Raw genomic sequence first — 72,089 nt, 5'->3', positions numbered from 1 at the left:
CAAACACCAGAATATTTACAGCTATTAATAGGGGGGCACAAACTTTTTCATAGGACTGTATAATACAGACATTCCTCCCCATGTAATATCACATATACACTCACCGGCCACTTTATTAGGTACACCTGTCCAACTGCTCGTTAACACTTAATTTCTAATCAGCCAATCACATGGCGGCAACTCAGTGCATTTCGCCATGTAGACATGGTCAAGACAATCTCCTGCAGTTCAGACCGAGCATCAGTATGGGGAAGAAAGGTGATTTGAGTGCCTTTGAACGTGGCATGGTTGTTGGTGCCAGAAGGGCTGGTCTGAGGATTTCAGAAACTGCTGATCTACTGGGATTTTCACGCACAACCATCTCTAGGGTTTACAGAGAATGGTCCGAAAAAGAAAAAACATCCAGTGAGCGGCAGTTCTGTGGGGGGCGGAAATGCGTTGTTGATGCCAGAGGTCAGAGGAGAATGGCCAGACTGGTTCGAGCTGATAGAAAGGCAACAGAGACTCAAATAGCCACCCGTTACACCCAAGGTAGCCAGAAGAGCATCTCTGAACGCCGCACAGTACGTCCAACTTTGAGGCTACAGATGGGCTACAGCAGCAGAAGACCACACCGGGGGCCACTCCTTTCAGCTAAGAACAGGAAACTGAGGCTACAATTTGCACAAGCTCATCGAAATTGGACAATTGAAGATTGGAAAAACGTTGCCTGGTCTGATGAGTCTCGATTTCTGCTGCGACATTCGGATGGTAGGGTCAGAATTTGGCGTCAACAACATGAAAGCATGGATCCATCCTGCCTTGTATCGGTAACGGTTCAGGCTGGTGGTGGTGGTGTCATGGTGTGGGGAATATTTTCTTGGCACTCTTTGGGCCCCTTGGTACCAATTGAGCATCGTTGCAACGCCAAAGCCTACCTGAGTATTGTTGCTGACCATGTCCATCCCTTTATGACCACAATGTCCCCAACATCTGATGGCTACTTTCAGCAGGATAATGCAATGCCATGTCATAAAGCTGGAATCATCTCAGACTGGTTTCTTGAACATGACAATGAGTTCACTGTACTCCAATGGCCTCCACAGTCACCAGATCTCAATCCAATAGAGGAGCATCTTTGGGATGTGGTGGAACGGGAGATTCGCATCATGGATGTGCAGCCGACAAATCTGCGACTGCAACTGTGTGATGCCATCATGTCAATATGGAGCAAAATCTCTGAGGAATGCTTCCAGCACCTTGTTGTATCTATGCCACGAAGAATTGAGGCAGTTCTGAAGGCAAAAGGGGGTCCAACCCGTTACTAGCATGGTGGACCTAATAAAGTGGCCGGTGAGTGTATATTACACACACTCCTCTCTCCCATGTAATATCACATATATAATACAGACACTCCTCTCCCCCATGTAATATCACATATATAATACAGACACTCCTCCCCCATGTAATATCACATATATAATACAGACACTCCTCCCCCATGTAATATCACATATATAATACAGACACTCCTCTCCCCCATGTAATATCACATATATAATACAGACACTCCTCTCCCCATGTAATATCACATATATAATACAGACACTCCTCTCCCCATGTAATATCACATATATAATACACACACTCCTCCCCATGTAATATCACATATATAATACAGACACTCCTCCCCATGTAATATCACATATTTAATACAGACACTCCTCCCCCATGTAATATCACACATATAATACAGACACTCCTCCCCATGTAATATCACATATATAATACACACACTCCTCCCCATGTAATATCACATATTTAATACAGACACTCCTCTCCCCCATGTAATATCACACATATAAAACAGACACTCCTCCCCATGTAATATCACATATATAATACAGACACTCCTCCCCATGTAATATCACATATTTAATACAGACACTCCTCCCCCATGTAATATCACACATATAATACAGACACTCCTCCCCATGTAATATCACATATATAATGCAGACACTCCTCTCCATGTAATATCACATATATAATACACACACTCCTCTACCCCATGTAATATCACACATATAATACAGACACTCCTCTACCCCATGTAATATCACACATATAATACAGACACTCCTCTCCCCATGTAATATCACATATATAATACACACACTCCTCTACCCCATGTAATATCACACATATAATACACACACTCCTCTACCCCATGTAATATCACATATATAATACAGACACTCCTCCCCATGTAATATCACATATATAATACAGACACTCCTCCCCATGTAATATCACATATATAATACAGACACTCCTCTCCCCCATGTAATATCACATATATAATACAGACACTCCTCTCCCCCATGTAATATCACATATATAATACAGACACACCTCTCCCCATGTAATATCACACATATAATACAGACACTCCTCCCCATGTAATATCACATATATAATGCAGACACTCCTCTCCATGTAATATCACATATATAATACAGACACTCCTCTACCCCATGTAATATCACATATATAATACAGACACTCCTCCCCATGTAATATCACATATATAATACACACACTCCTCTACCCCATGTAATATCACACATATAATACACACACTCCTCTCCCCCATGTAATATCAGATATATAATACACACACTCCTCTACCCCATGTAATATCACACATATAATACAGACACACCTCTCCCCATGTAATATCACACATATAATACAGACACTCCTCTCCCCCATGTAATATCACACATATAATACACACACTCCTCTACCCCATGTAATATCACACATATAATACAGACACACCTCTCCCCCATGTAATATCACACATATAATACAGACACTCCTCTCCCCCATGTAATATCACATATATAATACACACACTCCTCTCCCCCATGTAATATCACATATATAATACACACACTCCTCTCCCCCATGTAATATCACACATATAATACAGACACTCCTCTACCCCATGTAATATCACACATATAATACAGACACTCCTCTACCCCATGTAATATCACATATATAATACAGACACTCCTCCCCCATGTAATATCACACATATAATACAGACACTCCTCCCCCATGTAATATCACATATATAATACAGACACTCCTCCCCCATGTAATATCACATATATAATACAGACACTCCTCCCCCATGTAATATCACATATATAATACAGACACACCTCTCCCCATGTAATATCACATATTTAATACAGACACTCCTCCCCCATGTAATATCACACATATAATACAGACACACCTCTCCCCATGTAATATCACATATTTAATACAGACACTCCTCCCCCACGTAATATCACACATATAATACAGACACTCCTCCCCCATGTAATATCACACATATAATACAGACACACCTCTCCATGTAATATCACATATATAATACAGACACTCCTCCCCCATGTAATATCACACATATAATACAGACACTCCTCTACCCCATGTAATATCACACATATAATACAGACACTCCTCTACCCCATGTAATATCACATATATAATACAGACACTCCTCCCCCATGTAATATCACATATATAATACAGACACACCTCTCCCCATGTAATATCACATATTTAATACAGACACTCCTCCCCCATGTAATATCACACATATAATACAGACACACCTCTCCCCATGTAATATCACATATTTAATACAGACACTCCTCCCCCATGTAATATCACACATATAATACAGACACTCCTCCCCCATGTAATATCAAACATATAATACAGACACACCTCTCCATGTAATATCACATATATAATACAGACACTCCTCCCCCATGTAATATCACACATATAATACAGACACTCCTCTACCCCATGTAATATCACATATATAATACACACACTCCTCTACCCCATGTAATATCACACATATAATACAGACACACCTCTCCCCATGTAATATCACACATATAATACAGACACACCTCTCCCCATGTAATATCACACATATAATACAGACACTCCTCCTCTGTGTAATATCACACATATAATACACACACTCCTCTACCCCATGTAATATCACATATATAATACACACACTCCTCTACCCCATGTAATATCACACATATAATACAGACACTCCTCCTCTGTGTAATATCACATATATAATACACACACTCCTCTACCCCATGTAATATCACATATATAATACACACACTCCTCTACCCCATGTAATATCACACATATAATACAGACACTCCTCCCCCATGTAATATCACATATATAATACAGACACTCCTCCCCCATGTAATATCACATATATAATACAGACACTCCTCCCCCATGTAATATCACATATATAATACAGACACACCTCTCCCCATGTAATATCACATATTTAATACAGACACTCCTCCCCCATGTAATATCACACATATAATACAGACACACCTCTCTCCATGTAATATCACATATTTAATACAGACACTCCTCCCCCACGTAATATCACACATATAATACAGACACTCCTCCCCCATGTAATATCACACATATAATACAGACACACCTCTCCATGTAATATCACATATATAATACAGACACTCCTCCCCCATGTAATATCACACATATAATACAGACACTCCTCCCCCATGTAATATCACACATATAATACAGACACTCCTCTACCCCATGTAATATCACACATATAATACAGACACTCCTCTACCCCATGTAATATCACATATATAATACAGACACTCCTCCCCCATGTAATATCACATATATAATACAGACACTCCTCCCCCATGTAATATCACACATATAATACAGACACTCCTCTACCCCATGTAATATCACATATATAATACACACACTCCTCTACCCCATGTAATATCACACATATAATACAGACACACCTCTCCCCATGTAATATCACACATATAATACAGACACACCTCTCCCCATGTAATATCACACATATAATACAGACACTCCTCCCCCATGTAATATCACACATATAATACAGACGCTCCTCCTCTGTGTAATATCACACATATAATACACACACTCCTCTACCCCATGTAATATCACATATATAATACACACACTCCTCTACCCCATGTAATATCACACATATAATACAGACACACCTCTCCCCATGTAATATCACACATATAATACAGACACACCTCTCCCCATGTAATATCACACATATAATACAGACACTCCTCCCCCATGTAATATCACACATATAATACAGACGCTCCTCCTCTGTGTAATATCACATATATAATACACACACTCCTCCCCCATGTAATATCACATATATAATACACACACTCCTCTACCCCATGTAATATCACACATATAATACAGACACTCCTCTCCCATGTAATATCAGATATATAATACACACACTCCTCTACCCCATGTAATATCACACATATAATACAGACACTCCTCCCCCATGTAATATCAGATATATAATACACACACTCCTCTACCCCATGTAATATCACACATATAATACAGACACTCCTCCCCCATGTAATATCACACATATAATACAGACGCTCCTCCTCTGTGTAATATCACATATATAATACACACACTCCTCCCCCATGTAATATCACATATATAATACACACACTCCTCTACCCCATGTAATATCACACATATAATACAGACACTCCTCTCCCCCGTGTAATATCACACATATAATACAGACACTCCTCCCCCATGTAATATCAGATATATAATACACACACTCCTCTACCCCATGTAATATCACACATATAATACAGACACTCCTCTCCATGTAATATCACATATAATACACACACTCCTCTCCCATGTAACATCACACATATAATACACACACTCCTCTACCCCATGTAATATCACACATATAATACAGACACTCCTCTCCATGTAATATCACATATAATACACACACTCCTCTACCCCATGTAATATCACACCTATAATACAGACACTCCTCCCCCATGTAACATCACACACGTACTACAGACAGGACACCTCCCGGTTACAGCCAGGCCTCTGTACAGTCTCCCGTCCTCACCTCAGGACTCCCCCCGGCCGCCATAGTCCTCCCTCAGTCACAGGAGAATCTTCCGCACCTCAGAATGGACCAATAGGCAAAGCATTATGGGTAATGTGGGCGGAGTTACAGGCTGACGGACTTTGTAAATAGACACGCCCACGACACACTTGCCTGGCACGCGCCCCGGTCATTAGCCACTCCCCTCACACTGTAGTATACGTCTGCATGGACACACCCCCGGAATGCGCAACTCGCTTAGACACGCCCTGCAATCCGATTGGTCACGCCCAGATTATACCTTCTGCAACACCTCAGTGCCGGGACCGGGCGTAGAGGGCGGGAAAGCAGGTAGTCAGGGGGTGTATAGAGGGTGTATAGAGGGTGTATAGGGGGTGTATAGAGGGTGTATAGAGGGTGTATAGGGGGTGTATAGGGGGTGTATAGAGGGTGTATATGGGGGTGTATAGAGGGTGTATATGAGGGTGTATAGGGGGTGTATAGAGGGTGTATAGGGGGTGTATAGAGGGTGTATATGGGGGTGTATAGAGGGTGTATAGAGGGTGTATATGAGGGTGTATAGAGGGTGTATAGGGGGTGTATAGAGGGTGTATATGAGGGTGTATAGAGGGTGTATAGAGGGTGTATATGGGGGTGTATAGAGGGTGTATATGAGGGTGTATAGAGGGTGTATAGGGGGTGTATATGAGGGTGTATAGAGGGTGTATAGGGGGTGTATATGAGGGTGTATAGGGGGTGTATATGAGGGTGTATAGAGGGTGTATAGGGGGTGTATAGGGGGTGTATATGAGGGTGTATAGGGGGTGTATAGGGGGTGTATAGAGAGTGTGTGTAGTATATAGAGGTTGTATATGAGGTTTATAGAAGGGGTGTATAGTATATAGTTGTATATGAGGTGTATAGAGGGGGGTGTTGTGTATATATAGGATGTATATGGGATGTATATAGCGTGTATATATGATGTATATGAGGTGTATAGAGGGGGGGTGTAGTATATAGAGGTTGTATATAGGATGTATATAGCGTGTATATAGGATGTATATGAGGTGTATAGAGGGGGGGTGTAGTATATAGAGGTTGTATATGGGGTGTATATAGTGTGTATATAGGATGTATATGAGGTGTATAGAGGGGGGGTGTAGTATATAGAGGTTGTATATAGGATGTATATGGGGTGTATATAGCGTGTATATAGGATGTATATGAGGTGTATAGAGGGGGGTGTAGCATATAGAGGTTGTATATAGGATGTATATGAGGTGTATATAGCGTGTATATAGGATGTATATGAGGTGTATAGAGGGGGGGTGTAGTATATAGAGGTTGTATATAGGATGTATATGAGGTGTATAGAGGGGGGTGTATTAGTACTGTATAATTTCCCTGATAATGAAGGTCAGACTTTGTGTTTCGCTCCTGACACGGCCTGGACAGAGATGTCGGTTCCCGTAATATTTTGTTGCTCCTCCTTTTGGGACAATCGCTGCGATCAGACGATTCCTGTAACTGTCAGTGAGACTTCTGCCCCTCCCACCAGGGATTTTGGGCCGCTCCTCTGCTCCAGGTGTCTCGGGGGTGAAGGGGCCTTCTCCAGACGACATGTTTCAGCTCCTTCCATAGTATATAGGTACGGGCCCATAGAAACCCCTTCAGAATAGTCCAATGTTCTCCTCTCAGCCATTCTTGGGGGTTTTGGGTCATTCTCCTGTTACCAGACCCAGAACTTGCGGCTGAGGCCAAGCTTTCTGACACTGGGCAGCACATTTCTGGATAGTCTTGAGATTTCCTTGTACCCTGCACAGATACAAGACCCAGAGCATAACAGAGCCCCCTCCATGTGTCACAGTAGGGACATAACAGAGCTCCTCCATGTGTCACAGTAGGGACATAACAGAGCCCCCTCCATGTGTCACAGTAGGGACATAACAGAGCTCCTCCATGTGTCACAGTAGAGACATAACAGAGCTCCTCCATGTGTCACAGTAGAGACATAACAGAGCTCCTCCATGTGTCACAGTAGAGACATAACAGAGCTCCTCCATGTGTCACAGTAGGGACATAACAGAGCCTCCTCCATGTGTCACAGTAGGGACATAACAGAGCTCCTCCATGTGTCACAGTAGAGACATAACAGAGCTCCTCCATGTGTCACAGTAGGGACATAACAGAGCCCCATCCATGTGTCACAGTAGGGACATAACAGAGCTCCTCCATGTGTCACAGTAGGGACATAACAGAGCCTCCTCCATGTGTCACAGTAGGGACATAACAGAGCCTCCTCCATGTGTCACAGTAGGGACAGTCTTCTTCTCAGGATAGGCTTCATGTCTCTGTTTGTGACCACAGAGCTGATGGGCCAAAAAGTCTCCTCTGTCCATAGGACATTGCCCAGAAGCTTTGTGGTTGTCACCATGGAGTTTGGTTATTACTTGTGTCAGATTCCAGTTATTTCTGGGACCGTTGTAGGGTTTTCTCTCATTAAATGAGGGGAACAACAATTTTGTCCACGTGTGTATGTGGGGAGTATGTAAGATATATATGGTGTGTGTGGGGAGTATGTAGGATATATATGGTGTCTATGGGGAGTATGTAGGATATATATGGTGTGTGTGGAGAGTATGTAGGATATATATGGTGTGTGTGGAGAGTATGTAGGATATATATGGTGTGTGTGGGGGGAGTATGTAGGATATATATGGTGTGTTTGGGGGGAGTATGTAGGATATATATGGTGTGTGTGGAGAGTATGTAGGATATATATGGTGTGTTTGGGGGGAGTATGTAGGATATATATGGTGTTTTGTGGAGAGTATGTAAGATATATATGGTGTGTGGGGGAGTATGTAGGATATATATGGTGTGTGTGGGGGGAGTATGTAGGATATATATGGTGTGTGTGGAGAGTATGTAAGATATATATGGTGTGTGGGGGGAGTATGTAGGATATATATGGTGTGTGTGGGGAGTATGTAAGATATATATGGTGTGTGGGGGGAGTATGTAGGATATATATGGTGTGTGTGGGGGGAGTATGTAGGATATATATGGTGTGTGGGGGGAGTATGTAGGATATATATGGTGTGTGTGGGGGGAGTATGTAGGATATATATGGTGTGTGGGGGGAGTATGTAGGATATATATGGTGTGTGTGGGGGGAGTATGTAGGATATATATGGTGTGTGTGGAGAGTATGTAAGATATATATGGTGTGTGGGGGGAGTATGTAGGATATATATGGTGTGTGGGGGGAGTATGTAGGATATATATGGTGTGTGGGGGGAGTATGTAGGATATATATGGTGTGTGTGGGGGGAGTATGTAGGATATATATGGTGTGTGTGGAGAGTATGTAAGATATATATGGTGTGTGGGGGGAGTATGTAGGATATATATGGTGTGTGGGGGGAGTATGTAGGATATATATGGTGTGTGGGGGGAGTATGTAGGATATATATGGTGTGTGTGGGGGGAGTATGTAGGATATATATGGTGTGTGTGGGGAGTATGTAGGATATATATGGTGTGTGTGGGGAGTATGTAGGATATATATGGTGTGTGTGGGGGGAGTATGTAGGATATATATGGTGTGTGTGGGGAGTATGTAGGATATATATGGTGTGTGTGGGGGGAGTATGTAGGATATATATGGTGTGTGTGGGGAGTATGTAGGTAGAGGGATCTCCCCTATTCTCATTAGCACAAGGAAGTACAAGAAGCAATGGGATGAAACTAAAGGGAAAGAGATACAGATTAGACATTAGGAAAAACTTTCTGACAGTGAGGGGAGTGAGAGAGTGGAATAGGCTGCCATGGGAGGTGGTGGGCGCTCCATCAATGGAAATCTTCAAGCGGAATCTGGAGAAACATATAGCTGGGATGATTTAGGAAAACCTGCACTCGCAGGGGGTTGGACCCGATGGCCCTTGAGGTCCCTTCCAACTCTACCATAAGATAAGATAAGAAGATATATGGTGTGTGTGGAGAGTATGTAAGATATATATGGTGTGTGGGGGAAGTATGTAGGATATATATGGTGTGTGTGGGGGGAGTATGTAGGATATATATGGTGTGTGTGGAGAGTATGTAAGATATATATGGTGTGTGGGGGGGAGTATGTAGGATATATATATGGTGTGTGTGGAGAGTATGTAAGATATATATGGTGTGTGGGGGGAGTATGTAGGATATATATGGTGTGTGTGGGGGGAGTATGTAGGATATATATGGTGTGTGTGGAGAGTATGTAAGATATATATGGTGTGTGGGGGGAGTATGTAGGATATATATGGTGTGTGTGGGGAGTATGTAGGATATATATGGTGTGTGTGGAGAGTATGTAGGATATATATGGTGTGTGGGGGGAGTATGTAGGATATATATGGTGTGTGTGGGGAGTATGTAGGATATATATGGTGTGTGTGGAGAGTATGTAGGATATATATGGTGTGTGTGTGTGGAGTATGTAGGATATATATGGTGTGTGTGTGGGGAGTATGTAGGATATATATGGTGTGTGTGGGGGGAGTATGTAGGATATATATGGTGTGTGTGGAGAGTATGTAAGATATATATGGTGTGTGGGGGGAGTATGTAGGATATATATGGTGTGTGGGGGGAGTATGTAGGATATATATGGTGTGTGTGGAGAGTATGTAGGATATATATGGTGTGTGTGGGGGGAGTATGTAGGATATATATGGTGTGTGTGGGGGGAGTATGTAGGATATATATGGTGTCTATGGGGAGTATGTAGGATATATATGGTGTCTATGGGGAGTATGTAGGATATATATGAGGAGTATGTAGGATATATATGGTGTGTGTGTGGGGAGTATGTAGGATATACTGTATATGGTGTGTGTGGGGAGTATGTAGGATATATATGGTGTGTGTGGAGAGTATGTGAGGGCCGTCTACTACCAAAGACTCTCTGCCCACATCCCAGACTTCATATCTGCAGACGAGAAGAGGAAACTCTACATCCTACTGGGAGAAGAAGAGGCCACTGTGGAGATCGCTGCCCAATACGTGTCCAGCTGTCACCAAACCAGAGGAAGATGAGACTCCACGGACTGTTATATTTATCCCAATACACCCGCCCCACCCCCACCTCCCCATATAGCAGTCACCAACGAAGAGGAAGATGAAACTCCATGGATTGTTATACCCCAAACCACCCACCCCCACCACTCACCCACCCGAGTCCAACTCCCCCCCCCCCCCCCACTTTACTAGCTTTGGCAATGCCAAATATCTATTCGGACGTGCCAATAAAGCTTTTTTTTATTTGATTTGATGTAGGATATATATGGTGTGTGTAGGGAGTATGTAGGATATATATGGTGTGTGTGGGGAGTATGTAGGATATATATGGTGTGTGTGGGGAGTATGTAGGATATATATGGTGTGTGTGGGGAGTATGTAGGATATATGTGGTGTGTGTGGGGAGTATGTAGGATACATATGAGGAGTATGTAGGATATATGTGGTGTGTGTGGGGAGTATGTAGGATATATATGGTGTGTGTGGGGAGTATGTAGGATATATGTGGTGTGTGTGGGGAGTATGTAGGATATATGTGGTGTGTGTGGGGAGTATGTAGGATACATATGAGGAGTATGTAGGATATATGTGGTGTGTGTGGGGAGTATGTAGGATATATGTGGTGTGTGTGGGGAGTATGTAGGATATATGTGGTGTGTGTGGGGAGTATGTAGGATACATATGAGGAGTATGTAGGATATATGTGGTGTGTGTGGGGAGTATGTAGGATATATGTGGTGTGTGTGGGGAGTATGTAGGATATATGTGGTGTGTGTGGGGAGTATGTAGGATATATGTGGTGTGTGTGGGGAGTATGTAGGATACATATGAGGAGTATGTAGGATATATATGGGGTGTGTGGGGAGTATGTAGGATATATATGGTGTGTGTGGGGAGTATGTAGGATATATGTGGTGTGTGTGGGGAGTATGTAGGATACATATGAGGAGTATGTAGGATATATGTGGTGTGTGTGGGGAGTATGTAGGATATATATGGTGTGTGTGGGGAGTATGTAGGATATATGTGGTGTGTGTGGGGAGTATGTAGGATACATATGAGGAGTATGTAGGATATATATGGGGTGTGTGGGGAGTATGTAGGATATACACTGGAGAGTACCACATAATTTCCTCCATGTCCAGGTCATTGTGTCGGCCTGTGTGAATATCTCCTAATATTAATATTTCAGTTTATTTCATTAATTGTATTTATTGTAACGTACAGAATAACAAATGTAAATGAGATTATTGAAAAAGAAAACTGATAATAATTAGAGAAGACTTTCCGATCCCTGCAGGTTATTGGTGGTAATCTGGCACCGGGGCTAATGTTCAAACACTATGTATCTGGTGACTGAAACCTCTGGCAGCAGGACGTCCAGATGAAGGCTTCACCTCTTACCTTCCACCTTCAAGCATGCTAACGTCAGTCCTATACTTAAGAAACCGTCCCTCGTCCTGTCCTCTCCAGCCAACTATCGTCCTATCTCACTGCTCCTGTACGCCTCAAAACTGCTTGAGCAGCATGTCCACTCCGAACTCTCCTCCTATCTCTCGTCCAACCTGCTCTTTGACAGACTTCAGTCAGGCTTCAGACCCCGGCACTCCACTGAAACTGCCCCAACCAAAGTCACCAATGAGCTTCTAACTGCCAAAGCCAAGCGCCATTACTCTGTCCTCCTCCTTCTTGTTCTCTACTCTGTCCTCCTCTTTGACCTCTCTTCTGTCCTCCTCCTTGTCCTCTCCTCTGTCCTCCTTCATGACCTCTCATCTGTCCTCCTCCTTGACCTCTCCTCTGCTTTTGACACAGTTGACCACTCTCTCCTGTTAGAAATTCTCTCATCCCTTGGTATCTCAGATCTGGCCCTTCTCATACCTCACCGACCGCACATTCAGCGTCTCCCACTCGCACACCACCTCCTCACCTCGCCCTCTCTCTGTAGGTGTCCCCCAGGGCTCCGTCCTAGGACCCCTCCTGTTCTCCATCTACACCCTTGACCTGGGCCAACTCATAGAATCTCATGGTTTTCAATACCATTGCTATGCCGATGACACCCAAATCTACATTTCTGGACCAGTCATGACCTCCCTGCTGGCCAGAGTTCCAGATTGCTTAGCAGCCGTAGCCTCCTTCCTCTCCTCCCGCTTTCTCAAACTCAATATGGAGAAAACAGAGTTCATCATTTTTACCACCCCGTATGGCCCCTCCAAGCGACCCATCAGAGTTAATGGAGCCCCACTTTCCCCTATCCCATGGGTCCACTGCCTTGGGATAACCCTGGACTCCGACCTATCCTTCAAGTCACACGTTCAAACCCTCAACACCTCATGCCGCCTCCTACTAAAGAATATCCACCGAATCCGCTCCTTCCTCACTGTCATGACCTGAGTACTTTAATAAAATTTGTGTTATTTTGGTGGGATTTGAGCCGGTGTTCTGTGGTCCTCTGGTGGTTTTCTTACCATTAGGCCATTAGTTTATGTGTTGAGTATTGGCCTTCAGTATACTCTTGAGGTTTCTTTGATTTGAGCCTCAGGTGTTGGTTGTACTCATCATCCTATCAGATGGTTCTGGGGCCTGTATAAGGCAGAGGGCTGGATTCAGTTTTCGTTGTGACCAACTTGAATTTGTGGCTCAGTGAGGATGAGTATTTGTGGAAGTTACAGCTGATTTGGAAGTGGTGTGAGTGTTACCTTGTGTGTGAGTTTGGTTTTCCCCTCACACTTCTACTCTACCCCTGTCCTGCAGTTTCTGGTTGTCTGACACTGTCTTGGTATTAGTGAGGTATTGTTTTGGGTTTCAGGTTTGCTTTGCTCCTGTCCTGTGTAACCTTTTCCTCACTATTCCGCTGTTCCTCTCCTCATTCTCCTGTTGTGTGTTTATGTTGTGCTGCCTGTTAGTTTCCCAGCACGTTCCATCCTGTTTTGTTCGCAGATGCACCTGTGCTACGTTAGGGGTGACCACCGTTAGATTCCCAGTCCCTAGCCTCTTGTAGCTGTCTCCCTAACTATCCTCTAGGTCTTCGTGTTTAGAGAGACAGAAGTTGTCGGGGCCAGGACTAGCTTGGGAACAGCCGACCATCACCCACAGGCAGGACCTAGCTAGCCGCCATAGTGCCAGGGAGAGTTTCCTACTCATATTCCCTTAGAGGTGCATGCTGCAGTGGCTTGGCCATAGACACAAACGTGACACTCACCCCTGAAACTACAAAGATATTAGTCCATGCCCTCATAATCTCCCGCTTAGACTACTATAACACCCTTCTCGTGGCCTCCCAGCAAATACTCTCACCCTCGTCCAGTCCACCTTAAAGTGTATTGCTTGCTTAAAGGGATTCTACCATTAAAAACCTTTTTTTTTTTTCTCCCTAACACGTCGGAATAGCCTTAAGAAAGGCTATTCATCTCCTACCTTTAGATGTCTTCTCCGCCCCACCGTTCAGTTAAAATCCTGTTTTCCTCCGGTATGCAAATTATTTCTCTCACAGCAGTGGAGGCGTGCCCCAGCGCTTAAACAGCACTGGGGGCGTCCCCAATGCTGCATGAGATCTCTCCAGCGCCGCCTCCGTCTTCTTCAGGAACGGGGTCTTGACGCGTCTTCTTCCGGGGGTTGGCTTTAAACTTCTAGGCCTCGGGCAAAGCCGACTGTGCATTTCCACCGGCCACAAGAAAATGGCTGCTTACAATACTGTGAGTATATACTGCACCTAACTATCCAGGTCATACCTAGACTGTGTCCTTTCTCGGATTCGCTGGACTCACACATCATGTGATCGCAACATCTGACAGTCTCAGCTAGTAGACAATGGTAGGTGGACCCTACAGTGCTGATGTCATATAGGACTTGTAGTCAGCCTTTATACACTGTAATGGTGGACATGCACACACCTCGGTGACCTACCTCACTGCGGTATTCGTGTAGCATGTCTCCACATTCTCCACATCGCAAAAATGATTAGACGCGTCTCCACATAATGTGTACCGTAGTGCAGTATGTCTCCACATAATGTGTACCGTAGTGCAGTATGTCTCCACACAATGTGTACCGTAGTGCAGTATGTCTCCACACAATGTGTACCGTAGTGCAGTATGTCTCCACACAATGTGTACCGTAGTGCAGTATGTCTCCACACAATGTGTACCGTAGTGCAGTATGTCTCCACACAATGTGTACCGTAGTGCAGTATGTCTCCACACAATGTGTACCGTAGTGCAGTATGTCTCCACATAATGTGTACCGTAGTGCAGTATGTCTCCACACAATGTGTACCGTAGTGCAGTATGTCTCCACACAATGTGTACCGTAGTGCAGTATGTCTCCACACAATGTGTACCGTAGTGCAGTATGTCTCCACACAATGTGTACCGTAGTGCAGTATGTCTCCACACAATGTGTACCGTAGTGCAGTATGTCTCCACACAATGTGTACCGTAGTGCAGTATGTCTCCACACAATGTGTACCGTAGTGCAGTATGTCTCCACACAATGTGTACCGTAGTGCAGTATGTCTCCACACAATGTGTACCGTAGTGCAGTATGTCTCCACACAATGTGTACCGTAGTGCAGTATGTCTCCACACAATGTGTACCGTAGTGCAGTATGTCTCCACACAATGTGTACCGTAGTGCAGTATGTCTCCACACAATGTGTACCGTAGTGCAGTATGTCTCCACATAATGTGTACCGTAGTGCAGTATGTCTCCACACAATGTGTACCGTAGTGCAGTATGTCTCCACATAATGTGTACCGTAGTGCAGTATGTCTCCACATCTTCCAGAAGAACCAGTGAAATCTGCCTAGTGATGACCTTTGACCCTGAACTACACATCAGCTGAGGTAAGTGAAAAAAGGCGGGAAATTTGAATTACAATGCACAGCTTACACTTTCTTTACTTCCCTGAGTGAACCTGAGGAGAAAAAGTATATTTTATCAATTTACCACACATTTTGGTGTACAGTCACGTTTGTTACATGGTAATTTTGTGCCACCAGCGCGTCAGAATTATGGAAATGAAATTGCTGGGCCTTGGATCTTTGGCATTGCTTAGAAGCGACCGGATGGAGTGCAAGAATTGAGGATGTTTCACGTCCTACGCCGAAACGAGCCGACGCTTCGGGCCATTATTCAGCATCACATCGCTCCTGGATTGGAAATTTGGTCGGACGAGTGGGCAGCTTATGCAAATATTCCAAATTGGCCTGGTTTTCAGTACACTCATCATACTGTAAATCATCAACATAATTTTGTAAACCCTTTCACCGGCGTCAACACCCAGAGAATCGAGGCAAATTGGGGTCATGTCAAAACGGAAATTTCTGCGGAAGATGTTTGGTACTTTGCCGAATTTGTTGCCAGGACATTTGGCTGAATACTGGTGGAGGCTGCAGCATCGAGAGACTCCGTTTCGCAACATCATTGCTGAAATTGCTCGTCAGTTCCCTTTACTATGAGTTTTTTTTTTTAGCAAAATCATCCAATATTTTTTAAGTAAAACACGTTTTTCGAATGTGGAGACATGCTACACTAGAGCAAGAACGTGTGGAGACATGCTACACTAGAGCAAGAACGTGTGGAGACATGCTACACTAGAGCAAGAACGTGTGGAGACATGCTACACTAGAGCAAAAACGTGTGGAGACATGCTACACTAGAGCAAGAACGTGTGGAGACATGCTACACTAGAGCAAAAACGTGTGGAGACATGCTACACTAGAGCAAAAACGTGTGGAGACATGCTACACTAGAGCAAAAACGTGTGGAGACATGCTACACTAGAGCAAAAACGTGTGGAGACATGCTACACTAGAGCAAGAACGTGTGGAGACATGCTACACTAGAGCAAGAACGTGTGGAGACATGCTACACTAGAGCAAAAACGTGTGGAGACATGCTACACTAGAGCAAAAACGTGTGGAGACATGCTACACTAGAGCAAAAACGTGTGGAGACATGCTACACTAGAGCAAGAACGTGTGGAGACATGCTACACTAGAGCAAAAACGTGTGGAGACATGCTACACTAGAGCAAGAACGTGTGGAGACATGCTACACTAGAGCAAAAACGTGTGGAGACATGCTACACTAGAGCAAAAACGTGTGGAGACATGCTACACTAGAGCAAAAACGTGTGGAGACATGCTACACTAGAGCAAGAACGTGTGGAGACATGCTACACTAGAGCAAAAACGTGTGGAGACATGCTACACTAGAGCAAGAACGTGTGGAGACATGCTACACTAAAGCAAGAACGTGTGGAGACATGCTACACTAGAGCAAAAACGTGTGGAGACATGCTACACTAGAGCAAAAACGTGTGGAGACATGCTACACTAATACCCCTCACTGCATCTCATAGATATTAGCCAGGCTATTGGTAGTGAGTCTGCAGAGAGCACAGTGGACCCTTGTCAGGCAATAATCCATACTGTCTGACTGTACCTTATAATAGAACTATTTCATCTCTATACTGGGGTTGAGCCAATCTTGAGATTTCAGGATTGTTTTTAAAATCCGATTTTCGATCACTTTCCAGCCGATCCTGATTGTGAAATTTGCTCGATCGCCGATCGGGATGCGATCGCTCAACCATAGTTAGTTTATGTTTATGGAGTAGGGTAGAGCCGATCTTGACATTTCAGGATCGTTTTTAAAATCTGATTTTTGATCATTTTCCAGCCGATCCCGATTTGCTCGATCGTCGATCGGGATCTGATCGTTCCCGATCCTGATCACTCAACCCTACTCTATACATATAACACACACATATATGTAATTCTAGGCATACATCACATCCACTAGTGGTGGATCCAATCTAGTTTATTTTGGCATTATATTTTTGGTGTATACACCCAGTGTAGTCTAGCCTGCTGTAAATGTAAAAAACACGTTAAGAAATTTAAGTTTTTTTTCCCACTCTGGTCTGGTGTCTGATTGATATACGTGTGAAGGAGGCGGCGTATTGTAAATCTGGACAAAATATTGTGCAAGTGATTGCGTGCCCATACGTAATTTTGGATATATGTCACATACAATAGTAAAATGGTGGCTGTGGTAGTAGTAGATCATTTTTTGCTAATGGGAGAAAAGAATCTTTGTTATTTCAGTGTCTTGGTTAATAATTAAACATTGTGTACATTAAAAAATTTGTGGAAAAACACGGGGCAGTAGTGTTGAGCGATTGCAATCAATTTCAATCCAGATCTTTTCCGGTGGTATCGAGGTCAGAGGTTATCTCAAGATCGGCTCAACCCCATACATTTATATATCATAAATAGGGATCGGCTGGTAAATGATTGAAAATCGGATTTTAAAAACGATCCTGAAATTCCAAGATTGGCTCAACCCTACTGGGCAGGGGACAGACAAAGAGAAGGGCAGGACTATACTAACAATAGGAATGGAGGAACTCTGCTCCTGGATTTGGTGGCACCATCAGTAGTGGCCACAGGATTGTTGTATTTCCTGAGAATGTTGATGATGTTTTTGATTATTTAGTTGGCTCATCTCAGTCACACAAGGATATCTGAGAGTGATGTGATCTTGAGTCAGGCTTCTGTGTGTTCCTCCTCATCCAACTACATAACTTGAAATTTACCACAGGGCCTTTCTGGACTGTCAACCATGTCTCCTTCACTGACACAGATTCCTAGTAGTGATATGGCACCTGCTGCCACAAACTGAATTCACTGGGTCTTGAACCAATGACTTCCTGGCGATGTTCTGCAGCCTTAACCATTGTACTATTTGGAATCCTGTTTTGTTCTGTGCCTTGCTTGGTCTGGTCTCTTCTGTTGGAGTAATTGGTTTATGGAGATCACCTGTTCTGTGGCCAATCACAGTTTAGCCCGTCCTATATAAACTCATTCTGTGCCTGATTATTTTGGCTGTCTGCTCCTTGTTGTCATGAACATCACTACTACTTTGATTCTCCTGTGTACTGAGCTTTGCAAATGTCTGACTACGGCTGATCTGCTCCTCCTCTGTACCGATTCCTGCAGCGTTTGACTACGGCTAATCTACCGCTCCTGTTTACTGATCTCTGCAATCTTGACAAGCTATGAATAAGGGACCTCATCCTTGTTCCCGAAACGCGTAAGCTTTTCTGTTTTTTGTACGTGCCTGGATCCATGTCTGTACTATGTTTTTAAATTTTTGAAGTAAGTTATATTTTATATATAATTGGGCATGCTGGAGTAATTTTTAGTTTTTTTGACTATTGCCTACCCCATGAAACAGTCCGGGGGTTTCTCCATGCAGCCCATTTGCTCGTACAATAGATCCAGCAATACATATACAGGTCATTCCATGGTGGTCAGAGCTGCATATATTCTGCTTTATAGAAAAGCATTGTATGCAAGCAGATGAGCAAGACCTGATGGGTGTTGGTGGTGGAGGTAATAGTACCAGGAGGTGAGGTAGGTGGAGCACACATAATCATGTGTTAGAATATAGTGCGGAATATAGTGATGACATCGCCGGTGATGATTCTCTTGTAGATAGGACTTGGCAGCCGAGTGACAGTGACATCAGATGAAGAGGGTGGGGGTAGTAATTCCAGCCATTGTGCAAGCCCAACATCCAAGGAGCCTGCCTGGGAAGATGGAGAGGAACTTCTCAGGATGTGATAATAGCAATGCTGGTGGCAGCAACTACACGCGGCCTTCTGCTGTGTGGGAATTTGTTGTACAAGAAACCCATGGTGATATGCAAGGTGTACAAGCAGCAACTTAGCCGTGGCTGTGCAGGAAGAAATGTAGGAAGGACATCTATAAGTACTCACATGAGCAGGCGTCGCTGTCTTATTGGGAAGAATAGTCTTGGCAGGGGCTGGGGAAGTGATTGAGGCTGCTCTCCTGGTAGGAAATATAAAAAAATCAAAAAACTTGCTAGTCTTTGGTAGTCGATACCTTTTTAATGGCTAACTAATAATGATGACAGATTTTGTGGCCTTGCAGCCTTGGAGTCCTGGGTTCGAATCCCACCAGGAACAACATCTGCAAGGAGTTTGTATGTTCTCCACATGTTTGCATGGATTTCCTCCCATTCTACAAAGACATACTGATAGGAAAAAAAAAATGTACATTATGATCCCTACATGGGATGATCCCTACATGGGGCTCACAATATACATTACAAAAAAAATAATGACAGATTACAACGTTTCAGAACTCTCCGCTCCTTTCTCAAGTAAATGTAAAACCTTTTCTGAAGGAGCAGATTTATGTACAAAAGGGCACATAGGGATAGAATTCCAGGAGGAAGGGGGGGGGGGGTCATTAGTAATTGGTAGAGACAATGTAAACAATTCCAGGCTCTTATCAGTTCTCAGGGTCTCAGGTCAGTGATTTCTGTAAGATGCCATAAAACTATGTGACAGCTTTAACCCCTTCTCCAGTGTTTGAAGCAGGGTCATAAGTTTATACTCCTAAATCTGTCGTTCTTTCTTTGTTTTTAAATTCCCTCTTAAAACCAAAATTTTCATGTATACATATACTGTGTGAGTGTATATATATATATATATATATATATATATATATATATATAATTAGTCCTAGGAGCCCTGACAGTGTCATACACTATGTATTATAGATATATATAGTCCTAGGAGTCCTGACAGTGTCATACACTATGTATTATATATATATAGTCCTAGGAGCCCTGACAGTGTCATACACTATGTATTATAGATATATAGTCCTAGGAGCCCTGACAGTGTCATACACTATGTATTATAGATATATAGTCCTAGGAGCCCTGACAGTGTCATACACTATGTATTATAGATATATAGTCCTAGGAGCCCTGACAGTGTCATACACTATGTATTATATATATATAGTCCTAGGAGCCCTGACAGTGTCATACACTATGTATTATAGATATATAGTCCTAGGAGCCCTGACAGTGTCATACACTATGTATTATAGATATATATATTAGTCCTAGGAGCCCTGACAGTGTCATACACTATGTATTATAGATATATAGTCCTAGGAGTCCTGACAGTGTCATACACTATGTATTATATATATATATATATATTAGTCCTAGGAGCCCTGACAGTGTCATACACTATGTATTATAGATATATAGTCCTAGGAGCCCTGACAGTGTCATACACTATGTATTATAGATATATATAGTCCTAGGAGTCCTGACAGTGTCATACACTATGTATTATAGATATATATATATTAGTCCTAGGAGCCCTGACAGTGTCATACACTATGTATTATAGATATATATTAGTCCTAGGAGCCCTGACAGTGTCATACACTATGTATTATAGATATATAGTCCTAGGAGCCCTGACAGTGTCATACACTATGTATTATAGATATATATAGTCCTAGGAGCCCTGACAGTGTCATACACTATGTATTATAGATATATATAGTCCTAGGAGCCCTGACAGTGTCATACACTATGTATTATAGATATATATAGTCCTAGGAGTCCTGACAGTGTCATACACTATGTATTATAGATATATATAGTCCTAGGAGTCCTGACAGTGTCATACACTATGTATTATATATATATATTAGTCCTAGGAGCCCTGACAGTGTCATACACTATGTATTATAGATATATATAGTCCTAGGAGCCCTGACAGTGTCATACACTATGTATTATAGATATATAGTCCTAGGAGCCCTGACAGTGTCATACACTATGTATTATAGATATATATAGTCCTAGGAGCCCTGACAGTGTCATACACTATGTATTATAGATATATATAGTCCTAGGAGCCCTGACAGTGTCATACACTATGTATTATAGATATATATAGTCCTAGGAGTCCTGACAGTGTCATACACTATGTATTATATATATATATTAGTCCTAGGAGCCCTGACAGTGTCATACACTATGTATTATAGATATATAGTCCTAGGAGCCCTGACAGTGTCATACACTATGTATTATAGATATATATAGTCCTAGGAGCCCTGACAGTGTCATACACTATGTATTATAGATATATATATATAGTCCTAGGAGTCCTGACAGTGTCATACACTATGTATTATAGATATATATAGTCCTAGGAGCCCTGACAGTGTCATACACTATGTATTATAGATATATATAGTCCTAGGAGCCCTGACAGTGTCATACACTATGTATTATAGATATATATAGTCCTAGGAGCCCTGACAGTGTCATACACTATGTATTATAGATATATATAGTCCTAGGAGTCCTGACAGTGTCATACACTATGTATTATAGATATATATAGTCCTAGGAGTCCTGACAGTGTCATACACTATGTATTATATATATATATTAGTCCTAGGAGCCCTGACAGTGTCATACACTATGTATTATAGATATATATAGTCCTAGGAGTCCTGACAGTGTCATACACTATGTATTATATATATATAGTCCTAGGAGCCCTGACAGTGTCATACACTATGTATTATAGATATATAGTCCTAGGAGCCCTGACAGTGTCATACACTATGTATTATAGATATATATATTAGTCCTAGGAGCCCTGACAGTGTCATACACTATGTATTATAGATATATAGTCCTAGGAGTCCTGACAGTGTCATACACTATGTATTATATATATATATATTAGTCCTAGGAGCCCTGACAGTGTCATACACTATGTATTATAGATATATAGTCCTAGGAGCCCTGACAGTGTCATACACTATGTATTATAGATATATATAGTCCTAGGAGTCCTGACAGTGTCATACACTATGTATTATAGATATATATATATTAGTCCTAGGAGCCCTGACAGTGTCATACACTATGTATTATAGATATATATTAGTCCTAGGAGCCCTGACAGTGTCATACACTATGTATTATAGATATATAGTCCTAGGAGCCCTGACAGTGTCATACACTATGTATTATAGATATATATAGTCCTAGGAGCCCTGACAGTGTCATACACTATGTATTATAGATATATATAGTCCTAGGAGCCCTGACAGTGTCATACACTATGTATTATAGATATATATAGTCCTAGGAGTCCTGACAGTGTCATACACTATGTATTATAGATATATATAGTCCTAGGAGTCCTGACAGTGTCATACACTATGTATTATATATATATATTAGTCCTAGGAGCCCTGACAGTGTCATACACTATGTATTATAGATATATATAGTCCTAGGAGCCCTGACAGTGTCATACACTATGTATTATAGATATATAGTCCTAGGAGCCCTGACAGTGTCATACACTATGTATTATAGATATATATAGTCCTAGGAGCCCTGACAGTGTCATACACTATGTATTATAGATATATATAGTCCTAGGAGCCCTGACAGTGTCATACACTATGTATTATAGATATATATAGTCCTAGGAGTCCTGACAGTGTCATACACTATGTATTATATATATATATTAGTCCTAGGAGCCCTGACAGTGTCATACACTATGTATTATAGATATATAGTCCAAGGAGCCCTGACAGTGTCATACACTATGTATTATAGATATATATAGTCCTAGGAGCCCTGACAGTGTCATACACTATGTATTATAGATATATATATATAGTCCTAGGAGTCCTGACAGTGTCATACACTATGTATTATAGATATATATAGTCCTAGGAGCCCTGACAGTGTCATACACTATGTATTATAGATATATATAGTCCTAGGAGCCCTGACAGTGTCATACACTATGTATTATAGATATATATAGTCCTAGGAGCCCTGACAGTGTCATACACTATGTATTATAGATATATATAGTCCTAGGAGTCCTGACAGTGTCATACACTATGTATTATAGATATATATAGTCCTAGGAGCCCTGACAGTGTCATACACTATGTATTATAGATATATATAGTCCTAGGAGTCCTGACAGTGTCATGCACTATGTATTATAGATATATATAGTCCTAGGAGTCCTGACAGTGTCATACACTATGTATTATATATATATATTAGTCCTAGGAGCCCTGACAGTGTCATATACTATGTATTATAGATATATAGTCCTAGGAGCCCTGACAGTGTCATACACTATGTATTATAGATATATATAGTCCTAGGAGCCCTGACAGTGTCATACACTATGTATTATAGATATATATATAGTCCTAGGAGTCCTGACAGTGTCATACACTATGTATTATAGATATATATAGTCCTAGGAGCCCTGACAGTGTCATACACTATGTATTATAGATATATATGTGTATATATATATATATATATATATATATATATATATATATATATATATATATATATATATATATAGTCCTAGGAGCCCTGACAGTGTCATACACTATGTATTATAGATATAAATATAGTCCTAGGAGCCCTGACAGTGTCATACACTATGTATTATAGATATAGATATATATATATATATATATATATATATATAGTCCTAGGAGCCCTGACAGTGTCATACACTATGTATTATAGATATATATAGTCCTAGGAGCCCTGACAGTGTCATACACTATGTATTATAGATATATATAGTCCTAGGATCCCTGACAGTGTCATACACTATGTATTATATATATATATTAGTCCTAGGAGCCCTGACAGTGTCATACACTATGTATTATAGATATATAGTCCTAGGAGCCCTGACAGTGTCATACACTATGTATTATAGATATATATAGTCCTAGGAGTCCTGACAGTGTCATACACTATGTATTATAGATATATATAGTCCTAGGAGTCCTGACAGTGTCATACACTATGTATTATATATATATATTAGTCCTAGGAGCCCTGACAGTGTCATACACTATGTATTATAGATATATAGTCCTAGGAGCCCTGACAGTGTCATACACTATGTATTATAGATATATATAGTCCTAGGAGCCCTGACAGTGTCATACACTATGTATTATAGATATATATAGTCCTAGGAGCCCTGACAGTGTCATACACTATGTATTATAGATATATATAGTCCTAGGAGTCCTGACAGTGTCATACACTATGTATTATAGATATATATAGTCCTAGGAGTCCTGACAGTGTCATACACTATGTATTATAGATATATATGTGTATATATATATATATATATATATATATATATATATATATATATATAGTCCTAGGAGCCCTGACAGTGTCATACACTATGTATTATAGATATAAATATAGTCCTAGGAGCCCTGACAGTGTCATACACTATGTATTATAGATATAAATATAGTCCTAGGAGCCCTGACAGTGTCATACACTATGTATTATAGATATAAATATAGTCCTAGGAGCCCTGACAGTGTCATACACTATGTAATATAGATATAAATATAGTCCTAGGAGCCCTGACAGTGTCATACACTATGTATTATAGATATATATAGTCCTAGGAGCCCTGACAGTGTCATACACTATGTATTATAGATATATATATATAGTCCTAGGAGCCCTGACCGTGTCATACACTATGTATTATAGATATATATAGTCCTAGGAGCCCTGACAGTGTCATACACTATGTATTATAGATATATATAGTCCTAGGAGTCCTGACAGTGTCAAACACTATGTATTATATATATATTAGTCCTAGGAGCCCTGACAGTGTTATACACTATGTATTATAGATATATAGTCCTAGGAGCCCTGACAGTGTCATACACTATGTATTATAGATATATATAGTCCTAGGAGCCCTGACAGCATCATACACTATGTACTATAGATAGATATATATAGTCCTAGGAGCCCTGACAGTGTCATACACTATGTATTATAGATATATATAGTCCTAGGAGTCCTGACAGTGTCATACACTATGTATTATAGATATATATAGTCCTAGGAGCCCTGACAGTGTCATACACTATGTATTATAGATATATATAGTCCTAGGAGTCCTGACAGTGTCATGCACTATGTATTATAGATATATATAGTCCTAGGAGTCCTGACAGTGTCATACACTATGTATTATATATATATATATTAGTCCTAGGAGCCCTGACAGTGTCATATACTATGTATTATAGATATATAGTCCTAGGAGCCCTGACAGTGTCATACACTATGTATTATAGATATATATAGTCCTAGGAGCCCTGACAGTGTCATACACTATGTATTATAGATATATATATAGTCCTAGGAGTCCTGACAGTGTCATACACTATGTATTATAGATATATATAGTCCTAGGAGCCCTGACAGTGTCATACACTATGTATTATAGATATATATGTGTATATATATATATATATATATATATATATATATATATATATATATATATATATATAGTCCTAGGAGCCCTGACAGTGTCATACACTATGTATTATAGATATATATAGTCCTAGGAGCCCTGACAGTGTCATACACTATGTATTATAGATATATATAGTCCTAGGAGCCCTGACAGTGTCATACACTATGTATTATATATATATATTAGTCCTAGGAGCCCTGACAGTGTCATACACTATGTATTATAGATATATAGTCCTAGGAGCCCTGACAGTGTCATACACTATGTATTATAGATATATATAGTCCTAGGAGTCCTGACAGTGTCATACACTATGTATTATAGATATATATAGTCCTAGGAGTCCTGACAGTGTCATACACTATGTATTATATATATATATTAGTCCTAGGAGCCCTGACAGTGTCATACACTATGTATTATAGATATATAGTCCTAGGAGCCCTGACAGTGTCATACACTATGTATTATAGATATATATAGTCCTAGGAGCCCTGACAGTGTCATATACTATGTATTATAGATATATATAGTCCTAGGAGCCCTGACAGTGTCATACACTATGTATTATAGATATATATAGTCCTAGGAGTCCTGACAGTGTCATACACTATGTATTATAGATATATATAGTCCTAGGAGTCCTGACAGTGTCATACACTATGTATTATATATATATATATTAGTCCTAGGAGCCCTGACAGTGTCATACACTATGTATTATAGATATAAATATAGTCCTAGGAGCCCTGACAGTGTCATACACTATGTATTATAGATATATATAGTCCTAGGAGCCCTGACAGTGTCATACACTATGTATTATAGATATATATATATAGTCCTAGGAGCCCTGACCGTGTCATACACTATGTATTATAGATATATATAGTCCTAGGAGCCCTGACAGTGTCATACACTATGTATTATAGATATATATAGTCCTAGGAGTCCTGACAGTGTCATACACTATGTATTATATATATATTAGTCCTAGGAGCCCTGACAGTGTTATACACTATGTATTATAGATATATAGTCCTAGGAGCCCTGACAGTGTCATACACTATGTATTATAGATATATATAGTCCTAGGAGCCCTGACAGCATCATACACTATGTACTATAGATAGATATATATAGTCCTAGGAGCCCTGACCGTGTCATACACTATGTATTATAGATATATATAGTCCTAGGAGCCCTGACAGTGTCATACACTATGTATTATAGATATATATAGTCCTAGGAGCCCTGACAGTGTCATACACTATGTATTATAGATATATATAGTCCTAGGAGCCCTGACAGTGTCATACACTATGTATTATATATATATATATATATATATATATAGTCCTAGGAGCCCTGACAGTGTCATACACTATGTATTATAGATATATATAGTCCTAGGAGTCCTGACAGTGTCATACACTATGTATTATAGATATATATAGTCCTAGGAGCCCTGACAGTGTCATACACTATGTATTATAGATATATATAGTCCTAGGAGCCCTGACAGTGTCATACACTATGTATTATAGATATATATAGTCCTAGGAGCCCTGACAGTGTCATACACTATGTATTATATATATATATATAGTCCTAGGAGCCCTGACAGTGTCATACACTATGTATTATAGATATATATAGTCCTAGGAGCCCTGACAGTGTCATACACTATGTATTATAGATATATATAGTCCTAGGAGCCCTGACAGTGTCATACACTATGTATTATAGATATATATAGTCCTAGGAGTCCTGACAGTGTCATACACTATGTATTATATATATATTAGTCCTAGGAGCCCTGACAGTGTTATACACTATGTATTATAGATATATAGTCCTAGGAGCCCTGACAGTGTCATACACTATGTATTATAGATATATATAGTCCTAGGAGCCCTGACAGCATCATACACTATGTACTATAGATAGATATATATAGTCCTAGGAGCCCTGACAGTGTCATACACTATGTATTATAGATATATATAGTCCTAGGAGCCCTGACAGTGTCATACACTATGTATTATAGATATATATAGTCCTAGGAGCCCTGACAGTGTCATACACTATGTATTATAGATATATATAGTCCTAGGAGTCCTGACAGTGTCATACACTATGTATTATAGATATATATAGTCCTAGGAGCCCTGACAGTGTCATACACTATGTATTATAGATATATATAGTCCTAGGAGTCCTGACAGTGTCATACACTATGTATTATAGATATATATATATAGTCCTAGGAGTCCTGACAGTGTCATACACTGTATTATAGATATATATAGTCCTAGGAGCCCTGACAGTGTCATACACTATGTATTATAGATATATATAGTCCTAGGAGCCCTGACAGTGTCATACACTATGTATTATAGATATATATAGTCCTAGGAGTCCTGACAGTGTCATACACTATGTATTATAGATATATATAGTCCTAGGAGCCCTGACAGTGTCATACACTATGTATTATAGATATATATAGTCCTAGGAGCCCTGACAGCGTCATACACTATGTATTATAGATAGATAATTTCCCCTATACATTTGTGAAGATCTGGAGATATTTGAGTCATGAATATGTATGTAATGGCTTTACTAACACATCAGTGACATCCTGCAGTGCTTTCTCCTTCCTCCTCTATAGAGATTAGTCCCAGCTCCTCACTGTGTATCCTGCAGTATCTGGGTGCGCTCTCCAATAATAAGCAGGACTGGGCCGATCACCTGGATGTGCTGCACAGTAAGGGCCACACTAGGCTCTACCTGCTCAGGAGGCTGAGGGCCTGTGGGGCCCAGGGACCACTTCTTATGGCCTTCTTCATCTTCTCCAGAGTGGCCTGCGGGGAGCGCTGTATACCAGCCAGGGACAGGAATAGACTTGTCACGCTGATCAGAAGGGCCGGCTCTGTCCTTAGGAGCCTCCTGGACCCAGTACAGGTGGTGGGTGACAGAAGGACACTGTCCGTGGTGACCTCCATGCTGGAGAACAAATCCCACCCCATGTATGAAACGTGATAGCACTGGGCAGTCCTGTCAGTGACCGACTGCTTCACCCCTTCACCGCAGACACTCCGCACACAGAACTAAATGCTCCAGAGTCTTTCTTTTCTATCTGCTCTGAGCTTGTCTGTCCTGTAATATATCACGGTATTATCTGCTGCTGTAACACTGACTATCCCCATGGTGGGACTATTCTAGGATTATCTTATCTTATCCTATCCTATACATAATGGGGCAGGATGTAAAAATTGTGCTAGTTATTATAAAATGCATTAATGACAGTAATTCTGCCCGAAAATCACAAGTAGTTTCAACGTTTAGATACACTTTAAATTCAGCAAGTAGTATCACAGTATAGGATTAGATACAGCAGTCAGTAGTCCTCAGTATAGATACATGTTCAGCAGACAGTATCACACACCATAAGCTTAGATACACTGACTCAGGTAACAATATCCCCGGGAATGACTTTATTCTTGCAGTACGTGTAGTTCACATGGACAGACGGACGGTGATGTCATGCGGCGGACGTTCTAGTTTCAAGGTGATCTTGCGTCACAATTCGTTTTCAGCCATCGTCTATAATCTGAGGGTTTACGTAGAGAAGTTGTCAGCAGGCAAATTCTCGAATGGATCCTAAAGCCTGGTGACGAGGTAGGACGTGCGGTGAGCACTGGGGGCAGTATGGAGCGCTGTGCATAGAGTGCCATGGACCCTGTGTAGGAGAGAGAGCGGAATAAGGAGGAACAGTAAGAGAGACAGAGGACGACACATGGGAAGGTCTCACACTGTACAGAAGTGTGGTGGATGGTATATGGACGTGAGACACATACAGGTGGCTGGTACCACATAGAGGATACACGTGGAGGTGGCCGCTACCACTAGTCATCTGTAAGCTCTCTCTACTCAGGGCAGGACACAGGGGATTCTCTATGATCGGACCTTCTTCAGAGCTCATGCAGGATCGGATGTTTTGTGCCCCAATATTTTATTGGGTTTTTAATGACTTTGAGTAATAATTCTCCTGTGTATCACTATGGTGTAGGTATGTATATATGTGCTGGGGAACCCACCTGATCTGATAGAATGGGGGTCTCCTATAGTGAGGGAGCTCATTACATACAGATTATACAGCCACCACTAGGGGGAGCTCACTACATACAGATTATACAGTCACAACTAGGGGGAGCTCACTGCATACAGATTATACAGCCACCACTAGGGGGAGCTCACTACATACAGATTATACAGTCACAACTAGGGGGAGCTCACTACATACAGATTATACAGTCACCACTAGGGGGAGCTCACTACATACAGATTATACAGTCACCACTAGGAGGAGCTCACTACATACAGATTATACAGTCACCACTAGGGAGAGCTCACTACACACAGATTATACTGTCACCACTAGGAGGAGCTCACTACCTACAGATTATACAGTCACCACTAGGAGGAGATCACTACATACAGATTATACAGTCACCACTAGTGGGAGCTCACTACATACAGATTATACAGTCACCACTAGGAGGAGCTCACTACATACAGATTATACAGTCACCACTAGGGAGAGCTCACTACACACAGATTATACTGTCACCACTAGGAGGAGCTCACTACCTACAGATTATACAGTCACCACTAGGAGGAGATCACTACATACAGATTATACAGTCACCACTAGTGGGAGCTCACTACATACAGATTATACAGTCACCACTAGGGGGAGCTCATTACATACAGATTATACAGCCACCACTAGGGGGAGCTCACTACATACAGATTATACAGTCACCACTAGGGGGAGCTCACTACATACAGATTATACAGTCACCACTAGGGGGAGCTCACTGCATACAGATTATACAGTCACCACTAGGGGGAGCTCACTACATACAGATTATACAGTCACCACTAGGGGGAGCTCACTACATACAGATAATACAGTCACCACTAGGGGGAGCTCACTGCATACAGATTACACAGTCACCACTAGGGGGAGCTCACTGCATACAGATTATACATTCACCACTTGGCAGAGCTCACTGCATACAGATTACACAGTCACCACTAGGAGGAGATCACTTCATACAGATTATACAGTCACCACTAGGAGGAGATCACTACATACAGATTATACAGTCACCACTAGGGGGAGCTCACTACATATAGATTATACAGTCACCACTAGGAGGAGCTCACTACATATAGATTATACAGTCACCACTAGGGGGAGCTCACTACATACAGAGTATACAGTCACCACTAGGGGGAGCTCACTACATACAGATTATACAGTCACCACTAGGAGGAGATCACTACATACAGATTATACAGTCACCACTAGGAGGAGATCACTACATACAGATTATACAGTCACCACTAGGAGGAGCTCACTACATACAGATTATACAGTCACCACTAGGGGGAGCTCACTACATACAGATTATACAGTCACCTCTAGGAGGAGCTCACTACATACAGACTATACAGTCACCTCTAGGAGGAGCTCACTACATACAGACTATACAGTCACCTCTAGGAGGAGCTCACTACATACAGATTATACAGTCACCACTAGGAGGAGATCACTACATACAGATTATACAGTCACCACTAGGGGGAGCTCACTACATACAGATTATACAGTCACCACTAGGAGGAGATCACTACATACAGATTATACAGTTACCACTAGAGGGAGCTCACTACATATAGATTATACAGTCACCACTAGGAGGAGCTCACTACATACAGATTATACAGTCACCACTAGGAGGAGCTCACTACATACAGATTATACAGTCACCACTAGAGGGAGCTCACTACATATAGATTATACAGTCACCACTAGGAGGAGCTCACTACATACAGATTATACAGTCACCACTAGAGGGAGCTCACTACATACAGACTATACAGTCACCTCTAGGAGGAGCTCACTACATACAGACTATACAGTCACCTCTAGGAGGAGCTCACTATATACAGATTATACAGTCACCACTAGGAGGAGATCACTACATACAGATTATACAGTCACCTCTAGGGGGAGCTCACTACATACAGATTATACAGTCACCACTAGGAGGAGATCACTACATACAGATTATACAGTCACCACTAGGGGGAGCTCACTACATACAGATTATACAGTCACCACTAGGAGGAGCTCACTACATACAGATTATACAGTCACCACTAGGGGGAGCTCACTACATACAAATTATACAGCCACCACTAGGGGGAGCTCACTACATACAGATTATACAGTCACCACTAGAAGGAGCTCACTACATACAGATTATACAGTCACCACTAGGGGGAGCTCACTACATACAGAGTATACAGTCACCACTAGGAGGAGCTCACTACATACAGATTATACAGTCACCACTAGGAGGAGCTCACTACATACAGATTATACAGTCACCACTAGGGGGAGCTCACTACATACAGATTATACAGTCACCACTAGGGGGAGCTCACTACATACAGATTATACAGTCACCACTAGGGGGAGCTCACTACATACAGATTATACAGTCACCACTAGGAGGAGCTCACTACATACAGATTATACAGTCACCACTAGGAGGAGATCACTTCATACAGATTATACAGTCACCACTAGGAGGAGCTCACTACATACAGATTATACAGTCACCACTAGGAGGAGATCACTTCATACAGATTATACAGTCACCACTAGGAGGAGCTCACTACATACAGATTATACAGTCACCACTAGGGGGAGCTCACTACATACAGATTACACACTTATTACTCTGCTCACCCATGTTCCCATGACCCTCCACCCGCTGTCTTCATCTCACACGTCCTGCCATTATAAGGTGACAGCAGTCACAGGTCTCATCCCCTGGTCTCTCAGACCCCTTACTCTGTCAATAACTACCTGGGGTTGGGGATGGGGCCCAGGGTTGGACTGGATAGGACATCTGGGCTCCCCTGAAACACAAAGAGAGGAGAGCTGTAAGATGTCAGACAGGGTTGAGATCACGGAGCTGCAGCGGGTGGACAGTCTGGGCTCTGCTACATGTGCTGCGGCACTGAGCAGGGTACCTGGGTCTCTGTGGATCGTGGGGGTATCATCGATGCTTCACAAATCTGGACCATGTTACAATGAAATGAAGTCAGAGGGAAAGGAGAACCCAACCCAAAAGTACCAGGGGTCGTCTGGGGACAGGATGGGTACATGTGTAAGATGAGTAGGGGGCAGTGCACTGCCAGGAGACGAGGCTAATTGTATGATGGAGAAACGGCCATTCTTCAGAGGATACAACATCTCTGCTTGCTATCATTGAATAGAAGAAGTCATTAAGAACTTGTATAGGTCATGTGATGGACATATAGGTGCTGAAATCAAACGACATACAGCACTGAGAGGCAGAATAGAGGACATCCCATATACATTGTATATATGAGATGTGTGGATATGCTGTATATATGTGATGTGTGGATATGCTGCGCTGTATATATGTGATGTGTGGATATGCTGTATATATGTGATGTGTGGATATGCTGTATATATGTGATGTGTGGATATGCTGCGCTGTATATATGTGATGTGTGGATATGCTGTATATATGAGATGTGTGGATATGCTGTATATATGTGATGTGTGGATATGCTGCGCTGTATATATGTGATGTGTGGATATGCTGTATATATGTGATGTGTGGATATGCTGCACTGTATATATAGGATATGCTGTATACAGTCCTATGAAAAAGTTTGGGCACCCCTATTAATCTTAATCATTTTTAGTTCTAAATATTTTGGTGTTTGCAGCAGCCATTTCAGTTTGATATATCTAATAACTGATGGACACAGTAATATTTCAGGATTGAAATGAGGTTTATTGTACTAACAGAAAATGTGCAATATGCATTAAACCAGAATTTGACCGGTGCAAAAGTATGGGCACCTCAACAGAAAAGTGACATTAATATTTAGTAGATCCTCCTTTTGCAAAGATAACAGCCTCTAGTCGCCTCCTGTAGCTTTTAATCAGTTCCTGGATCCTGGATGAAGGTATTTTGGACAAACAATTCAAGTTCAGTTAAGTTAGATGGTCGCCGAGCATGGACAGCCCGCTTCCAATCATCCCACAGATGTTCAATGATATTCAGGTCTGGGGACTGGGATGGCCATTCAGAACATTGTAATTGTTCCTCTGCATGAATGCCTGAGGATTTGGAGCGGTGTTTTGGATCATTGTCTTGCTGAAATATCCATCCCCGGCGTAACTTCAACTTCGTCACTGATTCTTGAACATTATTCTCAAGAATCTGCTGATACTGAGTGGAATCCATGCGACCCTCAACTTTAACAAGATTCCCGATACCGGCATTGGCCACACAGCCCCAAAGCATGATGGAACCTCCACCAAATTTTACAGTGGGTAGCATGTGTTTTTCTTGGAATGCTGTTTTTTTTTGGACGCCATGCATAACGCCTTTTTGTATGACCAAACAACTCAATCTTTGTTTCATCAGTCCACAGGACCTTCTTCCAAAATGAAGCTGCCTTGTCCAAATGTGCTTTTTCATACCTCAGGCGACTCTGTTTCCGGCGTACGTGCAGAAACGGCTTCTTTCTCATCACTCTCCCATACAGCTTCTATTTGTGCAAAGTGTGCTGTATAGTTGACCGATGCACAGTGACACCATCTGCAGCAAGATGATGCTGCAGCTCTTTGGAGGTGTCTGTGGATTGTCCTTGACTGTTCTCACCATTCTTCTTCTCTGCCTTTCTGATATTTTTCTTGGCCTGCCACTTCTGGGCTTAACAAGAACTGTCCCTGTGGTCTTCCATTTCCTTACTATGTTCCTCACAGTGGAAACTGACAGGTTAAATCTCTGAGACAACGTTTTGTATCCTTCCCCTGAACAACTATGTGGAACAATCTTTGTTTTCAGATCATTTGAGAGCGGGCTGTCCATGCTCAGTGACCATCAAACTGAACTGAACTTGAATTGTTTTGTAAAGAGGAACGGTCCAAAATCCCTTCATCCAGGATCCAGGAACTGATTAAAAGCTACAGGAAGCGACTAGAGGCTGTTATCTTTGCAAAAGGAGGATCTACTAAATATGTCACTTTTCTGTTGAGGTGCCCATACTTTTGCACCGGTCAAATTTTGGTTTAATGCATATTGCACATTTTCTGTTAGTACAATAAACCTCATTTCAATCCTGAAATATTACTGTGTCCATCAGTTATTAGATCTATCAAACTGAAATGGCTGTTATAAACACCAAAATATTTAGAACTAAAAATGATTAAGATTAATAGGGGTGCCCAAACTTTTTCATAGGACTGTATATGCGATGTGTGTTCATGTCCTATTGAGCTGGAGCAGTGGCGCCCTCTATCGAGGTTTTCTCCCTGCTCTCTGTATTTACCAGATCACTTTCTTTTCTTTGTGATTTCTTTCTCTTCTGTAAATAACTAAAAACCTTATCCCGCAAAACCTGCAAAACAAGTCATAAGGTATGGTAAATACTACCGAGATAAGACATGGGGAAGATAATATGGAGGACAGAGAAGACATGAGACAAGATGGATTGTAGATAACACATGGAGGATATAATACATAGGGATAGGAAGGAAGAGAACACAGACAATGTATGTGAGACTGAGAGAGATAGGAGATAATACACAGATCATACAGTGTGGGGGGTTCTGGGGATTAGTGTAGTGTTATACTAGAGAGAGATAGGAGATAATACACGGATAATACAGTGTGGGGGGATCTGGGGATTAGGGTAGTGTTATACTAGAGAGAGATAGAAGATAATACACAGATAATACAGTGTGGGGGGTTCTGGGGATTAGTGTAGTGTTATACTAGAGAGAGATAGGAGATAATACACAGATAATACAGTGTGGGGGGTTCTGGGGATTAGTGTAGTGTTATACTAGAGAGAGATAGGAGATAATACACAGATAATACAGTGTGGGGGGTTCTGGGGATTAGTGTAGTGTTATAGTAGAGAGAGATAGGAGATAATACACAGATAACACAGTGTGGGGGGTTCTGGGGATTAGTGTAGTGTTATACTAGAGAGAGATAGGAGATAATACACAGATAATACAGTGTGGGGGGTTCTGGGGATTAGTGTAGTGTCATACTAGACAGAGATAGAAGATAATACACAGATAATACAGTGTGGGGGGTTCTGGGGATTAGTGTAGTGTTATAGTAGAGAGAGATAGGAGATAATACACAGATAATACAGTGTGGGGGGTTCTGGGGATTAGTGTAGTGTTATACTAGAGAGAGATAGGAGATAATACAGTGTGGGGGGTTCTGGGGATTAGTGTAATGTTAGGTCTGGAGAAGAATATTGATATGTTATTTATAGAGACAGATAGGAGTCTTTGCCTGCCGATTCTGTCACACGATGTCCCGGTTACATTGCTGGTTACTCTCACACCCTTCATTACCTCCTTCCTCTTCACAAAGAACTTTCTACACCACTGACCCTTTATGTATAGTTGCGCTGACATGATTGTTGTATACACTGTGGTTTCCAGTGATACAGAGTCTCACCTCATACAGGTAGTCGATGATCTCCAGGATCGTGAGGATGCTGGCCCCAATGAACAAGCCCATCTGGCCACCAATGTCACCTGGAGACAGACAAAACATGAATCCTATTTCTTGTGTAGGCTCTGATAGATCCACTGACCAGTCACAGCCAGTCCACAGTCCAGACCTCACCCCACACAGACATTGTATTTGGCCAAGAATTGGAACCCTTTTGGGCTTCTTGTCTCACCCAGTAAGCCCGCCACCTCATACGCCTTCTTCTGCTCAATCGTCTCGTAGTTCAGGGCTTCAAAGAAAATGTCCAAAACCAGAATATTGTCCCTGAGAGAATGAAGACACATCAAGAGTTAGACAGCCGTATGGAAACTCGAGACATTTGTCAGAGGGTTAGCTTCCAAGGCAGATCTCTATAGTCAGAGAGATGGTGGTCATATGGATCATACCACTGCGTCTGATGGGGACCGTCCAGTATCCTTTCCAATTTAATTGGATAAAAGTTTTTAATTCCGTTCATAACATTGTCATGGCTGCTCATCCCATATAGATGGGATCCATGGCAGCAGCGCTGGAACGGGTTTCAGAGACTGGCGGAGCCTGATGGATGCCGTTAACCTTCATGAGGTCTCTCCTAAATCTAATGGGTTTGATGGCTTCAAACTGCACTATTTTTGAGCTTAGAAAAAAGTGGAGATTATGATGGAATCCCCAAACCTAGAACCCCTCAGCACATAGGGAAGGAGGGGGAGAGGAAGCAAGAAGAGGAGGAAGAAGAGCAGAAGATGAAAAGGAGCACGAGGAGGAGGAAGAGGAGCAGAAGATGAAAAGGAGCACGAAGAGGAGCAGAAGATGAAAAGGAGCACGAGGAGGAGGAAGAGGAGCAGAAGATGAAAAGGAGCACGAAGAGGAGCAGAAGATGAAAAGGAGCACGAGGAGGAGGAAGAGGAGCAGAAGATGAAAAGGAGCACGAGGAGGAGGAAGAGGAGCAGAAGATGAAAAGGAGCACGAGGAGGAGGAAGAGGAGCAGAAGATGAAAAGGAGCACGAGGAGGAGGAAGAGGAGCAGAAGATGAAAAGGAGCACGAGCTGGAGGAAGAGGAGCAGAAGATGAAAAGGAGCACGAGGAGGAGGAAGAGGAGCAGAAGATGAAAAGGAGCACGAGGAGGAGGAGGAGCAGAAGATGAAAAGGAGCACGAGGAGGAGGAAGAGGAGCAGAAGATGAAAAGGAGCACGAGGAGGAGGAGCAGAAGATGAAAAGGAGGAGGAGGAAGAGGAGCAGAAGATGAAAAGGAGCACGAGGAGGAAGAGGAGCAGAAGATGAAAAGGAGCACGAGGAGGAAGAGGAGCAGAAGATGAAAAGGAGCACGAGGATGAAGAGGAGCAGAAGATGAAAAGGAGCATGAGGAGGAGGAAGAGGAGCAGAAGATGAAAAGGAGCACGAGGAGGAGGAGCAGAAGATGAAAAGGAGCACGAGGAGGAGGAGCAGAAGATGAAAAGGAGCACGAGGAGGAGGAGCAGAAGATGAAAAGGAGCACGAGGAAGAGGAGCAGAAGATGAAAAGGAGCACGAGCTGGAGGAAGAGGAGCAGAAGATGAAAAGGAGCACGAGGAGGAGGAAGAGGAGCAGAAGATGAAAAGGAGCACGAGGAGGAGGAAGAGGAGCAGAAGATGAAAAGGAGGAGGAGGAAGAGGAGCAGAAGATGAAAAGGAGCACGAGGAGGAGGAAGAGGAGCAGAAGATGAAAAGGAGCACGAGGAGGAGGAAGAGGAGCAGAAGATGAAAAGGAGCACGAGGAGGAGGAAGAGGAGCAGAAGATGAAAAGGAGCACGAGGAGGAGGAAGAGGAGCAGAAGATGAAAAGGAGCACGAGGAGGAGGAAGAGGAGCAGAAGATGAAAAGGAGCACGAGGAGGAGGAAGAGGAGCAGAAGATGAAGAGGAGCAGAAGATGAGGAAGAGGAAGAGGAGCAGAAGATGAAGAGGAGCAGAAGATGAGGAAGAGGAAGAGGAGCAGAAGATGAAGAGGAGCAGAAGATGAGGAAGAGGAAGAGGAGCAGAAGATGAGGAAGAGGAGCAGAAGATGAGGAGGAAGAGAAGCAGAAGATGAAAAGGAGGAGGAGGAAGAGGAGCAGAAGATGAAAAGGAGGAGGAGGAAGAGGAGCAGAAGATGAAAAGGAGGAGGAGGAAGAGGAGCAGAATTTGAAAAGGAGGAGGAGGAAGAGGAGCAGAAGATGAAATGGAGGATGAAGAGGAGGGAGGAGAAGGAGGAAGAGAAGATGAAGGAGAAGAGCAGTGAGATTATGGAACTCTCTGACACATCATGTGGTGAAGACAAGTGATTTATACAAGATCAAGAGGGGACTGGAGTTTTTGGAAAGTAAAAATATAAGATATGGTGTCTAGAATTTTAGCACAGGATGATGATCCAGGGACTTTGACCAATTGCAATATTTGTGTCTGGTAAGGAGTTTATTTCTTCTAATGGTGCAATTGGTGTCAGACTCAGGGGAATTTCTGCCTTCTCTGGAAAAACTTTAAAATTGCAACACCCAGAAGTAAAGTCTAGAACTCCAGAAATCTAGCAATAAATCAAGGTAATGCCGAGCTGTTAGTAGTCCTTCATTCCAGGACTCCTCACTGTAGAGGATAGACCTCCATTCCAGGACTCATCTCTGATACGTAGGCCTAGGCACATACAGTGTTGGCGAAAAGTATTGCCCCCCCCTGCAGTTCTGCCAGATAATCCTCGGTGTCCCCCAGATAATGATTACAAGCACAAACTCTTTGGTAATATCTTCAGTTATTTTGCTTGCAATGAAAAACACAAAAGAGAATGAAAAAAAAGTCACATCATTGATCATTTTACACAAAACTCCAGAACTAGTGCGGACAGAAGTATTGGCGCCCTCAGCCTAATACTTGGTAGCACAACCGCTTCCGCTAACCAGCAATGAGTTTCTTACAAGGCTCTGCTGGAATCTTAGACCCTTCTTCTTTGGCAAACTGCTCGCGGTCCCCCCTGAGATGTGAAGGGGGCCTTCTCCAAACTGCCACCAAGAGATCTCTCCCCCTCCCCCACAGGTGATCTATGGGATTCAGGGCTGGACTCATTGCTGCCACTTTACAAGTCTCCAGGGCTTTCTCTCACCACCATTTTCTAGTGCAGACCTGAAGTGTGTTTTGGGTCATTGTCCTGCTGGAAGAGCCCTGACCTCTGAGGGAGACCCCGCTTTCTCACACTGGGCCCTACATGATGCTGCACAATGTGTTGGTCGTCTTCAGACTTCATAATGCCATGCACACGGTCAAGCAGTCCAGTGCCAGAGGCAGCAAAGCAACCCCAAACCATCAGGGACCTCCGCCATGTCTGACAGTAGGGGGCGTCTTCTTCTCTTTTTTCCTGTAATCTCTATGTTGAGGCCTTCTCCTACTTTTGTCTCCTCTGACCAGAGAACATTCTTCCAGAACGGTTTTGGCTTTCTCAGGTAAGTTTTGGCAAACTCCAGCCTGGCTTCTGTCTGTGGGTAAGAAGTGGGGTCTTCCTGGGTCTCCTACCATACAGTCCCTTCTCATTCAGACGCTGACACTGGATAGTACGGGGTGACACTGTTGTACCCTCGGACTGCAGGGCAGCTTGGACTTGTTTGGATGTTAGTCGAGGTTCTTTATCCGCCATCCGCACAATCTTGCGGTGAAATCTCTGGTCAATGTTTCTTTTGCGTCCACATCTAGGGAGGTTAGCCGCAGGGCCATGGGCTTTACACTTCTTACTGACACTGCGCACGGTAGACACAGGAACATTCAGGGCTTTGGAGATGGACTTGTAGCCTTGAGATTGCTCAGGCTTCCTCATAATTTTGCTTCTCAAGTCCTCAGACAGTTCTTCGGTCTTCTTTCTTTTTTCCATGCTCAATGTGGTCACACAAGGACACAGGACAGAGGTGGAGTCAACTTTAATCCATTTCACCTGGCTGCAAGTGTGATTTAGTTATTGCCACCACCTGTTAGGTGCCTCAGGTAAGTAACAGGTGCTGGTAATTACACAAATTATAGAACCATCACATGATTTTTCAAACAGTGCCAATACTTTTGTCCACCCCCTTTTTTATGTTTGCTGTGGAATTATATCCAATTTGGCTTTTTGACAGTTCTTTTTGTGGTTTTCCATTGAAGACAAATTAAATGAAGAAAATACCAAAGAATTTGTGACTGCAATCATTATCTGGAGGAACACGAGGATTATCTGACAGAATTGCAGGGGTGCCAATACTTTTGGCCAACACTGTAGTGATCTTCCTGACGAATAAACCAAGGTCTGTCAGGTGAGGGATTCTGTCATTATCAGTGTGAAAAGTGGCCGTGGCCAGGAGACCTCGCACGACACTGGGGACCCTCCCATATGTCAGAGAATGGAAATAGGTGATGGAAAGTGTCATCATTTGCAGATTTTAGTGACACCGGCAACTCCCCTGCGATATCCAGGCTGGCACAGCGTCTCCTAGTGGTGATGGAGGAGTAGACTGAAGAGACCAGTGTCTATGTCCTGCACGATCAGCTGTTTCCATATCACAATTCTATTATTCTATTACATATCTGTCACTAGGTTACAATAATCTTACTATTATCTTACTACGGTCGGTTTACTCACCTGATGTATTCTTCGGTACGGTTGTATTTTTTGGCCATGTATTTAGATGCAGATTTGCTGGGAATCTTCACCATGGACATCTCTTTCCCATATCGTATCATGCTGCACGGCGTCTGACATTCGCACAGCGGCTCGTTTTCATTTGATGAGGTCTCTAGACATAGCAGAGAACAGGACATTATTGCAGCTTTGCCCACTGCGGCGTGACCTCCCATCAGGCACTGGGCCTTATTACTCCTATTCTATTGGGCTGCTATGGTGGCCATATGAGTTGTTACCATGATTTAACACATATAGATATAAGGCAGAAACAAGAAGTGGAATCATTTACTATATGACAAGCACAAAGCATGGTCATTTGTACAATAAGATTCTCAACTGCCCTCAACCCACCTTGCATCCCCATCCTCCTCGCCCCTGCATCCCCGTCCTCCTCGCCCCTGCATCCCCGTCCTCCTCGCCCTTGCATCCCCGTCCTCCTCGCCCCTGCATCCCCGTCCTCCTCGCCCCTGCATCCCCGTCCTCCTCGCCCCTGCATCCCCGTCCTCCTCGCCCCTGCATCCCCGTCCTCCTCGCCCCTGCATCCCCGTCCTCCTCGCCCCTGCATCCCCGTCCTCCTCGCCCCTGCATCCCCGTCCTCCTCGCCCCTGCATCCCCGTCCTCCTCGCCCCTGCATCCCCGTCCTCCTCGCCCCTGCATCCCCGTCCTCCTCGCCCCTGCATCCCCGTCCTCCTCGCCCTTGCATCCCCGTCCTCCTCGCCTCTGCATCCCCGTCCTCCTCGCCCTTGCATCCCCATCCTCCTCGCCCCTGCATCGCCGTCCTTATCACTTTTGGCATCTATGTCCTCATTGCCTCTGCATCGTGATCCTCATCATCCTTGCATCACTTTCCCCTCTGTCCCTTTCTCATTGACCCCGCTTCCCCCCCCATTACTGACCTATTTTCTTTAAATGCTCCTCGGCACAGCTGACATCAACCTCCTGCTCACATATGGGCTCATTCCCTGGAAAAAGAAGAGGAAGTTGATGATGATTTCTTTATTGATGATATATCAGTCTTTTGTGTCTATACTGTGGGGTCACTCTGATCCATTGGAGCCACAGTCATTGATGTCTCTAGTGGGATCCATCTCCATGGCTAGAAGGCGTCTGTGATGTTTTCTAGTGCCTGTTTTGTTTTTGATACTGATGGTTTCCCGTCCCCAGTTAGTTTTAACCCTCCAATAGCAGCAGGAGAGGAATAAGAAGATGGACGGACTGGACCGGTAGTAAGAGGCAAAGCAAAAGAGAAGCTCTGGGGAAAAAGGAAGTGGAGAGAACTGAAGACAGATAAGAATGGAGGAGAGCAACAAGGACAATGAAGGGGAGACCTGGAGAAGCTGAGGGAGAGCAGAGACTGAAATCAGGACACCACCGAGTACTGAGGAACATAGTACAGGACACCACCGAGTACTGAGGAACATAGTACAGGACACCACCGAGTACTGAGGAACATAGTACAGGACACCACCGAGTACTGAGGAGCATAGTACAGGACACCACCGAGTACTGAGGAGCATAGTACGGGACACCACCGAGTACTGAGGAGCATAGTACAGGACACCACCGAGTACTGAGGAGCACAGTACAGGAGACCACCGAGTACTGAGGAGCATAGTACAGGACACCACCGAGTACTGAGGAACATAGTACAGGACACCACCGAGTACTGAGGAGCACAGTACAGGAGACCACCGAATACTGAGGAGCATAGTACAGGAGACCACCGAGTACTGAGGAGCATAGTACAGGACACCACCGAGTACTGAGGAACATAGTACAGGACACCACCGAGTACTGAGGAGCACAGTACAGGAGACCACCGAATACTGAGGAGCATAGTACAGGAGACCACCGAGTACTGAGGAGCATAGTACAGGACACCACCGAGTACTGAGGAACATAGTACAGGACACCACCGAGTACTGAGGAACATAGTACAGGACACCACCGAGTACTGAGGAGCATAGTACAGGACACCACCGAGTACTGAGGAACATAGTACAGGAGAGCACCGAGTACTGAGGAACATAGTACAGGACACCACCGAGTACTGAGGAGCACAGTACAGGACACCACCGAGTACTGAGGAGCATAGTACAGGACACCACCGAGTACTGAGGAACATAGTACAGGAGAGCACCGAGTACTGAGGAACATAGTACAGGACACCACCGAGTACTGAGGAACATAGTACAGGACACCACCGAGTACTGAGGAGCATAGTACAGGACACCACCGAGTACTGAGGAACATAGTACAGGAGAGCACCGAGTACTGAGGAACATAGTACAGGACACCACCGAGTACTGAGGAGCATAGTACAGGACACCGCCGAATACTGAGGAACATAGTACAGGAGACCACCGAGTACTGAGGAACATAGTACAGGACACCACCGAGTACTGAGGAACATAGTACAGGACACCACCGAGTACTGAGGAGCATAGTACAGGACACCGCCGAATACTGAGGAGCATAGTACAGGAGACCACCGAGTACTGAGGAGCATAGTACAGGAGACCACCGAGTACTGAGGAGCATAGTACAGGACACCGCCGAATACTGAGGAGCATAGTACAGGAGACCGCCGAGTACTGAGGAGCATAGTACAGGAGACCGCCGAATACTGAGGAGCATAGTACAGGAGACCGCCGAGTACTGAGGAACATAGTACAGGAGACCGCCGAGTACTGAGGAGCATAGTACAGGAGACCACCGAGTACTGAGGAGCATAGTACAGGAGAACACTGAGTACTGAGGAGGATAGTACAGGACACCGCCGAGTACTGAGGAGCATAGTACAGGACACCGCCGAGTACTGAGGAACATAGTACAGGACACCGCCGAGTACTGAGGAGCATAGTACAGGACACCGCCGAGTACTGAGGAACATAGTACAGGAGACCACCGAGTACTGAGGAGCATAGTACAGGAGACCACCGAGTACTGAGGAGCATAGTACAGGACACCGCCGAGTACTGAGGAGCATAGTACAGGACACCACTGAGTACTGAGGAGCATAGTACAGGAGACCACCGAGTACTGAGGAGCATAGTACAGGACACCGCCGAGTACTGAGGAGCATAGTACAGGAGACCACCGAGTACTGAGGAGCATAGTACAGGACACCGCCGAGTACTGAGGAGCATAGTACAGGACACCACCGAGTACTGAGGAACATAGTACAGGAGACCACCGAGTACTGAGGAGCATAGTACAGGACACCGCCGAGTACTGAGGAGCATAGTACAGGAGACCACCGAGTACTGAGGAGCATAGTACAGGACACCACCGAGTACTGAGGAGCACAGTACAGGAGACCACAGAGTACTGAGGAGCATAGTACAGGAGAACACCGAGTAATGTACAATATATAGCGTCAGATGGAGGGTGTAATGTACAATGTATAGTGTCAGATGGAGGGGTGTAATGTACAATATATAGTGTCAGATGGGGAGGTGTAATGTACAATGTATAGTGTCAGATGGAGGGGTGTAATGTACAATGTATAGTGTCAGATAGAGGGGTGTAATATACAATGTATAGTGTCAGATGGAGGGGTGTAATGTACAATATATAGTGTCAGATGGGGAGGTGTAATGTACAATGTATAGTGTCAGATGGAGGGGTGTAATGTACAATGTATAGCGTCAGATGGAGGGTGTAATGTACAATGTATAGAGTCAGATGGAGGGGGTGTAATGTACAATGTATAGTGTCAGATGGAGGGGTGTAATGTACAATGTATAGCGTCAGATGGGGAGGTGTAATGTACAATGTATAGTGTCAGATGGAGGGGGTGTAATGTACAATATATAGTGTCAGATGGAGGGGTGTAATGTACAATGTATAGTGTCAGATGGAGGGGTGTAATGTACAATGTATAGGGTCAGATGGAGGGTGTAATGTACAATGTATAGCGTCAGATGGAGGGTGTAATGTACAATGTATAGCGTCAGATGGAGGGGAGTAATGTACAATGTATAGCGTCAGATGGAGGGGCGTAATGTACAATGTATAGTGTCAGATGGAGGGGCGTAATGTACAATGTATAGTGTCAGATGGAGGGGAGTAATGTACAATGTATAGTGTCAGATGGAGGGGTGTAATGTACAATGTATAGTGTCAGATGGAGGGGTGTAATGTACAATGTATAGTGTCAGATGGAGGGGAGTAATGTACAATGTATAGTGTCAGATGGAGGGGCGTAATGTACAATGTATAGTGTCAGATGGAGGGGCGTAATGTACAATGTATAGTGTCAGATGGAGGGGAGTAATGTACAATGTATAGTCAGATGGAGGGGTGTAATGTACAATGTATAGTGTCAGATGGAGGGTGTAATGTACAATGTATAGCGTCAGATGGAGGGTGTAATGTACAATGTATAGCGTCAGATGGAGGGGAGTAATGTACAATGTATAGTGTCAGATGGAGGGGCGTAATGTACAATGTATAGTGTCAGATGGAGGGGCGTAATGTACAATGTATAGTGTCAGATGGAGGGGAGTAATGTACAATGTATAGTGTCAGATGGAGGGGTGTAATGTACAATGTATAGTGTCAGATGGAGGGGTGTAATGTACAATGTATAGTGTCAGATGGAGGGGAGTAATGTACAATGTATAGTGTCAGATGGAGGGGCGTAATGTACAATGTATAGTGTCAGATGGAGGGGCGTAATGTACAATGTATAGTGTCAGATGGAGGGGAGTAATGTACAATGTATAGTCAGATGGAGGGGTGTAATGTACAATGTATAGTGTCAGATGGAGGGGTGTAATGTACAATGTATAGTGTCAGATGGAGGGGTGTAATGTACAATGTATAGTGTCAGATGGAAGGTGTAATGTACAATATATAGTGTCAGATGGAGGGTGTAATGTACAATGTATAGTGTCAGATGGAAGGTGTAATGTACAATGTATAGTGTCAGATGGAGGGGTGTAATGTACAATGTATAGTGTCAGATGGAGGGGTGTAATGTACAATGTATAGTGTCAGATGGAGGGGTGTAATGTACAATGTATAGTGTCAGATGGAGGGGTGTAATGTACAATGTATAGTGTCAGATGGAAGGGCGTAATGTACAATGTATAGTGTCAGATGGAGGGGCGTAATGTACAATGTATAGTGTCAGATGGAGGGGTGTAATGTACAATGTATAGTGTCAGATGGAGGGGTGTAATGTACAATGTATAGTGTCAGATGGAAGGGCGTAATGTACAATGTATAGTGTCAGATGGAGGGGCGTAATGTACAATGTATAGTGTCAGATGGAGGGGCGTAATGTACAATGTATAGTGTCAGATGGAGGGGCGTAATGTACAATGTATAGTGTCAGATGGAGGGGAGTAATGTACAATGTATAGCGTCAGATGGAGGGGAGTAATGTACAATGTATAGCGTCAGATGGAGGGGAGTAATGTACAATGTATAGCGTCAGATGGAGGGGCGTAATGTACAATGTATAGCGTCAGATGGAGGGGAGTAATGTACAATGTATAGCGTCAGATGGAGGGGAGTAATGTACAATGTATAGCGTCAGATGGAGGGGAGTAATGTACAATGTATAGAGTCAGATGGAGGGGCGTAATGTACAATGTATAGTGTCAGATGGAGGGGCGTAATGTACAATGTATAGCGTCAGATGGAGGGGCGTAATGTACAATGTATAGCGTCAGATGGAGGGGCGTAATGTACAATGTATAGCGTCAGATGGAGGGGAGTAATGTACAATGTATAGCGTCAGATGGAGGGGAGTAATGTACAATGTATAGCGTCAGATGGAGGGGCGTAATGTACAATGTATAGCGTCAGATGGAGGGGAGTAATGTACAATGTATAGCGTCAGATGGAGGGGCGTAATGTACAATGTATAGCGTCAGATGGAGGGGCGTAATGTACAATGTATAGCGTCAGATGGAGGGGCGTAATGTACAATGTATAGCGTCAGATGGAGGGGCGTAATGTACAATGTATAGCGTCAGATGGAGGGGCGTAATGTACAATGTATAGCGTCAGATGGAGGGGCGTAATGTACAATGTATAGCGTCAGATGGAGGGGCGTAATGTACAATGTATAGCGTCAGATGGAGGGGCGTAATGTACAATGTATAGCGTCAGATGGAGGGGCGTAATGTACAATGTATAGCGTCAGATGGAGGGGCGTAATGTACAATGTATAGCGTCAGATGGAGGGGCGTAATGTACAATGTATAGCGTCAGATGGAGGGGCGTAATGTACAATGTATAGCGTCAGATGGAGGGGCGTAATGTACAATGTATAGCGTCAGATGGAGGGGCGTAATGTACAATGTATAGCGTCAGATGGAGGGGCGTAATGTACAATGTATAGCGTCAGATGGAGGGGCGTAATGTACAATGTATAGCGTCAGATGGAGGGGCGTAATGTACAATGTATAGCGTCAGATGGAGGGGCGTAATGTACAATGTATAGCGTCAGATGGAGGGGCGTAATGTACAATGTATAGCGTCAGATGGAGGGGCGTAATGTACAATGTATAGCGTCAGATGGAGGGGCGTAATGTACAATGTATAGCGTCAGATGGAGGGGCGTAATGTACAATGTATAGCGTCAGATGGAGGGGCGTAATGTACAGTGTATAGCGTCAGATGGAGGGGCGTAATGTACAGTGTATAGTGTCAGATGGAGGGGCGTAATGTACAGTGTATAGTGTCAGATGGAGGGGCGTAATGTACAGTGTATAGTGTCAGATGGAGGGGCGTAATGTACAATGTATAGGGTCAGATGGAGGGGCGTAATGTACAATGTATAGGGTCAGATGGAGGGTGTAATGTACAATATATAGTGTCAGATGGAGGGGCGTAATGTACAATGTATAGGGTCAGATGGAGGGGCGTAATGTACAATGTATAGGGTCAGATGGAGGGGTGTAATGTACAATGTATAGTGTCAGATGGAGGGGCGTAATGTACAATGTATAGTGTCAGATGGAGGGGCGTAATGTACAATGTATAGTGTCAGATGGAGGGGTGTAATGTATATGGCCGAGTGTCAGTACATTGTAATGTAGCAGAAGTGTCTCCAGGTCACAGACTTCACTTTGATTACATTTTCCCTTTAAGAATCAGATCTGCAGATAGACATTACCTGGCATATAGACCAAGCGACAGTTGCATGCTTTCAGGATCAGGCGCGTCTCACAGTCGATGCGACAGGCGGAGATGCTGTAGTTCGTAAAGTAGGGAGATGTAAATGGAGTGTCCTTGCAATCACCCCACGGAGGGGGCAGGTACGTCAGCTGAGGGAGCAGGTGTTAAAGACAAATATTCAGGAGTCTGTGGCTGTAGAGGTGACCCTAGAAGAAAGATAACCAGATAGAGCCCACCACATAGTGTCCTAACCCCCCGGGAAGAATCCTACTAACATTGAGTGGAGATGAGAGAACAGTAAAATATTCCTTTTGAATATCATCTGAATATTGGAAGGAATCTGGAACCCCATTATAGTCTATGGGAGACAATGCTCTGTGTCAGGGGATCCCACCATTCACCTCAGGAGAGTCACCAAGTCCACTATGACCCCCCAGGAAATGATGCAACACCTCTGCAATGTAACTGGGCCAGCAGGGGGCGCATGTCTGGGGGCATCTAACACCCCAAAACCCCTCTATTACCCCACTATCACAGCCTATCAACTACACACTATACACACTCACTACAACCTCTATCACAGTGGGGGGAAATACCTGGAAACCTTCTTTACTCCCCAAATGGAGGGACACAAACCCCAATGTAAGCTCCACAAACATTACCGAGCCCCCCTTTATATCACATTACCCATGACAAGCACAGATGGAATAGACAATGGGAAATCCTTCAGTCCCCCCCTGACCTGTCATTGTGGATGTGTGTGATGTGGGGAGACCTTCCAAAATTCACTATTATGGCCCATAACATGAGCCCGTACAAATGAAGTTCCCGGCCCTTAAGCTGAGCCCAGCAGAGATTGGGGCCCTTCAGGAGACTTCAGCCTCTACCTGCAGAGATTTAGGCCCTTTGGGTGAGTTGAGCCTTGCACCAGCGTGTGTCCCTAAGTTCTGCGCTTTGCACAAAAGTTCCACTTGACCACCGACGCGTGGACAAGTGAATGCGGCCAGGGACGCTACATCTCAATCGTGGCTGAATGTAGTTGAGGCTGGGACCGGGTCGCAAACTGTGGCGGCCTGCCTTGTCTCCCCGCCCAATATTCCTGGCAGGAGTGCTGAAACACCACCCTCCTCCTCCTCCTCCTCCTCCTCCGTTAAATCGACCCCAGCTACGAGCTGAAAACGCTGTAACACTGGCATGGGGAGACGTCAGCAGGCCGTGCAGAAGCTCATCAGCTTGGGGGCCAGACAGCACAGTGCCTCCGAGGTCAGGGATACCATCCTGGCTGAGAAGCCACCCAAGAGAAGCTCCCCCATCGAGGCCACGTTCCTCAATGGTGTTGAGATTTATCAATGTATACGCGGAGGACAAATTTAGTGCGGTTTGCACACTTTGCAAGTCTAAACTGAGTAGGAGCTCTGAAAAGAACAACCTTACCACCTTTTGCGTGCGTTGTCATTTGGAAGGCAAGCACTGGGCTCAGTGGGAGAGAGCAAAAGCAGGACAATCGTCGCCCGGTGTTGCCGCCACTGCCTCGCCCACTGTTTACACCAGCCTGGACACCTGCACATCTGTCTCTGACACTTTGGGGAAAGCCTCTCTGAAAGCCTACTCCTGCGCTGCAACCTCCACCACATCTGCGACCTGTATGGGCTAGTTCACATGGAGGCAAAGAGGCTGATTTTGACAGCGGATTTTGCTTCAAAATCAGCCCCTTTACAATAGTGGTCTATGCAGACTGCTAGCTTTTTTTTTTTTTCTGCTAGCGGATTTTTCTGCAATAGAAGTGAATGGGAGCTTTTTTTTTTTGCAAAAAAAAAGCGACCGAAACAGCTTTTTTTTTCGGCCCATTCACTTTACGGGAGGGGAAAACAGCCTGGCTTTTTTTAAAAGATGTTTTTACAAAAAAAGCTCCAAAAAAAAGTGGAAACTTTTTTTTCAGGACCAAAATAAGCCACACGTAATTTACGTGTGAACTATCCCTAAGTGCTTCAGCACTGGTGTGGGGAGATGTCAGCAGGCCGTGCTGAAGCTGATCAGCTTGGGGGACAGACAGCACAGTGCCTCCGAGGTCAGGGATGCCATCCTGGCTGAGATGGCAATGTTTTTTTCCCTGCTACACCTGGGGCCTGGCATTTTTGCGCCTGTGATAATGGCTGGAACCTGGTAGCAGATTTGCAGCTTGCCAGACTCAAACACCGTCCACACATGACCCACGTTTTCAACTTGTTGGTGCCATGTTTCTTTGAAACCTACACCATTGTGCCTGATATACTGGGCAAAGTGCGGCCATTTCCGTAAGTGAGAACTAGCCTCTGCCAGGCAGAAAACTTCCTGCGCCGCTCTTGTACTTGTAGCTGCAGGATAGGACCTGCGTGTCTCGGCTCTCTGGAGTTACAGACAGATTGGGGGCCCTGCATTTTAAGTTTATGCCCCATTCAGCTTCAGCCCATAAACAGAGATGTTGTTTTGTGCCCCTTAGCTCCAATTCAGCCGCGCCACCCCCAGGATTAATCCTTTTACCTCCCCTCTTTTGTAGTTGTCACTTGCCCCAGCGGCGTATACAGTGTCAGGCCCAGCATTCAGCTTCAGCCCATAAGCAGAGATGCAATTTTATATTTAGCTGTATACCCATACCTCCCAACAAGAGGGACAAAATGTGCGGAGCGCATAGCGTGCCGCTGCAAATTTAGCTCCGCCCACTTTACGTTGACTCCGCCCATTCTCATTCATTTTTCATGTGCCCCCACACAGTATAATCCTCCTACAATCACCCCTACATTATCTGTCCCCACATTATAATGTCCCTTCCTACTGCCCCACAGTATTAGCTCCCTCTCCTGGTGCTCCAGTATAAACATGAAACTGGAGCAGCTGGAGGGCACATTAGCAATGGGGGTAGTTGGAGGGGGCAATAAATTAATGGCAACTGACGTGGGACATAAAATGAGGGCAACTAAAGGGGGGCATTAAACTCAGGCAGCTGGAAGCAGACATTAAACCGTAGGTATAGCTGGAGGGTGACATTAAACTGGGGGCAACTATAGCAGACAGGTCCCCCTCCAGCTATTCCCACAGTTAATGCCCCCTCCAGGTGTTCCCAGTTTAATGTCACCCCAGTTTAAGTGCCCCCTTCATCTGCCCCCAGTTTCATGTCATCCTCTCCATCTCTACCCTCCAGTATAATGATACAGACAGACACTCACACTCTCTCCATCTTGCATCTCACCTCCCCTCCACCCTGTCAGTACCTCACATGCCGTCTCTTCATCTCTTCACTGCACGGGACACTGACACGCCCACCTAGTCACATGACCGTGTGATGTCACACAAGGTCCTTCTACAATAGTGAAACGTCCCAACGATCACCAGAGACTTTTATCTGTTGATCAGAGGAATGATTTTTTAGTAAGACATTAAAGGGACAGAGCGGGACATGCAGGGGGCTGGGCGGGACCGGGGCAGGAAAGCGTGAGTGTCCCGCCAAATGCGGGGAGACACTTGGGAGGTATGGTATACCACTTTTATTTGGGAGTGGACTACAACCAGGAAAGCTGGATTCAGCGTATATACTGTATATATATATACTACACACAGATTGTCTGTCTGTATACCACTTTGCCGTTTGGGGGGGACACACCGTGGAAAGCTGGGTTGAGTGTATATGGACTCCTCTCCCTGTAGTATATAGCTCTGAGCAGAGCTGCCGTTGTTCTTCGGTTCCCCTGCCTATCTGAAGCTAATCCTCTCCGGCCCTCAGCAGCACGTCTCTCCTTATCTCTCCAAGCCGCAAAATGAAACAAAGATGGCGGCAGCCGTTCTTATGAATGGGAGGTCACATGTTTTCGGCAGCCAATGGGTTTTTTCAATTTTTCTCACTGCCCCCATTGTCGTAGTTCCTGTCCCACCTCCCCTGCACAGTTATCGGTTCAAAAAATGCGCCAGAAAAGGTGGGAGGGGACACAAATTTTTACTGAGTATGCGGCCTAGTATTTGATTGGGAACGAATATCCCGGACGGTCTGATATTGGATGGAATACCTATTCAATTAAACGGGGTTCACTCATCTCTAACATTGAGCCCTCGACTCCGAAGCCACGAGCAGTTTGGTGAAGATATTTTGATTTGGACTCAGGGTCCTTATTGGCTGAATCAAATGGGGTTGGGGAGTTTCCGAAACCTTCCAGGATAATATCTCAAGACACTGACTATCATCTTCATCACTTACACATAAGGAGAATGATGTGGATGGGATTTCAGGCCACACAAGGTCACCTTGAGGACACTTTGTCATCAGTAGTGCAGCCTCATCACCTGTAAGACAAAGACGTGTTCTCCCGATTCTTGACTTGTCGGTGTCTTCACACTGGGTAATGACTTCTTCGTCTGACACAATATAGAGGTCACTGATAGGAAAGGATACCTGCTGCTGCTGACAGGACACAAATGTCTGGAACCCAGGGGCAACACCAAAACCCAGCTGACCGATGTAAGGTGGCTCATCCTGACTGTGAATCTGAACCTTCACCCCAGCCTCCAGAAGAGAATCACCTGTCCAAAACAGGATGAGAAGAAAAGAGACCTTTATGAAGAAGAGGTCATGGCATCTAATGGTCTACTGGTACATGGACTTAGTAATGTCATCTGATGGTCTCCTACAGATACATAGTCATAATCATGTCTTATAATGACCTTCTGTCATCTAGTGGTCTCCTGTAGGTACAAAGTCATCTGCAAGTCCTCCACTGGTCTCCTACAGATACAAGACCATCATCATGTTATAGAAGGGTCTCCTGCAGATACAAGACCATCATCATGTTATAGAAGGGTCTCCTGCAGATACAAGACCATCGTCATGTTATAGAAGGGTCTCCTGTAGATACAAGACCATCGTCATGTTATAGAAGGGTCTCCTGCAGATACAAGACCATCGTCATGTTATAGAAGGGTCTCCTGCAGATACAAGACCATCGTCATGTTATAGAAGGGTCTCCTGTAGATACAAGGTCACCATCAAGTAATCCAGTGGTCTCTTACATATACAACGTTGTCATCATGTCTTCTAATGGTCTCTACAGATACAAGGTCACCATTAGGTCTTCTCCACACATAATGGTCTCCTATAGATACAAGGTCACCATTAGGTCTTCTCCACACATAATGGTCTCCTATAGATACAAGGTCACCATTAGGTCTTCTCCACCCGTCACCACACAGAATGGTCTCCTACAGATACAAGGTCACCATTAGGTCTTCTCCACCGTTCATTACACATAATGGTCTCCTACAGGTACATGGTCACCATAAGATCGTCTCCACCCGTCACCACACATAATGGTCTCCTACACGTACATGGTCACCATAAGATCTTCTCCATCCGTCACCACACAGAATGGTCTCCTACAGATACAAGGTCACCATTAGGTCTTCTCCACCCTTCACCACACATAATGGTCTCCTACAGATACAAGGTCACCGTTAGGTCTTCTCCACCCTTCACCACACATAATGGTCTCCTACAGATACAAGGTCACCATTAGGTCTTCTCCACCCTTCACCACACATAATGGTCTCCTACAGATACAAGGTCACCGTTAGGTCTTCTCCACCCTTCACCACACATAATGGTCTCCTACAGATCCTCTTTATTGAAGACTCCTAATGTGTACAGACAAACCTCACCTGCACAGGTAGTGACTCACCTGAGTTCTCAAACACAGGGATGTACTCATCCTGCTGAATGTCCAGCATCAGTTCGAGGCCATTCCCGGTGCCCCCCTTTAGGGTGTAGAGCAGCTCGAACCCTTCCTTCCCAGAATTAAATGTGTAGCACTTCCCGTTACTCGTGTACTCCTGAAACACAAGAGTCAATGCAAGGTCCTCAGTGTCCAAATGGGTCAGAAGCATTGAGAGGACTGGCGGGGGCAGAGACCTCTCAGCGGTATAATGGGGAGGGGGTGCTAGTAATACAAAACCTATACACTAGGAGATCATATACTGTGCTTTGCCCCTTCCCCACTATTGAGTCTTTGGCCTTCTTATTGGTTTCTGGTTGTTTTAGGGATTGAATCAGGAGGTCACCTGAGGGCATAGGTCATATCATTGGGGGGGTCCGCTGGGGGGGCCCTTCTATGTAAGATTTCCAACAGGCCCCCCAATGAGTCTGTGCGGGCTCCAGGCAGCCGGGGGTTAATCCTCTGGGCACTTTAGTGTTAACTCTGATGATAATTGCTTTTCCTGAAACATCAGTATTGAGCGAAGGCGAGAAAGTGCAGCGCGGGCCCCTGGGGGGAATCGGGTGTAGGGGACCGGAGGTGTCACATTCACTGCAGGACATTAGCGAAATACAAGACGAGAGCAGGACGTGCAGCGCCAGATACGGGACATGTCTGTGCAAGGCCTGGACAATGGTGGCACGAGGCAGGGGGCATCGTCACAAGAGACCCCCACCTTACACGCCTTGGTCCCGTGGACTGCTACGTGTCACCACAAGGCACAGCAGAAAGCCAAAGACAGGGCTGGGCAAAAGTTTTAGGCAGGTATGGGGAAAATGGTGACTAGTAAATCCCCTCAGTGTTTGGTGTGACCTTTGCCTTCTTCTCTGTACAGGACTGGGCAGGGAGGCTGTTGTTGCCGCCATCTTGGAGAAGTAAGCCCAGGTCTCCTCATGTCATCCCAGACAGACTGGACTGTATATGTGGGGGCCGGACGATCACTTCCAGGACTCCTCCTACAAAGGGGAAAGGTCACACCAAATAATAAAGGGGGGGATACAATTCTCTTTTCTTCATTCAGTTCATAAAATAAGCGATTCACTCTTCTATTTCTGATCATATTCTTAGTGTACATCACTTTAGCCTCACCTGCCTAAAACTTATGCACAGCACTGCAGTACAGCTCCCTGGTTACACTCCCTCACATGACATGATATCTTATATTTAATGACTACTCCCTCTGGCCGTCCTCCCTCACCAGCCGGGCCCATCTGGTGACCATAGTGGTCTATTATATGTATATTATATGTAGTCTATTATATGTATATTATATGTAGTCTATTATATGTATATTATATGTAGTCTATTATATGTATATTATATGTAGTCTATTATATGTATATTATATGTAGTCTATTATATGTATATTATATGTAGTCTATTATATGTATATTATATGTAGTCTATTATATGTATATTATATGTAGTCTATTATATGTATATTATATGTAGCAGTATATGTAGTCTATTATATGTATATTATATGTATATTATATGTAGTCTATTATATGTATATTATATGTAGTCTATTATATGTATATTATATGTAGTCTATTATATGTATATTATATGTAGTCTATTATATGTATATTATATGTAGCAGTATATGTAGTCTATTATATGTATATTATATGTATATCATATGTAGTCTATTATATGTATATTATATGTAGTCTATTATATGTATATTATATGTAGTCTATTATATGTATATTATATGTAGTCTATTATATGTATATTACATGTAGCGGTATATGTAGTCTATTATATGTATATTACATGTAGTGGTATATGTAGTCTATTATATGTATATTATATGTAGTCTATTATATGTATATTACATGTAGCAGTATATGTAGTCTATTATATGTATATTACATGTAGCGGTATATGTAGTCTATTATATGTATATTATATGTAGCAGTATATGTAGTCTATTATATGTATATTATATGTATATTATATGTAGCAGTATATGTAGTCTATTATATGTATATAACATGTAGCAGTATATGTAGTCTATTATATGTATATTATATGTAGTCTATTATATGTATATTATATGTAGTCTATTATATGTATATTATATGTAGTCTATTATATGTATATTATATGTAGTCTATTATATGTATATTACATGTAGCGGTATATGTAGTCTATTATATGTATATTATATGTAGTCTATTATATGTATATTATATGTAGTCTATTATATGTATATTATATGTAGTCTATTATATGTATATTATATGTAGTCTATTATATGTATATTATATGTAGTCTATTATATGTATATTACATGTAGCGGTATATGTAGTCTATTATATGTATATTACATGTAGTCTATTATATGTATATTACATGTAGCAGTATATGTAGTCTATTATATGTATATTACATGTAGCGGTATATGTATTCTATTATATGTAGCGGTATATGTAGTCTATTATATGTATATTATATGTAGCAGTATATGTAGTCTATTATATGTATATTATATGTATATTATATGTAGCAGTATATGTAGTCTATTATATGTATATTACATGTAGCGGTATATGTATTCTATTATATGTATATTATATGTAGTCTATTATATGTATATTATATGTATATTATATGTAGCGGTATATGTAGTCTATTATATGTATATTATATGTAGTCTATTATATGTATATTACATGTAGCAGTATATGTATTCTATTATATGTATATTATATGTATATTACATGTAGCGGTATATGTATTCTATTATATGTATATTATATGTAGTCTATTATATGTATAGTATATGTAGCAGTATATGTAGTCTATTATATGTATATTATATGTAGTCTATTATATGTATATTACATGTAGCAGTATATGTATTCTATTATATGTATATTATATGTATATTACATGTAGCGGTATATGTATTCTATTATATGTATATTATATGTAGTCTATTATATGTATATTATATGTAGCGGTATATGTAGTCTATTATATGTATATTACATGTAGCAGTATATGTAGTCTATTATATGTATATTACATGTAGTCTATTATATGTATATTATATGTAGTCTATTATATGTATATTATATGTAGCAGTATATGTAGTCTATTATATGTATATTACATGTAGCAGTATATGTAGTCTATTATATGTATATTATATGTAGTCTATTATATGTATATTACATATAGCGGTATATGTAGTCTATTATATGTATATTATATGTAGTCTATTATATGTGTATTACATGTAGCAGTATATGTAGTCTATTATATGTATATTACATGTAGCGGTATATGTAGTCTATTATATGTATATTACATGTAGCGGTATATGTAGTCTATTATATGTATATTACATGTAGCAGTATATGTATTCTATTATATGTATATTATATGTAGTCTATTATATGTATATTACATGTAGTCTATTATATGTATATTATATGTAGTCTATTATATGTATATTATATGTAGCAGTATATGTAGTCTATTATATGTATATTACATGTAGCAGTATATGTAGTCTATTATATGTATATTATATGTAGTCTATTATATGTATATTACATATAGCGGTATATGTAGTCTATTATATGTATATTATATGTAGTCTATTATATGTATATTACATATAGCGGTATATGTAGTCTATTATATGTATATTATATGTAGCAGTATATGTAGTCTATTATATGTGTATTACATGTAGCAGTATATGTAGTCTATTATATGTATATTACATGTAGCGGTATATGTAGTCTATTATATGTATATTACATGTAGCGGTATATGTAGTCTGTTATATGTATATTACATATAGCGGTATATGTAGTCTATTATATGTATATTATATGTAGCAGTATATGTATATTATATGTAGTCTATTATATGTATATTATATGTAGTCTATTATATGTATATTATATGTAGTCTATTATATGTATATTATATGTAGTCTATTATATGTATATTATATGTAGTCTATTATATGTATATTATATGTAGTCTATTATATGTATATTATATGTAGCGGTATATGTAGTCTATTATATGTATATTACATGTAGCGGTATATGTAGTCTATTATATGTATATTACATGTAGCGGTATATGTAGTCTATTATATGTATATTATATGTAGCAGTATATGTATATTATATGTAGTCTATTATATGTATATTATATGTAGTCTATTATATGTATATTATATGTAGCAGTATATGTAGTCTATTATATGTATATTATATGTAGTCTATTATATGTATATTACATGTAGCGGTATCTGTATTCTATTATATGTATATTATATGTAGTCTATTATATGTATATTACATGTAGCGGTATATGTAGTCTATTATATGTATATTATATGTATATTATATGTAGTCTGTTATAGCACTGTGGCTGTCACTGTTATGGGGCACTGTGGCTGTCAATGTTATGGGGCACTGTGGCTGTCACTGTTATGGGGCACTGTGGCTGTCACTGTTATGGGGCACTGGATGGGGCACTGTGGCTGTCACTGTTATGGGGCACTGGGGCTGTCACTGTTATGGAGCATTGTGGCTGTCACTGTTATGGGGTCCTGTGGATGTCACTGTTATGGGGCACTGGGGCTGTCACTGTTATGGGGCACTGTGGCTGTCACTGTTATGGGGCACTGGGGCTGTCACTGTTATGGGGCTCTGGGGCTGTCACTGTTATGGGGTCCTTTGGCTGTCACTGTTATGGGGTCCTGTGGATGTCACTGTTATGGGGTCCTGTGGCTGTCACTGTTATGGGGTCCTGTGGATGTCACTGTTATGGGGTCCTGTGGCTGTCACTGTTATGGGGCACTGGGGCTGTCACTGTTATGGGGCTCTGGGGCTGTCACTGTTATGGGGTCCTTTGGCTGTCACTGTTATGGGGTCCTGTGGATGTCACTGTTATGGGGTCCTGTGGCTGTCACTGTTATGGGGCACTGGGGCTGTCACTGTTATGGGGCACTGGGGCTGTCACTGTTATGGAGCACTGGGGCTGTCACTGTTATGGGGCACTGGGGCTGTCACTGTTATGGGGTCCTTTGGCTGTCACTGTTATGGGGCACTGGGGCTGTCACTGTTATGGGGCACTGTGCCTGTCACTGTTATGGGGTCCTGTGGATGTCAATGTTATGGGGCACTGGGGCTGTCACTGTTATGGGGCACTGTGGCTGTCACTGTTATGGAGCACTGGGGCTGTCACTGTTATGGGGTCCTGTGGCTGTTACTGTTATGGGGTCCTGTGGCTGTCACTGTTATGGGGTCCTGTGGCTGTCACTGTTATGGGGTCCTGTGGCTGTCACTGTTATGGGGCACTGGGGCTGTCACTGTTATGGGGCACTGTGGCTGTCACTGTTATGGGGTCCTGTGGCTGTCACTGTTATGGGGCACTGTGGCTGTCACTGTTATGGGGCACTGGGGCTGTCACTGTTATGGGGCACTGTGGCTGTCACTGTTATGGGGTACTTTGGCTGTCACTGTGATGGGGTCCTGTGGATGTCACTGTTATGGGGCACTGGGGCTGTCACTGTTATGGGGTCCTGTGGCTGTCACTGTTATGGGGCACTGTGGCTGTCACTATTATGGGGCACTGTGGCTGTCACTGTTATGGGGCACTGTGGCTGTCACTGTTATGGGGCACTGGGGCTGTCACTGTTATGGAGCACTGGGGCTATCACTGTTATGGGGCACTGGGGCTGTCACTGTTATGGGGCACTGGGGCTGTCACTGTTATGGGGCTCTGGGGCTGTCACTGTTATGGGGCTCTGGGGCTGTCACTGTTATGGGGCACTGGGGCTGTCACTGTTATGGGGTCCTGTGGATGTCACTGTTATGGGGCACTGGGGCTGTCACTGTTATGGGGTCCTGTGGCTGTCACTGTTATGGGGCACTGTGGCTGTCACTATTATGGGGCACTGTGGCTGTCACTGTTATGGGGCACTGTGGCTGTCACTGTTATGGGGCACTGGGGCTGTCACTGTTATGGAGCACTGGGGCTATCACTGTTATGGGGCACTGTGGCTGTCACTGTTATGGGGCACTGGGGCTGTCACTGTTATGGGGCTCTGGGGCTGTCACTGTTATGGGGCTCTGGGGCTGTCACTGTTATGGGGCACTGGGGCTGTCACTGTTATGGGGTCCTGTGGATGTCACTGTTATGGGGTCCTGTGGCTGTCACTGTTATGGGGTCCTGTGGATGTCACTGTTATGGGGTCCTGTGGCTGTCACTGTTATGGGGCACTGGGGCTGTCACTGTTATGGGGCTCTGGGGCTGTCACTGTTATGGGGTCCTTTGGCTGTCACTGTTATGGGGTCCTGTGGATGTCACTGTTATGGGGTCCTGTGGCTGTCACTGTTATGGGGCACTGGGGCTGTCACTGTTATGGGGCACTGGGGCTGTCACTGTTATGGAGCACTGTGGCTGTCACTGTTATGGGGTCCTGTGGATGTCACTGTTATGGGGTCCTGTGGATGTCACTGTTATGGGGTCCTGTGGCTGTCACTGTTATGGGGTCCTGTGGCTGTCACTGTTATGGGGTCCTGTGGATGTCACTGTTATGGGGCACTGGGGCTGTCACTGTTATGGGGCACTGTGGCTGTCACTGTTATGGGGCACTGGGGCTGTCACTGTTATGGGGCACTGGGGCTGTCACTGTTATGGGGTCCTTTGGCTGTCACTGTTATGGGGCACTGGGGCTGTCACTGTTATGGGGTCCTGTGGATGTCACTGTTATGGGGCACTGGGGCTGTCACTGTTATGGAGCACTGGGGCTGTCACTGTTATGGGGTCCTGTGGCTGTTACTGTTATGGGGTCCTGTGGCTGTCACTGTTATGGGGTCCTGTGGCTGTCACTGTTATGGGGTCCTGTGGCTGTCACTGTTATGGGGTCCTTTGGCTGTCACTGTGATGGGGTCCTGTGGATGTCACTGTTATGGGGCACTGGGGCTGTCACTGTTATGGGGTCCTGTGGCTGTCACTGTTTTGGGGCACTGTGGCTGTCACTATTATGGGGCACTGTGGCTGTCACTGTTATGGGGCACTGTGGCTGTCACTGTTATGGGGTCCTGTGGCTGTCACTGTTATGGGGCACTGTGGCTGTCACTATTATGGGGCACTGGGGCTGTCACTGTTATGGGGCTCTGGGGCTGTCACTGTTATGGGGCTCTGGTGCTGTCACTGTTATGGGGTCCTTTGGCTGTCACTGTTATGGGGCACTGGGGCTGTCACTGTTATGGGGCACTGGGGCTGTCACTGTTATGGGGCACTGTGGCTGTCACTGTTATGGGGTCCTGTGGATGTCACTGTTATGGGGCACTGGGGCTGTCACTGTTATGGGGCACTGGGGCTGTCACTGTTATGGGGCACTGTGGCTGTCACTGTTATGGGGTCCTTTGGCTGTCACTGTGATGGGGTCCTGTGGATGTCACTGTTATGGGGCACTGGGGCTGTCACTGTTATGGGGTCCTGTGGCTGTCACTGTTTTGGGGCACTGTGGCTGTCACTGTTATGGGGCACTGTGGCTGTCACTGTTATGGGGCACTGGGGCTATCACTGTTATGGGGCACTGTGGCTGTCACTGTTATGGGGTCCTGTGGCTGTCACTGTTATGGGGCACTGTGGCTGTCACTATTATGGGGCACTGGGGCTGTCACTGTTATGGGGCTCTGGGGCTGTCACTGTTATGGGGCTCTGGGGCTGTCACTGTTATGGGGTCCTTTGGCTGTCACTGTTATGGGGCTCTGGGGCTGTCACTGTTATGGGGTCTTTTGGCTGTCACTGTTATGGGGTCCTGTGGATGTCACTGTTATGGGGCACTGTGGCTGTCACTGTTATGGGGCTCTGTGGCTGTCACTGTTATGGGGTCCTGTGGCTGTCACTGTTATGGGGCACTGGGGCTGTCACTGTTATGGGGCTCTGGGGCTGTCACTGTTATGGGGCTCTGGGGCTTTCACTGTTATGGGGCACTGGGGCTGTCACTGTTATGGGGTCCTGTGGATGTCACTGTTATGGGGTCCTGTGGCTGTCACTGTTATGGGGCACTGTGGCTGTCACTGTTATGGGGCACTGTGGCTGTCACTGTTATGGGGCACTGTGGCTGTCACTGTTATGGGGCACTGGGGCTGTCACTGTTATGGGGCACTGGGGCTGTCACTGTTATGGGGCACTGGGGCTGTCACTGTTATGGGGCTCTGGGGTTGTCACTGTTATGGGGTCCTTTGGCTGTCACTGTTATGGGGTCCTGTGGATGTCACTGTTATGGGGTCCTGTGGATGTCACTGTTATGGGGTCCTGTGGCTGTCACTGTTATGGGGCACTGGGGCTGTCACTGTTATGGGGTCCTGTGGATGTCACTGTTATGGGGTCCTGTGGCTGTCACTGTTATGGGGCACTGGGGCTGTCACTGTTATGGGGTCCTGTGGATGTCACTGTTATGGGGCACTGTGGCTGTCACTGTTATGGGGCACTGTGGCTGTCACTGTTATGGGGTCCTGTGGCTGTCACTGTTATGGGGCACTGGGGCTGTCACTGTTATGGGGCACTGTGGCTGTCACTGTTATGGGGCACTGGGGCTGTCACTGTTATGGGGCACTGGGGCTGTCACTGTTATGGGGCACTGTGGCTGTCACTGTTATGGGGTCCTGTGGATGTCACTGTTATGGGGCACTGGGGCTGTCACTGTTATGGGGCACTGGGGCTGTCACTGTTATGGGGCACTGGGGCTGTCACTGTTATGGGGCACTGGGGCTGTCACTGTTATGGGGTCCTTTGGCTGTCACTGTTATGGGGTCCTGTGGATGTCACTGTTATGGGGCACTGGGGCTGTCACTGTTATGGGGCACTGGGGCTGTCACTGTTATGGGGCACTGGGGCTGTCACTGTTATGGGGTCCTTTGGCTGTCACTGTTATGGGGTCCTGTGGATGTCACTGTTATGGGGTCCTTTGGCTGTCACTGTTATGGGGTCCTGTGGATGTCACTGTTATGGGGCACTGGGGCTGTCACTGCTATGGGGCACTGGGGCTGTCACTGTTATGGGGCACTGGGGCTGTCACTGTTATGGGGCTCTCCAGATTATTACATCAGTTGATTCTCTGTTTCTATTTTCCTTCCGCTCTGATGTCCTCGCAGTCGGGACACATGGAAATCATCAAACAAATAGTCTGAGAAACATGCAAAAAGAAAAGCCGTAATATAATATTATCATGTCAGGAGGGGGGGGGGGTGATATATGCAGGGCAGGCGAAGATCCAGATCTACCCGAAATGCTGAGCAGGAAGACTCAATATACATCCATATGTCTGATACGTAATATAATGATATGGTAATGATTTAATAGATGGTCACTGATATATATCATGTATATTAGTAGCTCAATAAATTAGAATATCATCCCCAAATTTATTTATTTATTTATTTTTTTTAGTACTTCAATTCCTAAAGTGACCCCCATATATTATATTATACAGTCACCCTATATATTATATTATATTATATTATACAGTCACCCTATATATTATATTATATTATATTATACAGTCACCCCCATATATTATATTGTATTATATTATACAGTCACCCCCATATATTATATTGTATTATATTATACAGTCATCCCCATATATTATATTGTATTATATTATACAGTCACCGCCATATATTATATTGTATTATATTATACAGTCACCGCCATATATTATATTGTATTATATTATACAGTCACCCCCATATATTATATTGTATTATATTATACAGTCACCGCCATATATTATATTGTATTATATTATACAGTCACCCCCATATATTATATTGTATTATATTATACAATCACCCCATATATTATATTGTATTATATTATACCGTCACCCCCATATATTATACTGTATTATATTATACAGTCACCCCCACAGTGACCTGTGAGGTCCTCCTGTGAGCCCAGCTCCACCAGTGACGTGTGAGGTCCTCCTCTGAGCCCAGCTCCACCAGTGACCTGTGAGGTCCTCCTGTGAGCCCAGCTCCACCAGTGACCTGTGAGGTTCTCCTGTGAGCCCAGCTCCACCAGTGACCTGTGAGGTTCTCCTGTGATATCAGCTCCACCAGTGACCTGTGAGGTTCTCCTGTGAGCCCAGCTCTACCAGTGACCTGTGAGGTTCTCCTGTGAGCCCAGCTCTACCAGTGACCTGTGAGGTTCTCCTGTGAGCCCAGCTCTACCAGTGACCTGTGAGGTTCTCCTGTGAGCCCAGCTCTACCAGTGACCTGTGAGGTTCTCCTGTGAGCCCAGCTCTACCAGTCACCTGTGAGGTTCTCCTATGAGCCCAGCTCCACCAGTGACATGTGAGGTTCTCCTGTGAGCCCATGTCTACCAGTGACTTGTGAGGTCCTCCTGTGAGCCCAGCTTTACCAGTGACCTGTGAGGTTCTCCTGTGAGCCCAGCTCTACCAGTGACCTGTGAGGTTCTCCTGTGAGCCCAGCTCTACCAGTGACCTGTGAGGTTCTCCTGTGAGCCCAGCTCCACCAGTGACCTGTGAGGTTCTCCTGTGAGCCCATGTCTACCAGTGACTTGTGAGGTCCTCCTGTGAGCCCAGCTTTACCAGTGACCTGTGAGGTTCTCCTGTGAGCCCAGCTCTACCAGTGACCTGTGAGGTTCTCCTGTGAGCCCAGCTCTACCAGTGACCTGTGAGGTTCTCCTGTGAGCCCAGCTCCACCAGTGACCTGTGAGGTTCTCCTGTGAGCCCATGTCTACCAGTGACGTGTGAGGTTCTCCTGTGACCCCAGCTCTACCAGTGACCTGTGAGGTTCTCCTGTGAGCCCAGCTCTACCAGTGACCTGTGAGGTTCTCCTGTGAGCCCAGCTCCACCAGTGACCTGTGAGGTTCTCCTGTGAGCCCATGTCTACCAGTGACGTGTGAGGTTCTCCTGTGACCCCAGCTCTACCAGTGACCTGTGAGGTTCTCCTATGAGCCCAGCTCTACCAGTGACCTGTGAGGTTCTCCTATGAGCCCAGCTCTACCAGTGACATGTGAGGTTCTCCTATGAGCCCAGCTCTACCAGTGACATGTGAGGTTCTCCTATGAGCCCAGCTCTACCAGTGACCTGTGAGGTTCTCCTGTGAGCCCAGCTCTACCAGTGACCTGTGAGGTTCTCCTATGAGCCCAGCTCTACCAGTGACCTGTGAGGTTCTCCTGTGAGCCCAGCTCCACCAGTGACCTGTGAAGTTCTCCTGTGAGCCCAGCTCCACCAGTGACATGTGAGGTTCTCCTGTGAGCCCAGCTCTACCAGTGACCTGAGAGGTTCTCCTGTGAGCCCAGCTCTACCAGTCACCTGTGAGGTTCTCCTATGAGCCCAGCTCCACCAGTGACATGTGAGGTTCTCCTGTGAGCCCATGTCTACCAGTGACTGTGAGGATCTCCTTTGACTCCAATCTGTACAAACATTATAGATCTTAGACCAGGGAATTTTGCCCTAATTTACGTTTGAGATACAGGACCTCAGGATTCAGTGTGACTACCATAGTCAAGAAATATCATATATTGATGGCAATGACGTGGGTTGTAGTGTTGACCATGTTTCTGTATGCTGGCCATATCCTAGATATCTAGTGACATGGAGACTTAGCATTCTCACTCTGCCTGTAGTTGATTCTTGGATTTTGGCCAGGATATCGCAGGGTAGGCCTTATATTCAGACGGGCATCCTCTTATCTGGATCAGCGATCCAGTGACAGATTTTCAGACAGACCATATTTTATGGGTTTTATCTTAGGGAGGTTTTCTGGATTTTGCTGGAGATTCCTGCATTGAGTTTAGAGAATGGAGATGTGTCAGGTGGCTGCTTGTAAAGTCTCCATCACTGGGCACCATAACACATTTTTCACAGAACTTCCAAAAGAATAAACTAAACTTTTTAGAAAATTGTTCTCTCATGTAAGCAAGTCTAAGACAAAGATATTCCCCAAGCGGCAAGTTCACCGACACAGGTGAGACAGCGGCAGATGTCCCCTGATACAAGAAGACGGATGTGGGAATACGGTGTCTTAACCCTCTGCCAAATTCATCAGACACATCATCCACCAGTCCTCAGTGACCGAGAGGACGCCCCTGACACACAGGTACCATTAGTAATGCTTATGTCTGGGGTCGCCTTCACGGCATCACTAGGTGTCCACCCCAGAAGATGAGGCGTTCCTCCTACTGAGATCTCTTCTCTCTGTGACTGTCCTACACATCTGTACAGGGTTTGCAGGAATCCATCGGCTGGCTAATGAAGTTTCTGCAATAAATCTGTTGCGTGTATATGTCCTTAGATTTCTGAGAATACATAATTCCCATGATAAGGAGGATGGACCCTGGGGGTCACACAAGCCCCGATTCTGCAGGTCGGAGATGTCACAGGTCAGAAGGCTTTGCAGGGCAGTGAGGTCTCTCAGAAACACTCAACCCAGCAATGTCTTCTCCTGGATGGAGTGCAACCCCCTCTACAAACTACAGGGGGCAGGCAATAGCATCAACAGCTAGAGACAAATGATAGGAACCTGCAGGATAGCAGGGATTAGACATCCACCCCTAGAGAAGCCCTTCTACCTGAGACTCTCACCACAGTGACTGGATTGGTGACACTCACCACAGAGAAGTTCCCGGGTCCACACTCTCGGTTCCGATAGCGACAGTCTAGGATCATGTCCTCCATATTGTGCCCTGCCCGCTCGTAGAATTCTCTGAGTGAGAAGGGTCTGTCGGGCTCGCTGGTGTTTTGTATCATGTCCTTCAGCTCATCCATGTGATCCTGTAGACCCAGCATGTCCCCCATAAATTCGAGGTCCTGCCTGTTTAGCTGTGACAGGCGGAACTTGTTGTAATTGCAGATGGTGATGGCCGGGAATTTCATCAGGCTGCTCTCCATTTCGTCCAGAGTGGTAACATGGTGGTACTCTGAGTAATATATGATCCGATCGGCCACTTGGAAGAGGAAGCAACCAAGCGAAGACAGAAAGGCGCACGCCCAAAACACCCGTCTCGGGGTCACCCCACCTGGCAGGAATACATGGCTGATCCCATGAAGGGTTGAGTTACTGGCAAACACGGTGAGATCTGAAGCCTTCTGGTTGTTCTCTTCTTCCTCATCAGGTGGAGGCTTCAGAATATCCATAAGAAGTCAGGTCTAGGACAAGGACTTGGAGAAGTTGGAGGACCAGGCACTCCCGTCTCTCTCACGGCTGGGACTGTAAGTTAGTAGGATGCTTGCTGCAGATGGGAGGAGGACGCCCAGGTGTCTGATGGGAGGCTTGGGAAGTTTAGACGAGTCTGTGGCTGGGCGAGGAGGGGGCGATGCTATTAGAGGAGAGGATGAGGACCACAGAAAGCACAGCAAGCAAAATAATGGATCCCAACGAAACCAAATACCATCAGTCCAGAGGGAGAGAGCAGGAGGGAGGGGCGCGAGACCGAATGTGAGAGAGGCAGTGAGAGGAAAGAGACAGAGAGAAGGAGACAACAAGATGGGAAATAAGCACCGAGCCCTGACCCTGAGGAGAGGACTATATATATCTATAATACATAGTGTATGACACTGTCAGGGCTCCTAGGACTATATATATCTATAATACATAGTGTATGACACTGTCAGGGCTCCTAGGACTATATATATCTATAATACATAGTGTATGACACTGTCAGGGCTCCTAGGACTATATATATGTATAATACATAGTGTATGACACTGTCAGGACTCCTAGGACTATATATATATCTATAATACATAGTGTATGACACTGTCAGGGCTCCTAGGACTATATATATCTATAATACATAGTGTATGACACTGTCAGGGCTCCTAGGACTATATATATGTATAATACATAGTGTATGACACTGTCAGGACTCCTAGGACTATATATATATCTATAATACATAGTGTATGACACTGTCAGGACTCCTAGGACTATATATATATCTATAATACATAGTGTATGACACTGTCAGGGCTCCTAGGACTATATATATCTATAATACATAGTGTATGACACTGTCAGGGCTCCTAGGACTATATATATGTATAATACATAGTGTATGACACTGTCATGGCTCCTAGGACTATATATATATCTATAATACATAGTGTATGACACTGTCAGGACTCCTAGGACTATATATATCTATAATACATAGTGTATGACACTGTCAGGGTTCCTAGGACTATATATATCTATCATACATAGTGTATGACACTGTCAGGGCTCCTAGGACTATATATATCTATAATACATAGTGTATGACACTGTCAGGACTCCTAGGACTATATATATCTATAATATATAGTGTATGACACTGTCAGGACTCCTAGGACTATATATATCTATAATACATAGTGTATGACACTGTCAGGGCTCCTAGGACTATATATATATATATATAATACATAGTGTATGACGCTGTCAGGGCTCCTAGGATTATATATATATATCTATAATACATAGTGTATGACACTGTCAGGGCTCCTAGGACTATATATATCTATAATACATAGTGTATGACACTGTCAGGGCTCCTAGGACTATATATATCTATAATACATAGTGTATGACACTGTCAGGACTCCTAGGACTATATATATCTATAATACATAGTGTATGACACTGTCAGGGCTCCTAGGATTATATATTTATATCTATAATACATAGTGTATGACACTGTCAGGGCTCCTAGGACTATATATATCTATAATACATAGTGTATGACACTGTCAGGGCTCCTAGGACTATATATATCTATAATACATAGTGTATGACACTGTCAGGGCTCCTAGGACTATATATATCTATAATACATAGTGTATGACACTGTCAGGACTCCTAGGACTATATCTATATATAATACATAGTGTATGACACTGTCAGGACTCCTAGGACTATATATATCTATAATACATAGTGTATGACGCTGTCAGGGCTCCTAGGACTATATATATCTATAATACATAGTGTATGACACTGTCAGGGCTTCTAGGACTATATATATATCTATAATACATAGTGTATGACACTGTCAGGGCTCCTAGGACTATATATATATATCTATAATACATAGTGTATGACACTGTCAGGGCTCCTAGGACTATATATATCTATAATACATAGTGTATGACACTGTCAGGGCTCCTAGGTCTATATATATCTATAATACATAGTGTATGACACTGTCAGGGCTCCTAGGACTATATATATCTATAATACATAGTGTATGACACTGTCAGGGCTCCTAGGACTATATATATCTATAATACATAGTGTATGACACTGTCAGGGCTCCTAGGACTATATATATCTATAATACATAGTGTATGATACTTTCAGGGCTCCTAGGACTATATATATCTATAATACATAGTGTATGACACTGTCAGGGCTCCTAGGACTATATATATCTATAATACATAGTGTATGACACTGTCAGGGCTCCTAGGACTATATATATATCTATAATACATAGTGTATGACACTGTCAGGGCTCCTAGGACTATATATATCTATAATACATAGTGTATGACACTGTCAGGGCTCCTAGGACTATATATATATCTATAATACATAGTGTATGACACTGTCAGGGCTCCTAGGACTATATATATCTATAATACATAGTGTATGACACTGTCAGGGCTCCTAGGACTATATATACAGTCCTATGAAAAAGTTTGGGCACCCCTATTAATCTTAATCATTTTTTGTTCTAAATATTTTGGTGTTTGCAACAGCCATTTCAGTTTGATATATCTCATAACTGATGGACACAGTAATATTTCAGGATTGAAATGAGGTTTATTGTACTAACAGAAAATGTGCAATATGCATTAAACCAAAATTTGACCGGTGCGAAAGTATGGGCACCCTTATCATTTTATTGATTTGAATTCCCCTAACTACTTTTTACTGACTTACTGAAGCACAAAATTGGTTTTGTAACCTCAGTGAGCTTTGAACTTCATAGCCAGATGTATCCAATCATAAGAAAAGGTATTTAAGGTGGCCAATTGCAAGTTGATCTCCTATTTGAATCTCCTCTGAAGAGTGGCATCATGGGCTACTCAAAACAACTCTCAAATGATCTGAAAACAAAGATTGTTCAACATAGTTGTTCAGGGGAAGGATACAAAACGTTGTCTCAGAGATTTAACCTGTCAGTTTCCACTGTGAGGAACATAGTAAGGAAATGGAAGACCACAGGGACAGTTCTTGTTAAGCCCAGAAGTGGCAGGCCAAGAAAAATATTAGAAAGGCAGAGAAGAAGAATGGTGAGAACAGTCAAGGACAATCCACAGACCACCTCCAAAGAGCTGCAGCATCATCTTGCTGCAGATGGTGTCACTGTGCATCGGTCAACTATACAGCGCACTTTGCACAAGGAGAAGCTGTATGGGAGAGTGATGAGAAAGAAGCCGTTTCTGCACGTACGCCACAAATAGAGTTGCCTGAGGTATGAAAAAGCACATTTGGACAAGGCAGCTTCATTTTGGAAACAAAAATTGAGTTGTTTGGTTATAAAAAAAGGCGTTATGCATGGCGTCCAAAAAGAAACAGCATTCCAAGAAAAACACATGCTACCCACTGTAAAATTTGGTGGAGGTTCCATCATGCTTTGGGGCTGTGTGGCCAATGCCGGCATCGGGAATCTTGTTAAAGTTGAGAGTCGCATGGATTCCACTCAGTATCAGCAGATTCTTGAGAATAATGTTCAAGAATCAGTGACGAAGTTGAAGTTACGCCGGGGATGGATATTTCAGCAAGACAATGATCCAAAACACTGCTCCAAATCCTCAGGCATTCATGCAGAGGAACAATTACAATGTTCTGGAATGGCCATCCCAGTCCCCAGACCTGAATATCATTGAACATCTGTGGGATGATTTGAAGCGGGCTGTCCATGCTCGGCCACCATCTAACTTAACTGAACGCGAATTGTTTGTCCAAAATACCTTTATCCAGGATCCAGGAACTGATTAAAAGCTACAGGAGGCGACTAGAGGCTGTTATCTTTGCAAAAGGAGGATCTACTAAATATTAATGTCACTTTTCTGTTGAGGTGCCCATACTTTTGCACCGGTCAAATTTTGGTTTAATGCATATTGCGCATTTTCTGTTAGTACAATAAACCTCATTTCAATCCTGAAATATTACTGTGTCCATCAGTTATTAGATATATCAAACTGAAATGGCTGTTGCAAACACCAAAATATTTAGAACAAAAAATGATTAAGATTAATAGGGGTGCCCAAACTTTTTCATAGGACTGTATCTATAATACATAGTGTATGACACTGTCAGGGCTCCTAGGACTATATATATCTATAATACATAGTGTATGACACTGTCAGGGCTCCTAGGAATATATATATCTATAATACATAGTGTATGACACTGTCAGGGCTCCTAGGACTATATATATCTATAATACATAGTGTATGACACTGTCAGGGCTCCTAGGACTATATATATCTATAATACATAG

General features: G+C 43.5%; 2 protein-coding genes across 2 annotated transcripts in view; both read right to left on the bottom strand.

Moving 5' to 3' along the window:
• Positions 1-6,157, bottom strand: part of LOC142201064 (uncharacterized) — a 17,164-nt gene extending 11,007 nt beyond the window's left edge. Inside the window, exon 1 of the mRNA XM_075271893.1 lies at positions 6,083-6,157. Coding sequence (XP_075127994.1) covers positions 6,083-6,106 — 24 coding nt within the window. The 5' untranslated portion in view covers positions 6,107-6,157. The remainder of the gene's footprint in view (positions 1-6,082) is intronic.
• A 23,797-nt stretch (positions 6,158-29,954) lies between these two features.
• LOC142201065 (acid-sensing ion channel 1C-like) lies at positions 29,955-67,734 on the bottom strand. The gene is made up of 11 exons (XM_075271894.1): positions 67,210-67,734; positions 54,498-54,648; positions 53,219-53,346; positions 48,797-48,947; positions 42,558-42,623; positions 41,620-41,773; positions 37,209-37,300; positions 36,980-37,059; positions 35,829-35,897; positions 33,319-33,371; positions 29,955-30,111 (listed from the first exon to the last, which is right to left on the bottom strand). Exons 1-11 carry the CDS (start codon positions 67,732-67,734, stop codon positions 30,033-30,035), a joined length of 1,548 nt encoding a protein of 515 aa, XP_075127995.1. The 3' UTR covers positions 29,955-30,032.
• Positions 67,735-72,089: the final 4,355 nt, after the last annotated feature.

Source organism: Leptodactylus fuscus, chromosome 4, assembly GCF_031893055.1.
Source record: "Leptodactylus fuscus isolate aLepFus1 chromosome 4, aLepFus1.hap2, whole genome shotgun sequence".
NCBI lineage: Eukaryota > Metazoa > Chordata > Amphibia > Anura > Leptodactylidae > Leptodactylus > Leptodactylus fuscus.
The sequence above is the reverse complement of the archived record's forward strand: the minus strand, read 5'-3'. Positions and strand labels throughout refer to the sequence as shown.

What these genes read in the sequence shown, in the direction of transcription:
- LOC142201065 (XM_075271894.1), bottom strand. Translation starts at nt 67,734, where the DNA reads ATGGATATTCTGAAGCCTCCACCTGATGAGGAAGAAGAGAACAACCAG. An exon ending in TGTCCTGTCAGCAGCAGCAG is followed by an intron (nt 48,948 to 53,218) that starts GTATCCTTTCCT and finishes CTGCTCCCTCAG; the next exon opens with CTGACGTACCTGCCCCCTCC. An exon ending in TCGCTTGGTCTATATGCCAG is followed by an intron (nt 42,624 to 48,796) that starts GTAATGTCTATC and finishes TTCTTTTTCCAG; the next exon opens with GGAATGAGCCCATATGTGAG.